Source organism: Manis pentadactyla, chromosome 3 (genome assembly GCF_030020395.1).
Source record: "Manis pentadactyla isolate mManPen7 chromosome 3, mManPen7.hap1, whole genome shotgun sequence".
Classification (NCBI taxonomy): domain Eukaryota; kingdom Metazoa; phylum Chordata; class Mammalia; order Pholidota; family Manidae; genus Manis; species Manis pentadactyla.
This window is the reverse complement of record NC_080021.1, coordinates 39,381,226-39,453,314: the sequence shown is the minus strand read 5'-3', so window position 1 is coordinate 39,453,314 and position 72,089 is coordinate 39,381,226. Positions and strand designations below refer to the sequence as shown.

Below are 72,089 nucleotides of genomic sequence, written 5' to 3'. Positions count from 1 at the left end.
TGGTACTTACTGGGCGTTTCCCGCGTTCCAGATGCTGTGCTAGCTGCCTTGTATAACCATCTTACTTAATCATCCCAAACACCTCGTGAGGATTCAGTCCTGACACTCTGGATTCACCGCCCATATTAAGATTCACTGCATGAACTCTTCAATTCCTAACATCCCCAGAGGCCACCTATTTCATATGAAGCTCTGGGTACTGTCAGAAAAAAACATCCAACACTGGGAAATAAGGCAGATAAAGTGGATGGCACATCCTCCTTTCTAGACCATAGCAAGTAAAATGGCACCCAAGGACTGGCAGAATTGCTCTGTCCACTACCTACATGTGCCTGAAATGTGGCCAGTGTGGGCTGTCATGTGCTATAAGTGGAAGATTTACACCAGATTCCAAAGACTTAGCATGGGAAAAAAAATTGTAACATTATTAATTTTTTATGTTGATTACATGTTGAAGTAATAATATTTTGGATATATTGGGTTAAACAAGAGATTATTAAAATTAATTTCACCTGTTTCCTTTTTTTTTTCTTTTTTAAGTGTGGCTTCTAGAAATTTAAATTTACATATGTGGTTTGCATTGTATTCCAGTTGGAAATACTGGTCCATCTTATTGTTTCCTATTGAATAAAAACCTCAGACTTGGTGAAGTTACTTGTTAATTTGTATACTTTTGTCCAGTAGAGATGCAGATGATCTCCATGAACTGGAACAGATAACCCCTAAGATTTGATGGCATGTTGGACATTAACTGGTTTTATATCTAATCTACCCAAACATTTCATTGTTAATTTGCCTATAAATATCTTATAAAAAAGTACCCAACATTTCATTGTTAATTTGCCTGTAAATATCTTAGCTTCTCACATGTTCTTTGTACTAGTTCTTACATCTTACTGATTTCCTCATTAATTAATAAATAAAAAGATGCTTGACACTCGTTCATTTTATATTTGTCGGGAGCCGTGATTTCTCTTTTAGGTTAGCATCATTGTCTAATAGAATGTAATCCATATGTGTAATTAAAATTTTTCAAGTAGTCATATTAAACAGTAAAATTAATTTTTAAAATTTGTCATTTAGCTCTATATGCTTCAAATATTATCATTTCTACATGTAATCAAGATTAAAACATTATTAATTAAATATTTTACCTTTTTTCATATAAAGCTTCAAACCCAGCACATCTCAGTTCAAACCTCAAGTTGTCAATAGTCATATGTAATGAGTAGCTACCATATTGGACAGTGGAGATTTTGACTCTATTCTTAGAAGTAAAGGAATATGAACAACAAACAAAGGCAGCTCAAGACCCCTAGGGCTCATGTATGAACTGGAAGGCAATTGCCTCTACGACAACCCCATAGGTCTGGGAGGAGCAGGGCTCTACCTGAACCTATGTTCTAGCGCTCAGGAAATCCTCATCTCATCTTCGGACCCTTTCTCCTCCTCCACCCACCAGCTGCATGACCTTGAACAAATCACCTCCCGTCTCAGATTCTCAGTTTCCTCATTTGTAAAATGAAGGGGTTGAACCTGAAGATCTGCGAAGTCCCTCTGTCATCGATGGACCATCATTTCTGAACTACTGCTTCAGTCGCAGACTCTGGGGAGGCAGCCACCCACTCTTGGAAGTTTTCCAGCACTTCTGAGGGTCTTTTTCTTGTTCTCGTCTCTACAATAGTGGTGTTGAGACGCTGGGGAATGGATACGGATCTGCCTACTCAACCTAGAAGTGGCTGCTCCCTTCGGGCACGTGGGGAAACAGGAGTTAGGACTTGTGGGACTCAAGCCCCGCCTAACCAGTTATCTTCCTCCCTGGCCTGCAGCGTGTTTGGGGGTGGGGTACTTGGGGGTGTTCTATAGCTATTCTTAAGCAATGGGAGATAAAGGAAGTTAATTCCCTTCTGAGTATCCCCACGAGATTGAGGAGGAAATTAGCAGCCAGAGTGTAACAAAAAGAAAAATTGCACACCGATTACTCCCTTAAGGAGCTGTAACTAAGTCTTGATTTCTGTAGGTAAAAGTCATTGGAGCCTTAGATTAAGGCAAGAGATTAGTCTGTGGATGTTCCTTTTAAATAAATCAGTGAAGGGAAACCAAACTGGATATGCCTCCCTCTTTCCCAACAGAATGTATGCCCTTTGGGGACCCAACAACAATGTAACAGAGCCCGCTGACCGGCTGGCGCCTCAGAGCCAGGATATATGAGACACGCTTCAGGGACGTTGGTTTCCACCTGTAAGGCAAGGGACCGTCTGAGGATAAGAGCCTCCTGCAAATCAGTGGACAGTTTCCGAAGGCAGGAAGAAGGTCTCTGAAGGTGGTGCCAGGGTTCTTGTTCGCTGTGTCGAAGAATGAATTTAGCAAACAGTCAAGGTAGGAGAGCCAGGGAGAGGCTTTTAGAGATACAGTGAGAGAATAGAGCTCCTGGCTCATGCCAGGAGGGGACAACAGAGTCCGTAGGGGTGCGTTGTCAGGGGATTTATAGGCAGTTGAGAGACAAAGGGCTAGGGATGTAGATCTACCAGATGGTCTCTAAATGTTTATCTTTAAAGAGGCACTAAGGTTTTTATCAGTTTTCTGGACTATTTTGTAGAGTTAACATAAGAAATTTACTGCTTTGTTTCTTCCTCAGAGTAACAGTTTTTTGGTTTGGGAGTATATCAGTCAAGGCTGCTTGTCTTGCTTTCAGGTGAGTTGAGTTATATATTGACTTGATTAGAGTTGGAGGAGGAAAAGCAGCATCTGGGTAAAGATAAACTGGGTTTTTTAGCAGGCTAAAGTAAATTTTACAATAGCTTTATTTAATTGATACAAACAAGACATGGACTATGCTGAGGTATTTTCTTACCTGGGAGATGTTCAAACATTCTAGGCTAAGTTATTCCTGGCTTTTTAGTTTTAACTAATCTTCATTGAAGAATGCTTGTATTCCCAGTTTGATATTTTACTTTAGAGAATTAACGTGACTCTGTTTAATTGTTTAATATGGAGTTTTGGTAGGGGTCTTTTTCTAGAGGCCCTCACCCTACTCTGACTACACCCATGGTCCCTGTCTCAAAGGTCCAAGCAAAGACCAAGTAATCACCTAGAAGAAATGTGACATGTGGAGGCTTAGAACCCCTCCTCTGTGCTCCCATTTAAATTACTTTACTGTACTGCTCAGTAATAGTTGTGCTTGATCCTAATCAGACTTTGAGGTTCCTGTGCTTTTTATTTCAGTTTCTCCAGTGATCAGCACATTATTTGACTCAGAGCAGCCTCTCATTAGATGTTGAATGAATGAATGAGAGTTAATGAATTAATATGTGCTGCTTCTACCAGATGGGTACTTGGACTAGGCTGTGTTCTCCGACCCTGAGGCTGGACAGGTCAATAAACTAGTAAGATAGGAGACACACTCACTTCCTTCTCAAGTGCTGAGTCCTGGCAAGTGACAGTCCTTTCTTCTGACATTTCCTCTGTGCACAACAGCCAGGAGTCCCTGAAGTGGGGCTCCCTCTCCTCCTGGGTGGTGACTTACTGGAGCCTTCTCCAGACAGAAAAGGAGTTGGGAGAGAAGCAGGGGCCGAGACCTTTGTCCTGTCAGACCTTTTCCATTCAGGCCAGTTCCATGGGTCACATCAAGCCACAATATGGTGTCTTATATAACGAGGATCATAGAGAACCACTCGACAGCATGACTGGTGAGGTGCTGGGGAGGGCACAAAATGTCTCTTCCCCCACAGCCTGAAATCCCACCTTTTGGGGTGCATTAACCATTCCTTTGCATCTCAGATGACTAATTTTAGGAGTTCTTTATTACAGTACACATAAATCTGGGGGAGCAGGCATCCTCAGCTGTCTCAGTGTGTGTGGAAGCAGCTCATGCCTAATGGCCCTGTAGGAAGGAACCACAGCAAGAGGTGCTTGAAATAAACTTGTCTTTCTCTGCTAATGCTTTGGGCTCTTCCCTCCATGGAGCTTGAAGATATTTGTCACTCCTCTCTTGGAACATCTGGTGCCCTACACATCTCCAGGGGTCTTTTCCCAGCCTGCCTCTCCATGCCCATTACCCCCTGCTTGCATGCACAAACCTTGGATTTCTCCAGACACGCTTCCACATTGCACTGCCCAACTGTCTGCTCACGCTCTTCCCTCCCTCTCCCTACAAATCCAGGGCCCAGCTCTGCTTGGCCAGACTGGATGCGTGATTCGGGGTAAGCTAGTTAACTTGTCCAAACAGGTTCTTCAATGGAGACTAATTTCAGCTTCATTAAATCATGTGGTAGTTGTGAGAAGTTTCTGATTATGAAAATGGTTTAAGCTTTCAAAGTGCTACACAAATTACCATAAAAGTGATCCTAAAGGACCAGCAAACAGACTCATAAGGGGAACTTGGATTTTTAGTCTGTCTTCATGATGCTTTAGAAGGAAATTTGATTCATGGGATTGCTAATTCTGTGGAAAAGTGTGGTCTGCAAGTGTCACACGCTTTCTCCTGAGGTAGGTGTGTTAAATGTGAGAAGGGAAGGAATAGTCTTTGGTACTTCCCTGTTCCATTTTTATCATGAAAATCTGGTAATAGTCCCTCTGAACTTTATAAATTCGCAGTGAATTTTTTTTCTTTCTTCCAGGCTAAGAGACTTTGATGTGGAAGACATTGGATTCTGAAGTCCTAGAGAGTTTGCCACGAGTAAGTAATGACTTTTTTTTCTCTTTTTATTCACAACTTCTACACCCAAAGAACAACAGCAAAAAGCAATAGCAAGTCATTACTTGCCTGAGCCCTCCAGCTCTCTTTGGAATTTCAGTTCCTTACAAATCTCCTTTCCTAGGAAGTCTAATTCCAATTAGTAGAATCCTTTCAACAGATGCAGAAAGTGAGCTCAGGAGCTAGGAAGTTACCACTTGTGCAAACTTGCAAGAAATCAGTAGAAGATGAGACTGAGGCCTGACCTTTCGAGCGGCCCACGGTGACTGCTGAACACCAGGTAACAGATTCTTCTCCAAGACTGATCACCCAGTTGTATTCATAAATTATAAACATGGAATCTTAAAGATGGTGCCTGGGTCCCTAGATACTAATACATAGTAGGTCTGGGTGCTGCTGTGGTGTCAGGAGTCCGACACTCTCCCTGGTGATTCTAACGGGCAGCTGAGTTTCAGAGCCACTGCTCTAGAGTTTTTATTTTTTGATCTCATGATCAGTGTGGGAACAATTGTATGCTTTTTTTTTTTTCAGGAGCTGCTCTTTCCAAATTGGAACTGGCCAACTTGCCCTGGATCTAATTCCTCCCCTTCCCTCCCACCCACTGACCTACAACTTGGACCCTAGAAGTTTTATTGTATTGCTTCATGTTACCAGGCCAATGTGGCTCTAGTCCCAGCCTGATAGATCATACCTAAACATCAAAAAGATGAGCTTTACATTCTCAAAAAAGGTAAATGACAACAGAATCCTGGGACCACAAACATGATTTCTAGTAAGTGAATGCAGAACACTTTGGTTGCTGGCTGAAAAACAGATCGTCATGGAGGTCAGGGAATAGAAAAGGCCATGACCAGTGCTGAAGTGCATGAACAAGGGCAGGCTTCACAATCCTCAGGACGGACATCTAACATTAAAGCCAGCCTTGATATAGGAGCCAGTATATTTATCTTTAAAGTCTCTTTCAAATTAACCAGTAACTCAAAGTGATACTGCCATTATCAATATCCCCTGAGACATTATTTTTTTATTAAAAAACAAGCAGCTGTTATATACAAACCAACTTTATTCTGGAAATAAGGTCTCAGAGCAAATGAGATTTATTCTCTCCAACTCAACATTTTTTGAACACCTAAGTAAGTCACTATGTTAAGTGTTTGCAAAGTGGAAAAAGGGAAATCTTTTTGTTAATTAACACAGATGCCAAGGGGGTTTAAAGTTTATTCACAAATGTTTGCAAAGTATTCTGTGTCAGGTTCTATGCTGAGTGCTGATGAAAGAATGATCAACAGGACATAGTTGCTGTTCTCTAGAAGCTTAAATTGCATTCTCTGCTGGGTACAGCACTTGGCTGGACCATCTCCAGAATGCTTGCTCTGAGTAGGCAGGGCAGACTTTGCCCTAGTATCCTCTTGCACATGCAAGTTCTAGCTCAAGATAGTTCCTGCTCATGGTCAAGGTAATTGCTGCTGGTAAAGTAACGCTCTCCTGTTAGCAAGAAGAGTATGGTGGCTTAGCACTGTTTTATTTATATAATTGTAAACCAATGAAAATGTTGAATGATTAATATGTCCTCCCCTTTCTTAACTTGAGAAGTTATTTTTCTTTCACAGCATCAGTAATGGGACAAGAGATACAATGTGCTTCTCGTCACAAAGCCCTAAGGACCCAACATCACTTCAGTGGGATTCCTGAAAAAAAAAAAAAGTCTAACCTGTAACTAATAAGAAAATACCAAAAACAAAACAAAAGACATTCCACAGATTAACTGGCCTATACTCTTCAAAAATGTCATGAAAGACAAAACCAAGAAATTGTTCCAGATTAAAGGAGACTAAAGAAAAATAAAAACTGCATGCAACAAAAAATCCTGGATTGGACCTTAGACCCAGAAAAATTTTCTTTCTTCTGCCACAAAGGACATTAGTAGGACAACTTGCAGATCTGAATAAATCTGTAGATTAGATACTAATATTGCATCAGTGAAATTTTTCTGGTTTTGATAATTAGTTTCATGATACTATGTTTGTTTTTAAGAAATAGACACTGAAATACACAGGTAAAGAGGCATCATATCTGCCCTTTACTCTCAAATGATTCAGATAAAAATATATACATAGGAAAAAAATGGTAATATGCTGACATTTGGAAAATCTGGGTGAAAGGGTATATATAAGTGCTTTGTATTATTTTTGCCACTCTCAAATATTTGATAAATGATACAAATAGGGTATTTAAAATAAGATACACAGGGTATGTTAATATCTTAATTTATGAATAAATTTTTTCTTAATACAGGAGTAATTAGAAGACTTCTCAGGAAAAAATAAATTGCTGTTTATGTCATTAGGCAGGTAAGATTTTATTTCCTGGGAAAAGTACCATTCCTCATGGTTAGTGTTTTGTTTTAAAGTCCCTTGAAAGAAAAAAAGTTTAAAAAAATCAAGTAGGGAGTAGGAATATGTTTTCTTAGTTTATTGAGCTGAGTTTTAGTTATAAATAAATAAACGGCCAGATTACTCAGTGACCTAGCATCACTTACTTTTTTCAGTGTCTAGTTTTTTCATTTTTGCTTCTATTCTTTCATCTTCATCTTCATCTTCAACCCATTTGTTCTGCAGTTTCTTTTGGATGGCTCTTCTGCACAAGTTTTTCCTGTTCAGCTCACCCTTGTCATTTTTCACTGCAAACTGATACTGTTTCACAAGTGGTGATGAAAATCTCACTGCACTTCCTATTAAATCTTCTCTCTTTCCCTTTGTGGTCCAATGGCTAGAGCGCCTGTGGTCAGCTTCATTCTCCATGGTCTCACCTAGCCCACTCTCTCAGCTGCTGGCTGCGCTGTTTCTACCAGGGTAGCGTTGGGTGGGGGCAAGAAAGGTCTTACTTGACTGGAACTGAAGAAAACTGGGCACAAGGGAAACTGCTGATTATGACAGATGATAAAGGCAACTTTCTTCATCACTCACTAATCCTTCAGAGACCAGTTATTGGCATTCCTTGAGTGTTTTCTCTGCCAGTTGTTGCTTGACTGCCCCTTGGACTTCGCTGTGGCGACACCATCCAGGCAGCTCTTTGAAGCCAAGTTCCTAGTCTTGATCCTGGCCTACTGGAAACATGCCCTCATGCTTTGCCTCCACAAACTCTCAAAGAGCAGGCTATTTCTAATGATGTTGTTTCTCACTCTGCCATCAACATAGCCAGTTAGGCATCATCTCTGAGAATTTCCAATGAGCCTGGCGTCACTCTGCCACACAGATTAGATTCCAGAACAGTTTGTAAAGCATGCCTTTGGGGCACCCCTCTCCTCCACTGAGCAGGCAGGCAGTAGTAGGGAGAAATGTCCAGCACTCTAAAGCTTTCTCCAAAAAAATCCATTTCTAGTATTTCTGGCTCTTCAACTGTGACCCTTTATAAAGCCCTTCAGGAATGGACTATGGTCTCCAAAAATTACTTTCTGGGCACGTCTTGCAAATCCTGAGAAAGGAAAAAAAATATAGAGGACCAACAACCATATTTCTATTTGATCTACTACTGTTGAAGGATCATAAATAGATTCTGCACTTTCAACTCCTGTTGTATTTTCCTACAGAAACCAATTAAATCAAACTCCTGAAAAATACCACAGGAATATGAGAAAAGAATACGGGAAATGTAAGACTTGGCTGCTCATGGGGTGTGCTACATACTTCAGTGATTTAGGACTGAATGCAGTGCATTTCCTCTGAAGGTTAAGAAGTGAGGAGGAGCCTCAGAACAGGCTGAATTCAATTAAGTGGTTTGGCTGATTTGACAAAATTGTTCAGGCCCTAAAAGGATAGACTATGTTCTACCAAAAGTTCAAGACTTTCCTCTTCCTTCATCTTAGAGACCCATACTTTTTACGTTTTCAGTGTTTCACAATATAGCCTCCCCAGCTCAGTTATTTGACTGAATCATGTTCTTGCTCCCTGCTCCACCAGACTTAAAAGGAAGGATGGTAGGACAATTGTAGGGTGTAATAATTAGATTAGCAATTTTTAAGTCTCTATTGAGAGCTGTGTGCTGTTATTAAACAAATGTGGTACCTGTTTTTCATGTTCTCTGCCAATCTTATTTTTCCCATCAAGCAATGCTTTGGCTACTGTCTTTGTTCCCATTTACTTCTTTTCCTTTCTGTGACCTCTAATCCCACACTGGATTAACCACAATCCTTGTGTCAACCCTGTTCTCAAATGGAAATCTAATAATTAAAGTGTGAACCCAGTAATAACATTACTAATATTCCCTCTGCTTCTTCTCCATAGGTAACCTCTATTCTAAATGTTATTACTTGCTATCCATAATCTCTGGTAGAGAGGTTTTACCACATATATGCACACCTAAGCAAAAGTTGTGTTCATTTTCGAATCTTAGGTATATCATACTGTGCCATGTAATCTACTGGGGTGTTTTTCACTATTACTAAAAACCATGTTACCAACTGGGCTTAGTTGACTCATTTTCATTTAGATTGTATCAACTGGGTAAACAACTCTATGCATTCCCTTTTCAATGGACATTTGGGTTCTCTCTGGCTTTTTGCTAATTCAAACAATGCAGCTGTGATTACTCTTATCACTTCTTGATGCGCACACACACGTTATAGGAGATACACCCAGGACAGAATTGCTCAATTCTAGACATATGGTCAGCTTTACAAGATGTCACATCATTTTTCTAAAGAGATGTACTAAACTCCCATTAGCAATATGTTGAGATCTCAATTCTCATCTCCCAACATTTAGTTTTGGCCAGACTTTCAGGTTACACTCACCAAGTGGGGGAAAAATGGTGATACCTAATTATGGTCTTGCTTTTGTATTTCCTTGGTTAAGCCTCTCTCCACATACTTACTGGTCATGCATTTTCTTCTCAGACCATGTATTGGTCATGTACTTTCTTCTCAGCAGACCATCCTTCTCTTAGTGATAGTCTTTAAATGTAGTTTTACATACCCTTTTCCCCCCAAATATTTATTATGTGTGACCCCCTTAAAACTTCAGCAGCAAACAATGAATTATTTCAGCCCATGGCAGTCTTGCTGATAATACATAATCTGAGGCTCCAACCTAAATTCATGAGACTGGTACTGAAGAAAGTTCCCCTCAGGTGATCAAAACTATTTAAAAGTAAAAATAACAGACCTACATGACTTAAAAAGCATAATAATCTGTTTCTTCTACAATCACAGGACCCTTTACAGTTGCAAATGCATGAAAGCTGTCAAAATCTTGCCACCTTTGTACATGCTATAACGTCTACCTGGATCCCATTCAGTTTTGACTGGTCTCTGAGCTTTCCTAAACACTCTCCAGCTGTAGCTGCCAAACCACATCCAATAGCATTAAAAAATGCCCTACTAAACACACGGGTTTCTAATGTCTGAAACTGCAAATTAATACCAACAAATCTGATTAACATCAGCTTAAGTTTGGTCTTTCAAAAATTACATAGAATGCAGTCAACTGTGAAAAATACTAATTACCTAGGGTTGACTATAGCTACCTTAACATATGCATTCTCATTTCTGCATCCAAGACAGTTGCTTGTACAGCCCAGCATGTTCATACTTCAAAATTATGGCAAGTTAATACATGATAGGTACATCTTCCAAACAGTTGGCCTACCATTAATAGTTCTGCTATTCCAGGAACTTTGAAGGTCTGTAGTAGTTGGGGATTGACAGTCATAGACAAAATAGCATGATCAGATTTGGATGTACACAAGCAACATTTTTAAGGTTAGTTTTTGGTTTTTAAACCAGAGCTACTACTGTGGCTTCTTGAACACAATTTTGTCATTCAAGCATACTACTTCTTTAGAGGTCTACTATGAAGTTCCTTGCAAAATGCCTACACAGGCTCAGCACCACCTTGTTTTTAGGTCTCTAGTCTTTTAAATGGAGTGCTAGATAGAATTAACCAATGTGACTGTTGACAGCTGTCCACTAATAAGTATTTTACTGATAAATAAGAAAGCATCCAAGTCTAGCCACTTTCCAAGTTGCCCAGTTTCAGCCACCACCTTAAGACTAGAGATAATAAAATTCACTAATTTCCTATATGGTGACAAAATACAAAGCAATCTAAGATTTCTTGACCCTTCCCTACAGGCATACTTAAAGACTATGAGCACATTGCACAACTTAGAAAGTTCCTAACACATTGTAGGCTCTCACAAAATGTACTTGCATGTAAACCAAATGCTATTTTCCCTCTAGTATAGAGGATATAAAACCATTTAGATGCTGCCACTGCTGGAATCTCCAGAATTCCTGGATCTGTATCCAGAGTCTATGCAAGATTGTTTTAAACATCTATTGAGTTCACAAATTATTTTATCAAGGTTGCATTCTCAAACTGAGGTCTAACCACAAATAATCAACCGTCAATTCCAAACTGGCCTTACCTAGTTTTAAAATACATCCTTTGGGCCATGGAAGGACTGATGACTATCTTGTGGGGAAGACAGAAAAAAGAAAACTGAGCTCCTAGAATTAAACCACTTTACAGTCTTTTAGCCCTTTTATTCTCTCCCCCATTTCCAAGACCTTTACATCAATGTAAAGGACCACAGGCAAAAGTTACAGCAAAGTCCATCCTTTTTACTGGTCACACTGATGCTTCACTCTCAAAGGTCAACATTAAAGGAGACATTTATCTCTGTATGTCCACGTGTGTATATACATATATTAACTTCCAATACGACATACAAAATACGTTAGATTCTCAAAAAAAAAATTTTTCCCCTGGAACTATCACATTATATTGACAAAAACAGACATGAAGCCTGAATTTGGGACAATTAAATTAATTAAATGACTTTAAAGACTTATAAAAAACTTATTATTCAAAGCCCAAGGCAAAGTATCTTGTTGGAATCTTCCTTTATCTATTGGGCACAGTGTAGAAACAAATTAACAGCTAATGTTAATGAAATTATCACAATTTATCTCAGAATTTAGCTAGTATAAGCAATGACTGATGCACATTAATAGGCAAATATAAGCTTTATAGTTTTAAATGACTTTTTAAAATGAGACCCATCACTTCAGTGTAGCTTAGTTTTCCTTAGCTGATTTCATGTCCTCGGCCTTGGGGTCAAGAGAAATCAATAGAAAAAGCAAGCTGTGAGTGAAGATGCATTATTATGTTGTCCCAATTACACAAGATATCTTTTCTCTTTTGAAAGAATGACCCCAAAGCCTCCATTGCACTTTTATTTGAACGTAGTATTTGGGACAGTTGTCCCAAAGGGCTGATATTTCCCAATTAAATCTGAGGTCATAATAAAACAAGCAACAAAACAGTATTTGGGGTTTCAGTTTTTCACCTTTACCATTAAGACTCACTGCCTCCCATCATCAATATTTATTGAGCATTTACAGTGTACTAGGCACAATAGAACATACAGAAAACATTGTCCCTGCTCTTGAGGAGCTTACATTCTAAAAGAAAAAAAAAATACACCTCTTTTAAAATGGTATTTGTTTGGTGTTTTCTGCAAGATACAGAGGAAATAGTCTGTAGGACGAGCTTTGGGTGTAACTTAGCCCCATCATTATTTAAAGAGAGGAAGAGGAAGGCAGACAATGACAGACCATTCAAGATAGGTAAGGTTTAGAGGGAGATAAACACAATCTCATCAACTAAGGAGAGATTTGCTGCAGTAAATAGGATGAGGGGAATAGTTTGTGGGATGCAAGCAAAGGAAGCAGGGTATCCTTAGACAGTGAGTGGAGCCAGAATGATCATGCGGTCTTTTTTTCCAAGTACATGGCCACCAAGTAGGAATGGTTGGTGACAAGACACAAGGATAAAAAAGATAATCCTGTACATGTGACAACAGGAAGAACAAACATCAAAACTGAAGGCAGAGTATAAGAGTATCAAGAAATTCTTAAAAACAAAAGTGATTTGGAAGCACAAAACTTACAGTTAATGCTACCCAATGTTATGATAGGCCAAGAACATTGTGGCTTCCTAAGTTAGAAAATGCCATATAATAAAATTTTAAATGGAACACATTACTTTTTTTCCAATCAATCCCCCCACCTCTAAAAAAAAAAAGGTGCATTTTTTTTTTCCAGGGGTAGGGGGAGTATGGGACATGGTTGGGAACAGTAGTAGTTATATTAGTAGTATTTTGTTATGATAAACTTTGTATTTAAACTTGGTAAAAGCCCATTAGCTGCCAAGAGGGAATAAGGAATAAATTTCCAAAAATGTACAATTTCCTTTAGAGAACTTTCAGAACCAAAGGACTAATTTACATGAAAAGCTGTAGATAAAGTAGTTGAAAAGCCCATTCATAAAACTTTTATTCCACTTACATGAACTTAATACATGTTCTTAACAATTATACTTGGATTGTTCATGAAAATTTCATAAGACATTAAACAAAGCTAGCCATCATCAAGTTATTTCCCTGTTAACTATTTTTATACAGCACATGCATGTTAGGCAAGTATCAAAAAAAGTCACAAAAGCCAAAAAAAAAACCTAAAAAAAAGTTTAAATACATGGGTTTTTTGTTTTGCTGCTGCGCCTGATATACATGAAGTTAAATTAACTGATATCAAGCAATTCATTTTTACTGCATCTTTACTTGTACATTTGTTCTTAGGTTGCCTAAAACATTTAAATACAAATAAACTGAGTGTAGCAAAAAAAAAAGTAATGAAAGCAAACAGCAGGTAACTTTACAAATAATGGAATGTGAACCATTTCTGCCCTTATCCAGAGTAAACTGGGTCACAACTAAAGGAACCCTTCTGCAGCTGCAGTCAAAGGTGTGCACACTGTGACTGAGTATTCCACAGATATATATGGTTCAACATGTAATATCCATGGGATAACCCATTTCTACTACAGCCTTCTAAGTGCTCCAAACCTTAAGTACCCACAATAACTACCACCTGTGACTGGAACCAAGTATCCCTTTTATTCCCCACTGGGACAAACCAATATGTGTAGGCAGTTTTCTTTGCTTAGACATGGAAGCAGTTTTAACACTGGCCCTTGTGAAGCCACAATGTACCAAAAGTACTATGCCAAACATTTATAACTTGTATAAAAAATTCCACATCCCCATATTGGCCACCTCAAGATGAAAACAGATAACTCCCTAAATGTTAACTGGCTCTACTCCCCTAATATTAAACATAAAAACCACATGGGAAATATAGAAATTCAAATAGAAGTAACATAAACCTGTCATAAATCGTAAACAAAAAACTATTTGTGGGACAGCATGGATGACAAATGGTCTACTGTGTAAATTTTAGAATGAGGCAGACAAAAGTTGGAAGGCTGGTTAATTTTCCCCTCCTTCTCCTGCTTCAGCTTCGTCTCCTTGGGTATCCGATGTCCACAACTGGTAAAAGAAGGAAAAAACTTTCAGCATTTTTCAATTCGAAAAAAGTGTTAATATGTATGTCAAAGTAGAAAAACGTAAGCATGGTTTTTGTTGAAATGCTTTCCTTAAACAACAGCAGCAATGAAGATAGCTTTAAGATTTAAAATACCTCAATATAATTTATTTTCTCTCTAGTCATTTTTTTAAGCAAAGTACAGTCTTCTTCAAATAAAAATATCAGATACAAGAAACTCTTGGTTATTCACAGAAGGTAAGGAGAAAGAACAATCATAGAGGAGCCTGAATAACCCTGAGAAGAGATGTCTATTAGTGTAGCTAGACCAGAATCATCTAATTCAGCCCATGTTCAAAGAGCTCATGCTACTCCCACTCCAAAGAGAATCCCACATTCCACGAAATTCAAGGGCCAGGATCAAATCTTAACTAAAATACAAATTTAGCATTTCTAATGTTTTTAACTTAGAAAAACATACCTCTGTGAATCTTTAATAATTCAAAATAAATAGCTGAACATAAAACAGTGTGGTCAGAACCAAATCTTGAGAGAAACAATTGTACCATAGTGGTAGGACTATGGATTCTATTAATTTTTTCACTAATGTTACAGTTTCTCAGCAGGTCAAAAAATTTTTTAAAATATCAGCTGCTTCAAATATTTAACATTTTTTTTACAAGTCTTACAACTCCATGGTGATTTTTTTTTCCCACAATGATTTTTAGATGTATTATAAAGGACTGATTCAAGATGATGTTAAATTTTATATTGCTTATACACCGAAAAATGAAAGGAAAAAATCTCAATAATACTTTTCCATCTCCTAAATAACCCATTAATTTATTAACCAAATATATCTCTGGCCTGGAAGGATTTGTCACACACTTAGCTAAATGATCTCTGGAAGCCTGTGTGCTCCTAACCAGGAGTTTTTTTTTAAGACAAGATGAAATTGTCTTCTAACATCTTTCCAGTTCTAACCTTCAAGGATCCTTGAATTTTCCATATAAAAATGATAAAATGTGATAGAATATATTTTTCTTCCTAGAAATGGTCAACCAGATCCAGATTCAAGTACTAGTTTTGGTAAAATTTCTACTTGACAAGATAAATGCTCAATTCAACCTGTAATAACAGGTGACACTACTGAGGCTCAGAGAAGACACATAGTATGGTCACAGAATTGGAATTTCAAACTTTGGTTTTCTTACTCAGTTGTTGCAGTGCACTCTTCATGCTATGCTGGTACCAAAATTCAACTGAAGTATGTATTTCACATCATGCCCTCTTAGAAAAGTGTTGCCAATACAACACAGTAACTAGGTTTCAGGTTCCACCTTTTAGGAATGACAACTACCTTACCACTTCAAACCAGAAAAATAAAAATTTCTTAATACTAAGTAACAAACCAAAGTGCTTCTTTCATTTGATATAAAAAATTCACTCTATAAGAAATTATAGCTTACTCTAGTGACTAAAATAAAAATCTCACAATTTTGTAGGCAGCCCCCAATTATACTTTCTAAAATAATTTTAAGATTTAATAATAATAAAGTTAAGTACACAAAATACTAGTCAAAAACTCTTTGCTGAGACTGTTTAACACGAGAATACAAAACTGGTTTGGAAAACCGGCAGTAGTCTACAACAGCTAGAAGTGAAATGTATAAAATGACAGAGTCCACAAAGAGAAATGGCCCTAAAGCTAAAAAAACAAAAAACAAATGAACAAAAAACCCATTAGCACTAAGATTATAATCTTTATTCCTAGCTCTTTACCTGGCACACAGCAGATACTTGGTAATTTTTTCACCTAAGCCTCAAAATTTCAAATTTACTATTTATCTGAAGGAGAGAACAATGGGGAAACCTATGAGGCCAAACAGACATATCAACCAACTACAATGTGTAGACTTCATTTGGATGCCAATTAAAATAAAATGTTTTAAAATATATGTAACACAAAAAGACAACTAGAATTTGAACACTATTTAGATATTCAACATTTTAAAGGCATTACAGTCAATTTTTTCAGTGTGATAATGGCACTGTGGTTCTTTTAGTCTGGAGTATACCAAGAATGACAATTCTGACCTTCCATACTAAAGTTATTTGCATTCTGAAGATTATCTGAAAACTTTGTTAACTCAAGTTATTAACACCTTACCATAGCTATATAAACATGGAGGCAACTTTATGATCATCAAAACAATTTTAATGGAATTTAAAAACAAAGAGAATTTGTGTGTAACTTTTGATATTTTTAAAAACTAAACTTCTCTGTGACTAACATGGGGGGTGGGGGAAGGTATCACAGATTATAATGAATAATAAAATGCCCTATGTGATTACAAGTCCAAAATCTTGGATGACAAATTTTAAAAACTAAAATTTTAATAGTACATATGAATGAAAGTACATTTTTAGTTCTTGGATTAATATTTCAGTCTCTGTAAGGTGGTTTTCTTCATGGTTCAACAGCAGATAGTACCTTATATTTAACTTAATAAAAGACCATTAAGAATTCTTTGTGGTACTCTGTAAAACAACGTAATTTCTTCAACCACATTAACTATTAATGATGTTATGTACTTACTGTCAAGTTGTCTCTCAGTAATTGCATTATTAGCGTGCTGTCTTTGTATGACTCTTCACTTAATGTATCAAGTTCAGCAATGGCTTCATCAAAAGCCTTTTGATTAAAAAAAAAAAGGACATTTCAGTGCTTAAATAATAAGGATTACTAAATTTCCACAGAACAGATAAAAATACTTACTGTCTTTGCAAGAGAGCAGGCTTTCTCCGGGGAGTTCAGAATCTCATAATAGAACACAGAGAAGTTAAGGGCCAGACCCAATCTGATAGGATGTGTTGGCTGCATTTCCTTTTTGCTGATTTCAAAAGCTTCTTGGTATGCTTGTTGTGACTGATCCACAATCCCTGGATAATAAAACATACTAAAATGTATTGATAAAGTTTGTATGTATTTTCTCTTTATGTCTCAAACCAAACCTTTTACTTTAAGTCTCAAACCAAACTTTTAACTTCAAATGATACCCTCTGAAATAGTAAGCTATAGCAACCTTACTTGAATGAGGATCTTAAAAAAAAAAAGCTTCTCCTGGCACACCAGTAGCCACTGGTTAATGTCAAGAACAAAAAAACAACTTTGTAATCACCTCAATATTGTATTTTTTAATAAATAGTTTGGACCACTATTTCTTAAAATTGTGAGAAAACATCCCTGCAAATCAGTTTTTTTGCAAGCCATATTTCAGGACACCAGTAGTAGGCAGGAAATACATGTTCTCAGGACTAAAAAGAAGGAGAAGGAAGTGTATACCACTTCTCTTCATTTAGAGCTCTAAGCAATTAAAAACAAAAAAACCCTACAATTCAGAAAGAGATGACTTCCATACTGTTATTTTATAGAGAGACCTCCACAGTTATTTTAAGTAACTTCAACAAACAAATTGAAAAACACAGCATACCTTTCTTGTCATCACCAGCAGCAACCTCAGCCAAGTAACGATAGTAGTCTCCTTTCATTTTCAAATAGAAGACTTTGCTTTCTGCTTGTGAAGCATTGGGGATCAAGAACTTTTCCAAGAGAGACTTGGGAAGAAAATTAAGTGTTATAATAATAATAAAATATTTACAAAACTGAAAGAACCGGTGTTTCTTAAGACCATATTATAGCCTAAATTATATAATTTTAATACTCAGTCACTGCCAATAATACAACTGATGAATGCAATAGGCTCATGAATTTGTGGTTTAAAAGCAAATGCTTTGGACAGCAATACTTAAAATCTGAAGTTAGTGTAAAAAGAGAATGATACACTTAAATTTTGCCTCCCTCCACCCACCATAGTCTTACTTGCATTCTAATAAAGACTACATTTTAATGAAAGTAAAAGCATGAAGTGTGTAACATTTTCCATTTTCAAGATAGCCATGACATTTTAATGGAAATAATGTAAGAGAAGAAAGAACCTTTTGGGTTTCTGGAGAAAAATGACTTAAGCAGAAACTCAAAAATGTAACTGACACTAGAGTTCATGACAGAGGAAACAGAACAACACTACTTCATTTATAAAAATACAATTCAAGTAGAACCTCACAATAGGTAACAAGCTGTTCAAAGTAGACTCTATTTTTCCTAACTAAATTAAGACAGTGGTAGGATTATGAGAACTACAGATCTGAAGAGCAAACCCTAACCCCATTAAAGTGATTTTTAGCTAACAAAATACATGTTCACACATCAACCCAACAGATAAAACTTCATCCTTTATAATTTTGTTTAAAACTGTAATATCTAAACTACTTTAAATCCTGTTAATAGTTTTAGTCTAGTACTGATTTAAAGCAAAAAAAAAGATTATTTTATCAGGTGGAGAAGGCACAATAAACTAATCTTTTTGTTAAGAGAGGGTAATTCCAGTAGTATCATTAGGCAAATAAAAAAAAACAAAACCACTCTCACCTCCACCCCCATTTCCTACTAAATACACCCTAGGAATTCAAGGTGAAAGTCAATTTTCAACCAGGCTTAGTCCCAAATCAATTTTACAAGGCAAAAGGTACCTAAATGACTGGTTCCCATTCTCCAGGCAGTCACCCAGCAGTCACCTCAGTTTATACAGCACCTTCTTATATGCAAAATAGTTTGAAAAATGCATTTAAATAATAACTGTATGTTTACCCCATTATTATGTTCCAATGGTGGGTGGGTGAAAACTTTAACCCAGCCTCTCCCCCTTCTTCTACAACTGAAGCTACAGATATCCAGATGAAGTGGGTAGCCACCAAGTTGGCAGGAGGGCCAAGCTGCACTGCATTAGAGAAGGGAGTTAAAAGTGAGTTGATGTTTCCTTTGATTATGAAATGTTATTTTAAATTACTCCCCTGAAATCAGAGAAGAGCAGTTTGGTTAGGGTAACAAGATCTTTATTACACCATACGTGTACCTTCATATTCAAAGATCTCTAAGCTACAAAACTACTTTGTCCTTTGAACACCAGGCTCTTTGGGGGCATGGACAATCTTTGAACACTACAGCTGCTCTTTAGGGATTTGCCTCAAACAGAAGATAGGTCCACTTAATAATAGTAAGTGAATTTTTTTTTTCACTTAAATGACCAGGCCTTTTCAAGTTTTATATCTTAATACAAAATTCATTGGGAAATGGTAATGACTAGCGACTCTGGAGTCAGTCTAGGTTTAAACTGTGGCACTCCACAATTTTAAGGTAAGTTTTATTTTTGACTGGCTAAAGGTTAGACTATGAAGTCTAAAGAAAAAGTATAATGTGATGAAACACAATACACAAATAACTTCAAATTAGAATAGTGGGAGAAAATATATAAAGAAGGTTCCAAATGCAGTTAAAACTGTGAGCTGCTCTCTGGCTCATTTACATATATTTAAGATTATACTAAGAATGTTTTCAATTAAAATAAGTGACAACAGCTAAACCCAGCCACAAGGTCAATTTTCTACCAAGGTAATCCTATTTCACATTTCAGTGTTACAGCATACTCTTTGACATTCACTAATTCTCCAAATAAATGCCACTGTGGCTAAGCACCAAGACTATAATGGTGAGCAAGACAATCTCTGAATTTGTGGATAAGTGGTCTAGCAAGGAAGACAATGAAATTAAGAATAACATTGCCTAGTCATACCCTTCACTTCTCAGTGACTGTCTAACCTACTCTCTATACATATGTAAAGATGGAAGACCACAAACATGTAGTAAAGGGGGAATCGTTTAAGATATAAAACTTTAAAAGTGTACATCAGAAAACCTGTAGAAATTACTTAGTCAAGATGTCAATAAATGTTATGAGGATTCATATCTTTTATGAGTAGTAACTTCTGTATCCTTAAAACACATTTTACACTGGTTTAACTCATACTGAGAATTTTCAAAATAGCAGTTAAGTACCTCTTCCTCCAAGATGAACACTGCATTAGTTGTAACATCTGATTAAAACAACATAAGCAAAAACAACTTTAAAGCTATTGACCAAAGCCTGTAAGTAAAACAGGAAGGGGAAATTAACAGTACTCAGGCTGCTTATTGGCCTAATGATAAACCAAAAGGTCCAAGTATCAACAGTGGCAAGATGCTTTTGATGAAATGTTCACTCTAAGTTGAGCAAATCAACTCACCAAATTGTGTACATTAAATATGTGCATTTTTTGTGTGTCCAATCACATTTCAATAAAACTGTTAAACGTAGCCAAGAATAGGATAAATGGCATTCATTTGTCTACCCAATTTTTCAATGACATAAAGCTAAGAATCACTAAGATTTAAAAAACAAAAAGCAAGAAAGACTGGATTAAACAGTAAACTTAAAGGAGCTAACACTGGTTCAAAAAGTTAACTATGACTGTCTCCAAAGATGACCTCTACCTATTCCCCTGCTATCCCTCCTCCTGTCAAGAGGGGGAGTCCTAGTTAACTTTGTTGACTTGCTTTGACTAATAGAATGCAGTGCAACTAACTGCTGTTCGACTAACCCTTAAGAGAAATGGCAGCTTCCCCTTTTGCTCCCTTGGAGCCCCTGAGTCAGAACGTGAAAGGCCAAACTACCCTGCTGGAGAGAAAAGCCAGCCAGACCCAGTAATAAGACATGTTCAATTTGGGTATTTCAGCCCTGCCAGAACACAATGAGTGACCCCAGCCAATACCATGTGGAGTAATGCCCAGGAGAGTCCAGACAAGCTATTTAATAAAGAATGGAATAAATTAAATAGAATAGAAAAATGGAAAAAATCATTGTTTTGAGTCACTTGAGTTTTGACTGGTTTGTTATACAGCAACAGACAACTGGGAAAAATTATTTCAAAAATAAACATGCCATTTTTGACATTTAAGTTAAGCACTTTATATGGATTATCTGAACCTTCCACACCCTATCCATGAGATACAAACTACAGCTATCCCCATCATATAGAAGACAATGGGACCAAGTGATGTAATATGCTCAAAACTATAGCTAACTTGTGAAGTTACAACTCCAGGTAATATAACCTGCATTACTAATGTTATGCTACATATCCTCTGCCTCAAGAGGGTGATATGTCCACTAAATAAAAAAGATAATGTGATTCCAAGATATTAACATAATTAGGAATCAAAGTCAAGGAACATGGTTCAGAGGTTTACACTACACTAAGAAGACCAAAAATCAAGAATATACTGTTTCTTTAAAAGCATACCAAGACAGACATTGACAAACGGAGTACACAGGAAAACAAGCAAGAACAGGGTGAGGAAACTAGATGAAACTGTCATGATGATTCAAAGAGCATGACACTGAATGGCTCCAGAAGACAAGACTAGTTAAATTTAACAAGAGGCAGATTTCTGCTCAATATGAGAAAACTTTCATGAGTAGTCCAAATTTGGGCTAGGCCACCTACTCAGAGTTCCACTCTTCTTACAAAGATTTTAAGGAGAAATGAAAGGAAAACTTAGATATTTTGCAGAGGAGATTCATAGATCACATGTAGTCTCATTCAACTCCAAAAGGTGGAAGATACAGAGCTCATTTAAATTAACTGTAACACTAAAAATGTGATTAATTATGTTAATTTGTCAAACCTACCAGAGAAATAAAAGCTCAATTTTCCAGATCTGGAAGCCAGACATCTGGAAGGTGATACAGAGAGAAGACAATATCAGAAAGAATGAGAACAAAGAGAGAAAAAAAGCAGCAGCAATAACAAAGAAAAAACTGGAGGCAAGCAAATTAGAAAACAGAAAGGGAGAAAGGACTAACAGCTATTTTCATAACATACAAAACCTTTAGAGAACATCCTGCTAAATATACAGTGCAACCTCCTGTACTTCACTCATCTACAGCAGTACAATCAAAGTGACTGATGACTCTGGGACATTGTTAAGAATCTGAATTTAAAAGGGAAGACATCATTACGTAAGGGAAATAGGCATCACAACAAAAATAGAGAGTGGGCTTACTACTGAGGTACCTTCCACCTATAAAATTCTTCATGACATAGGACATTAACTTTCTAATCCAAATGTAATTTACAAGTGAAAAGGATTTTCAGTCAAACACAAAATTTAAGCACAGCTTACACTCAAGCACTGAGGCTACAGTATTAATACATATGGATCTTGCTAAAATAGAATTTGACTTAGAAATTCAGTTATTTCCTCAAGCATTTAAAAAATCTCTTTTTGATGACAGCCACTACCTTTTGAAGATATCATGGCCAATATTCTCAAAAATACCTAAGATTTGCTGAATTAGAGATGTATATTCCAACTTTCTACAGGGATACTGAAATCATGATGCCACTAGAAGCACATGTCCAGTATCTCTGTAAATGGCTCATAATCCAGAACTAAGTACATGATGTGGTTCCGAAGAAAGGGCACTGAACTTTTATCAGTGGGTAAATTACGCAGAGCTTAAGGTCTTAGAAATCAAAGACTTTTAATCTCTCTACAGCATCATGGTACAACAACTAATGTCTCAAGTTACGAAAACGATATATAGGGTCAAATAATGATTCCCCCCCTCAAACAGTCAATTTATTCAGGGCAGAATATATTAACAATAATTTCTAACACATGCCTGATCCAAGTATGGTCTATTCAACATCAATGCTTTGGCTTTGGAGTGTATTAAAATTATGGAACCACAAAACGGACAGGTCATCTGGTCCTGGACTGCCCTTCCTAGGGTAGGCTCAACCTGCCCCCAACTAAAAGGAATTTAAATAGATACTCAATCCTGACTGATAAAATATTTCTAATGAAAGGATTATAAGCTGAAAAATCCATGTCTATATATTCTAGTTATAGACTTCTCATTGGTTCTTTAGTAGGATTTTAGCCTGAAATTGAGTACATATCAAACCTTTAGGCTACAATTAGATTAGAAATGACCTAAAACATCAAAACTGCTGCATGAACTGGCAGCAAGACCCTATCTTTGGGCATCCAAGCACTTCTTGGAGCAACAGTTTGGTGTTAATTGAAATAGTATAAACTCTAAAACCAGGATGACTTTGAATCGTACTTGCATCATTAATTTCAAAATCCCAGGCAAGTTTAATCTCTCAAAGCCTTAATTTTTCTCATCTATGAAATGATTAAAATGAAAATCTACTCCAAAAGGCTGCTATGAGATGTTCAGAGTATAAACAAAGAAAGCACAAATCACAGCCTCTGACAGAGTAGGCACCCCACTCAGTTAGATGTAAACATAAGATATGGCATCTAAAAATCTGCTTTGGCACTCTTGTACTCCGATTTTAGCACTTTACTTTGGTTTCACTAATCTAAGATTTGTGTAACTCGAAAGGATGGTAAAATAAATGTGCAAAAAGTTTTCATTTAAAAATACAGGATTAAGTCTATCAAAGGACCAAAGATAAAGAAGTACTTTCCTTTAGTACTTACTCTTTAAACAGCAGACTTGTAAAGGGTACAAACTAAGGAGACAGACTGCCTACTACTTAAATTCAAATCCCAGTTCACTGCTTACTCGTTGCCATCATCCTGAAAAAGTTCTGAAATCTCCCTGGACCTCAGGTTTGTCATTTGTAAAGGGGGAATATTAGTAGGAGATAAAAGACACAAAGTTGTTGTGAGGAATAAATGAGTTATTGTATAGAATGCATTTAGAGCAGAACAAGTATTATCCTTGGGAGGGTCAAATAGTCTAATCTGAACCATATTCTCATGCCAACTATTTTCTCCTTCAAGGACTGTCTAAACTAATCAAGGAAATTAACATAGAAGGTATTTGCACTGTAGATAGTAACGTTAAAAGGACACCTTAACCAACCAACTCACCATCCCCCTTCCAGAAACCCACCTTATTTCTGGACTCCCCTCTTACGTGAACTGACTTCTTTATGTTTAAAAAATGCTAACTAACTCCTCCCAACCATGGTACTTATTATTTCTCTCTAAACAGGGACACTTTCCAGAAAAAAAAAAACCTAAGTAGTAACAATGAATGCTCCACATTTATGGCTTAGAATTTTTTGGTCTTAAGACTGTTTTATATGCATAAAAAAACTTACGGAAAGCTGTCAAGATCACAGAGGCTGACCTAAGCTTTCCAAAATTCTCACTTTTGCTTCAAAGCTTCTACCTTAGCAATCACCACAAATACTTTTTTCCCTAAAGTAACCATAACCATAACAATAACCATTGTCTGTCATTCTTTGAAGAGTGTTCCACTGGGGGAGGGGTGTGTAAAAAGAAAAAAAAACCCAAAAAACTAGTTGGGCTCAAAACTCAAATAATCACAGAAGCTTTTCCTAGAAATAACTCCTATACTTACCATTCTGCTTCACAAAATATTAAAAAGATGTCTACATAAGGGCTATTAAATTTTATAGCTTCAAGAACATTAAGTAAAGTCAGTCTTTTTTTTTTTTAACTGAGTGTATAATGAGAATTTATCAACTATTAGTACTGTATGGTGTTAACTGCCTTTGTTAATGTTAAGGAACCAGCAGTTTTAGCCCCCACTGCTTTCATATCAATGCTGATGTCCACAGAGTAAAAATAGCTAACTAATCATGACAGTATTGTCATGAAAATAGTTATGACCTCATGAACCTAAAAGGACTGACAGCTAGGGGTCCATAGATCACTTTAAAGAACTTTGATTTAAAGTTGACTTAAATCTGTGCTAACTACCACCCACTAGCTCTAATCCTATATTGTTTTTAAAATCTAATTCTCCAAACTATTCAGTTTAGCCTACCTTTCCTGTACCTTTAATGTCTGGTTAAGAGCTTTTATTTGAAGGAAAAACAAAAGGAAATAAACTGATCTTTGTCAAGAATGGACTAGCGAAATAAATTGTTATACTCACGCAGCATGATACAGACATTTAAAAGAGTGCGGTATATGCCAGTATGTCATCAAGTGTAAGATACACATCCAAGTATGCAGGTACAACTTACAGAATAGTTTGTATATGATCCTACTTGTGTGTCTTCTTCAAAGATAAAACTGTTTGCTTCAAAGATATGATTGTTTGCATAGTCATGACAAATTCCCAGAAGGATACAAAAAGAACTAATAGAGATTACCTCTGAGGAGGTGGGATGATGTCAGAATTTTTTTTTTACTTAATATCCTATGCTCTATAACATCTAAATTATCCAGAGGAAGTATAATTTAAAATAAAATTTAACTATGATTTTGCTCCTTTTCACAAGCATATGCATTCTTAACCTACTTATTGGCTCCTCTAACACATTTTGTATATATTAAGCCCTTTTTAAAATATTAAATCCCCAGGCTGAATTATAATATACAAATAATTTGAACAGCTTCATTTAAAATAAAAGAGGCAACTTAGAATAATCTTGAGGCACGAGGAAATTTTAGCTCAGCATCCTGAAGACTATCAAGAGTTCACTGTCTTACCAAACTTCTGATTTAGTTTTGACAAAACATGATAGAAATTACTGAGGTCGATACTGTAATGATGATGAATATTTTGCTCAAAGAGAAGAAAACAAAACCAAACCAACCAACGCCAGATCTGCTTCTCTGAAGACCTAAGAAACTGTTTAAAACCAGCAAGTATTTGGAGTATGGCTAAGCATATCCTCATATGCTTCTAGGACCCTTAGATAGTTCATCGAGGTTTCAATTTAATGACCCTGAATGAGGCTAAGAAAGACAGTTAAAAAAAAAAATCACCAGATAGGGTGGGACGATGTTTGATACAAGGAAAAGTATACATGTTTGGAAGCCAGGAGGATTTTGGTACTAACTCTGCCACCAAGAGAAGTGATGAAGTTTCAAATACAAACTCATGAACCACTCCCTCAATAGTCCTCTTGTGCTTCATTATAGCATTAAGTTCAAAACACCCCTTCCAATTTTATCCCAGGAAAGCTTCGCTACTACACTGAACACTTCACACCCCACCACTACTGCCTTAGATTTTAAGTTCAAAGTCACTTTTTTTCCCTTTCTCAAATAGGAATTAGAATTTTTAGACTAAGGATCCTTAGACTCATCTTTAAAAAATTAGCAAGTACTCATTATATATTTATTTCAGCCTAAATAATGGCTATGCGCCTCTATGCACTCAAATCATTGGGCTATGTGCTGTAATTTGGCCTTGCCAATTAGAGTAAGTGAAGCTAACTAAGGAAAAATATACTTCAAAGGAAAATTACAAGTTACAGAGCTGGACTATCTCCCTTTTCAAAGAGTAATCCATTCACTACGAAGTAACATAACCCATTTAGAAAGCACTTTGTAAGTAGGTTCTATAAAGTCATATAACAGCTTATAATTTTTTAATATTGTGTGGATTTTGATAATTATATTGTATTTATGTAACATTTTCATCATCTGAGGAATCAGGTAAGGATATATGAAAAATTCTTCATACTATTTTCCCAAATATTTTTTCCTAAATTCAAAATGACAACTTAAAAAATAAATATATAACTGACTAGGACTACCATTTACCACGTAGAAAAGGCTGTCTTCCCTTTTGGTTATTTAATATTACAATTATTTTATAAAAGTAGTTTTAAAGAAAAATCTCTTTTAATATCACTTCTGGAAGATGGTATTAACCAGTTAAGTTTGCTCTCCAACCTCATACCCTTTTGTGCTCACTTATTTTCAGATTTCCTTACTGGGCTGGTAAAACTTGCATTTTGGACAAAAATTACACAAAAGGAAGTGATGCATTTGTTAAGAAAAATATGAAGGATAAAGAGGAAGTTCCTACTTTGTCTTAATAAGTATTTCACCAAGTGGTCACAGTGTTAAATTTAATTTCCACAAAGATAAATGTACACAAAATAGCATTAGTACATAGCCCCTGAAAATATAGCTGAGGTTAACAGTCTTCTTTGACTTGATCCCCCAAATATTTGAGTGGGAAGGACCAAGCCTACACACCCACTCTATTTTACACTGTACTATCATGGCCCTTTTCCATGAACACAACAAATGGAGAGAAAATACTCTGCTTTCATACATATCATACATGAAAAATGCCAGTGGTTAAAAGGGGAAGAGTGGCAAGAAATTTGAGGCACAAGGACCCTCAAGTGTGATTCTCATTATTCTTCACTTAAATATAGAACCCTAAAACAGTTTAAAACCAAAACCATCATTTTAAATTGTATTAAACAAAGTGGTAATTCTTCTTGGTGTTCTGTCATTTCTCCATTCCTCCTAAAATCCATACATCTTGGAGCAAACATCAAGTTTCAGTCTACAACCAAGGTGATACTACCATAAAAAAGTATTAATGTTAAGTCAGTGTATCTGAAATGAAAGACAGTGTATTTGAAAATGAAAGACAGGCTAGATGGTCCTTCAAGCCGAAAATTCAATTGTTCTATAAAGTTAAACATTCATTCAATTTATTTACTTCCAATTTATTCAATTAAAAAAGTCAAAATACCCCAATGTCATTTTTAATAATATCCTCAGTAAGAAACTTAATTCCAATTCTGTAGACAATGTAGAACTTCAAATTTCTAGTCTTGCACAATTCCTTTATGCACAGAGAGAATTTTCCCTTTATTCTATATAGCCACTAGTCTTTTATCATTCCTAGATCTTTAAAATTAAAAAAAAAAAACCAACAAGCTATTTCTCTTGCAAAAAAGGCCCATCAGTTTGGAAATTATAGTCTCTTACTCCCCCTTGTGGCTGGAATGGCTTCCTTTCTTTCAATTGCAACCTCATCAGTTGTCTCCAAACTACAATCAGAAGTGTTCCACTAAAAATGCTAATGATCAAGTATAAAAATGCTAATGATCAAGTAGTTGTCAAGAACTAATAATTTAGTAGGTATTTGCAGACATTCCAACTTTAAACTCACCTTTCTGTGCAAAGCTGGCCTAAGAGAGAATTTTAAGTGTTCTATGAATATGAGAGACAGAGCTGCTTAACTTTAAGGATGGAAACAGAAATCTGACCAACCATTGAAGAAATGCCACTTCCCAAGTATAGGTGGCAAATCTATGCTATTTCACTTTTTAAAAATCAGCAAGGAGTGGGGTTTCTGGCAGGAACAAGGGAAAAAAAGAGAAGTCAGCAAGGAATTTGAGAAAGCCAAGATATTGTTGTCCTCCATACTTAAGAAATGTTAAAGCTAGCCTAAAATGTCATTTATAATTCCTGTTTTCCTGTTTAAAGCTAGAACAGTTCCTCTGATTTTTGCCCAAAATGAAACAAAAATATTTGCACAAAACCATGCTGATAGCCTGGAAAGTTCTAAAAATGAGTGGGACTGGAAACTGAATTAAATCAGATTCAAAATAATCGTGAGCCTCTGGATCCTTACACTAGCAAAATAATCCCAGGAGATTTGATGCTTTTGCCTCACTTTCAAAATGTAGCTCCTGAAGATAACAAAGAGCATGATCACTTTGGGTTGTCATGTTTCAGAGCATAATAGTAAAATACTCATCAAATTACTGAATTAAGAACTTGCTTGTTCTAAGTACTACAGTCTGGCTATTATGTAACACTGTCCTCAACTGTTGATTCCACAAAATCGGCAAGTAATTGTTTTGGGCACAGTTTTTATTACATGTCCCTGGGTCCTGGTTGAATGTGGTCCAAGTTTATGTCCTTCTAAACTCTGGGCAATGGTGCTTATATTACATGTTTTAAGAGGAAAAAGAGCTGACAGTTTATTAGTCTTGGATCAACAAGAGGTCTTTCTCAGAAAAGCATTTTGTAACCAATCACTTAGAAGCATTCAACTCACCACTGGGTTGGGTTCCTTAGTAATATTGCTAATTAAAAAAAACTAGGTCAGAAAATTTGTTTTCAAGATGCAAATTAACCTCCACCGGGAAATGTTTCTAACTCCTTAATGCTGTACAACTTGTTAAATAATTAAATGAAATTCAAATACAACAAAAATTGGGCACTCCTTGCAATAAATACTACAGGATCCTCCCTAGATTTTAAAATAATGAATATGCATGCATACAGGTCAATGAACTGGACATCTTATTCTGGTCTCCTTAACTCTATAGACTAACATCTAGCTGCCTGACCTTGCATTTTCACCCTGCCAACCTACAAGTGGCTAATATTTACCACTGTAAACATATTATTTGGGGAGAAGGAAGAAAGCTCACAACAAATTCTGTCAAAAGAAACTCACAAAAGACTATATGCTGAAATCTTTTTGAAAGCTATTCCAATGTAAACAAATGTGCACATGCCATACAACAGGATCAGACTGGTAACAACTCAGCTACATTATCCATGTTTTGTCTCCCAAGACCCACACTGTGGGTCCAAAAAGGTCAACAGAAAAAAATTAGTGAAATCTGCCAAGATATGACTATTCTATACCACATAACAATACATTGTCACATTGTATCTGGACAGAAAATGCTAAGTTAAACCAATGACAAGTGACAACTGCTACTGCATAGGAACTTTCACAAAAAATTTTTTATAATTGCATTGAATTACTCATGAGAGAACAAAGAATGATCTGCTGCTCAGCAAAGTGCCTAATACAGTGGGAACTTCTGAGATATGATGGGTAAGCACACCACTCTTCCCAAGCCAAGTTCAAATTTGTGCCACCTAAAAAATACTAATCATTATCATATTCCTTCAATGCACTTTACAGGTTAAATAACAATTTCAACAGTCTGTTTTCAAGGAGAATAAAGCCAATACTCTCAAGTTGTTGAAAACTTAAGCAGAAACCCTCAGGCCATAAAGACAGGAATTAGCAATGGTTTTCATCAGGGACAGTGAGAAAACCAAACTAGAACCAAAGGCTTTGTGTAGAGATTTTGGGCAAATTGAGCAGAGGGACAGAAAGAAAAGCAGCAGTTTACCAAAATTTAAGAGTTAGAGCTACATGCAGCACAGAACTGAGAAAAAAACAACAAAGGTAGTAAGTTCAAGTGAGTGTCCACCAGCTGCAGTGAAATGTTTGTAATTTAGCTTACATCCATTAAAATTAGATCACGTTTATCCTTACAATATCACTTTCACGTCAATGGTTCAGTGGGAGAATTAGGGGTAGAACTACAATGTACAAGAGAAATGGCAAATAATCCTGGGTCCTACCCATGAGTGTATCACACAGAGTATCAACACGAATGTATAAGCTTAAGAGCCAATGATCTAGACAACATGACAATGACAACTTGCAATCAGAAAATGGAAGTTGAAGTCCAAGATGTCATTTTGATTAAGTCTAGAAAACGTGCTAAAATTAGGTAGTCAGAAAGGACAGGTAGTTTCAAAAGCAAGAGGAACTCTGGGCTTTTGCCATGTTGAAACTGACTGCAGTCCTAAATCCCGTGAAGAGCAGTTATTTATTCTTAATGCAAAAGCATCGTAATGCAAAAGCTATGGTAACCAGGATGAAATCACAGTAGGAATCACAGGAATTCTAGAAAAAAAAATTCTAATGCATACTAGAATTTCAATGGACCTCAAAGTAAGTTTTAACTTGGCCAACATCAAAACCCAGTATTTTAAAGTTAGAAGTTTTTTCATTACACTTTATTCAATATAAATGTGCCAAAAAGCACATATTTTTGGAATAAAAAATGTGTGGCCCAATGAACCTAAATAATCCAGTAACATTTAATTCCGCATTATAAAGACAAACCAATTTCCTACACTAGCCTCCCCCTTATGTGCTAGAACCACTATTAGATGCAGAAATCGGTATTATATATTCAAAGGGGAAAAAAACCCATGTCTTTCACAGGTTAAAGCCCTCACTACAGAAACAATGATTAATGTATTAAATGATAAACTACGATGGAGGGCACTGAAAATCTAATCTGATATTAGTAAAAGGAAGAAATTAGTCCAAAGAACAGAGCCAGATCATCAAATCTTCAAAGTTTGTCAAATTGTAACATTTTATTTTCTTCCTAAGAACAGATAGTTTTGTATGTTTACCAATCTACCTTCAAAGAGGCAAAATTTGGTGTCATTTCCTTTGCTTAAGTTTCTCCATGGCCTTTAAAATTCCCCATTCCTTAGGTATGTAACATTATAGTAGGATCTTTGTGATCTAACTAGCACCCTTATTTCCTGTTTCATCTCTTGCAAAATTATTGAAAAAGGCTTTTTTCAAAATGAACAATGCCCCACCCCAACCTAATGTCCTGATAGAATGATCTAGAATGCAACAACGCTTTTAAGGAACTTTCATTTGCTGATTAACCGAATTCCACTTAGTTGATGGCCTGCCTTATACTAGGTTCTTCATTCCTAGGTAAATGATCATGATGCCCATGACCTGGGCTAAATGCTTAAAGAAAGTTGGTTGTTTGGCTACTCTCTGGAATACCCTTCATCTTCTATCTGCAGTTACATCCTTAAATAAATGAGCCTGACATTTGTTTCCAACACTATGCCATTAAAGTGGCTATAATTACTTAAATTATGTTACTTAAATGTTATAAAATGCAACTATGAAAATATGTGTTACTATGAAAAGTTAAGTTGAATGCTTTTGGAACTAGTTTTTAAAGGAGTGGCATACACATACAAAAAATTCACTTGGGTTGGACAAACCACTAAATTTTTTTTTAAAAACCTGTACATTTCTGTAAGAATTCTGAACTGATTACCAAGCACCTACGTCCTCACTCTGCAATGCATTTCTCATGTGAAGAAGAATGTATTTATAGGAGTGGTTAGCAATTTCCAAATTGTGAGTCTATAAATATTTAGAGATAAAGTCTAAGTCTTACATTAAATACAGGCAAACATACATACACATTTACTTTAAAATAAAATGGTTAAAACAATATGAACATACTTGAACTACTTTTCAATTAACCAACTTAACTAGAATACTTCTATTACACCACTATTACCAGTAGGATCTCTTCACTGATAAAGTTGGGTACTCTTAAAAGAAAAAATAAGCAGCAAAATTAATCTTGGCAAACTATTAACTACTCTAAGGTAGTTTATCTTCCCCCTTTCTAATTCAGATGCCTCTACTAGGGCTAAATATAATTTCCTCTTTCTTGGATACGTTAAGAGTTGGATCATTACTTCATAAATGTGCATGTTCTTCCTATACAGTTGGCCCTTGAACACCACCGGTCTGAACTGTGCAGGTCCACTTAAATGTGGATTTTTATTTTTAACAAATGTACTGGAAAAATTTTTGGATATGCAACACTTAGAAAAACATTTTTTCTCTATCTTACTTCACTGTAAGAATACAGTATATAATAGATGGAACATATGAAATGTGTTAGTATATTTGACTGCCCAGCGGTTTGGCACCCCTAATTAACTCACTGTTGAAGGGTTAACTATACTTTCAGATTTCAGGTTTTTCAGATTCTAATTTCAAATCTTTTCACCATATCCTCTTAGCTCACTTTAAGTATCTTCACAGCTCATTTAATCACAGAACACCTCCAAGTCATCTGCACCTCTCACTAGAACAAGTAGGAGAGACTTTTTATTTATATTATTATTATTAACTATTGCTATACTGAACGAGGGACAGGTAACCAGTGACTCTTGGATAAAAGTGTTGATTATTCTTCCCCTTTCTGCCAAATAGGGAACACCAGCCTTTCCATTCTCACTCCTTCATTTTCTTTCATTTCTACTTCATACACCTCAGATTTCCCAACTGCACAAAATACCTCATCGGGGCAAAACTTATGTGAACACTCTTCAAAAAATACTGAATTTTATTACCAAAAAGACTCCAATCAATGTATTCCTTTCTGGGACTGTAGGTATCTACTGTCATATACTTTGAAACACACCAAAAGCCCTATTTGACAAAAACATGTAAACATCGCAAGTAGTGACGATGGGTATAACACTGCAGAATTCTTTTCAGAAGCCCTATTCCAATGAAGAGCTGTGATTGCCAGCTTCCAATTCTCTTTAGCAGGTTTTAAAGCCCAAGGCACATTAATACATTTAGAGTAAGAAGGACCCAAAAGCTGCCTAATTTCCTAGCTTGCTCCTGTTTAATGGCAGTTTTGTAAGCTAGAAATATAAAGCACTGCCCAGCAACCACACCTTAAAACTGCCTTGGTCAATGCAGAAAAGTATAATAAAGTGGATCACTATTTGAATCACTATTACTATTACTCAAGTTAATTGAATCATTATCACTATTTACTCAATTACTATCGCCAACTGTTAGATCATGGTTTTCAATGGCTCACCTCCAAAAAGTAAAGGAAGCCATTCTTTGCCTTATACCAGCCACTCAGAAATGTTAATGAAACTTAAAAAAATTTGCTGGTTAATATGGACCCTCTGCCCCAGAAAAAGTTTTTAAAGCATCTTGGATTTTAAAAATCTCATTCCTAGACTTTTAATATACCCCTGTACTTTAAATGTCACTGCTTTTAAAACAGAACCCAAAAGCTAAGATAAACAGGGTACAGGAGGTAGTCAGGGGCTTTATCTGACTTGCATTTTCCTCAACATCCTATGGGGTGGGATTATTATTCCCATTTACTTGAGCTCAGTTTTCTCAGAGGTAAGGATCTTTCCTTTGACTGTGAAGCTATTAAACAGTAAAAAGTTGGTTTGACTCAAAACCTAGAGTTCCTTGAATATTACATTCTCCTTTAAGCTTGACTTAGGTCTTCTAGCATGTATTTATTTCCTCCCTCATTTTGTTTTTCATTTCATCATGTTCAAGACAGAGCTACCCAATTTTTGGTTTCTTCTCGTGGGTTTATATGGAAGAGATGTTAGGAATCACTAGTGTCGAGCCCCTGCCCAATTACCAAGAGAGCTTTTGGTCTAAAATCTGGCAGGAAAGCCAGATGACATCAGTTCACATACTACAATTTCAAATTAACAATGCAAGGAAGAGAAGAACCCCAATTTCTTTTGCATAAAGAGAAGTCCATACTGTGAAGAATATGACCAAGACCACTTTCCACAGTAATGCTGTCTACAACTCTTATACAAGGTAACATGGTTCCTCTTTTTTCCTTCTTAGTAAATGGTATATAAACACTTGATAAATGCATAAAAACAGAATGGTAGTAACTATTTAACAAAAGACTAAAGAACTCTTAAAAAAACAAAAAAGCTTTGAGCTCTGGAGAATGATACAGGTGCTCAGTGTAATGGTGAAGTCTGATTCACCACTGATGCCACCAGCCATTAACATTAATTCTGAAAGGGAATTGCCTGCTTATTTTTCTGAAATAAAAAAAAAAAAGTTCAGAAAAAACTGAAAATTTTAATTGATTATATTTTTATCATGTAAATAAGAACTTAAAATATAATTAAAGCATACTTTCACTAATCAAGTACACATCAGTTCAAAGAATTTTTTCTTCTGGAGAAATAGCAGTTCTACTCTGAGAAAAAGGAAAGGGAATCTTATGCAAGATGTTTCCAGAGCCAACATGACCTGTTTGAAAAAAAGATGATAGGGAAAAGAAGCCCGCTTGAAAAGACCACAGATCTGTAAATATCAAATTTTCCCAAGTTGTAACAGAAAAGGCCTTGGAAATTAGCAGTACTGCTGACCTAGTTCTTTTATCATCTTTTCTAAAAGATGCCCTTTTGCTCATTTACTTAACAAATACCTAAGTATCCACCATATGTTAGGAGGCATGAGCCATGCAAAGATCACTAATAGGGCAGAGCTTTCTCTTAAAAAGACTTAAGGCTGGAAGCAAGACTAGAATTCTGAGTTTTTTATATGGCAAAGGAATTAAATTTTCACTTATCTATACCTTCAAAGTGGCCATTTCATTAAGACTTGGTGAGAAGCCAGTGTTTTTCTGAAGGAGAACATGGGTACTAACTAGTATCAACTCCTCCCCCCAATATTATCAACAAAGAGAAGCTATTTAGAGATTAATCTACTTATTCTCATCCACACTGATCCTATATGCACTAAGTTCTTTTTCTTGATAAGGAAACAAAAGGGAAGCAGAGTTAAAACTGCTAGTCTTTTCCTGGGAAAATCCTCACAGTGACACGGATTTTTCTACTTCGTGTGTGGAAAACATCTAAATACCTACCTGGAGTCATAAATAAAGCTTGTTAGTAGAGGGTAAATGTTACCACATAAATTGACTTCCATCTTAAGGGACACTACAAGTTGTAGCAAACCCTTTGGAACCAAAATAAAAACTATGAGGATTAACTGGGGGTAAAACACCAGAGTGAACAAATTGAGCAACACATACACAGGTACTAACCAGTTAGTAAAGAGAGCAGTGAGGAAAAAAACTAACATTTTTTATTATATATAGAAAAATGTATTTTCAAATTTAAATATTCTCACTACATTAGCAAACCGCAAGAATGTCACTGAACCTCAATGAAAATATGTAATTCCTTTCTCATCTGAGAATAGCAGCTATGTGTAGATTTCAAAAGGAGAAAAATAAATAAAAAGCACCCAAGACAGATAACCACACAAGACTTTGTGAGCCCACATTAAGATAAAAAATATTATTCTTTAAAAAGGCAGCCTAAAGGAAATATCATTTGAGAAAAATACTCATAATTTAGGAACTGAAGCTATCCCATTAATTGACGACTAGTGTAAAAGAACTGTAATACCATCACAACTTCAACAAAAACCCCAAACTCACAACCACATTAGAAATCCTATATTGCTCATTATAGTTCTTCCATAACAGGTTCAAATATTGAGTAGTGCACCTGGATTTCCATACTAATTCTCATAATACATAGATATGCACCTAACTATATTATATACCAGCGCCCTACCATACTGAGATCCACTGTGTAACCTCAAGTCCTGCAATGTCAGTGACATTTAGTAAAACTCCTTTAAATATTATTCCAAAACCTGATTCATTAAAAAGGGAAAGTATTAATATAACCTATGCTATATGCTAAGTGGTTGGATCTTCTAATAATTTATCCTTAAACTTTTCTAAATCAGAAAGCCATCACTTAATAAAATTAACCAAAATGTAACGTTCACTTCCTTTAAGCTTTTCAGGTAAGTAGTGCTTCAATACAGTATGTACTGAACACTTAAACACTTCTTGTTTAAACCAGGAAAAAAAATCAAGCTTGAGTTATTCATAACCTTTTACTACCGTTATCAAGGGTTCAAAGGTGACTTCCAACACTTTAAATGCAGGAAGAGGCAAAAGCAATTGCGGAGCCAGAATTTTCTGCATGGCTGACTCATTACATCAACATCATAGGGGCTAATCCAGGCAAGGGTACTATGTCTAGACTGACTCTCCTGTTACATCTCTTACAGTAAAACAAGGTATGTAAAATTCCTGTACTCGTATTATGCATTTAACAAAATAGCTTGGAACTACTACAAATATCCTAACCACAACTGAGACTGCAATACTGTTTATCTTTTCAACTAGTACAAAATACTCTACACCATAGACTATTTTTTAGTCTATTTGTACTGATTGATAAGTTTGTATAAAATAAATGCAATGTTTTAACTACAGCTGTTTTAACATGCTAGTAATGACACCCTGAAGACTTCCAATTTTAGAACACCAAATTTTTAAAAGGAAAAGGAAAACCAAAAAAGAAAGTTGAAAACAACTGATATTCATTATAGGAATCCTGTATTACAGGGAAGCTAGACTGAATGTTTGAGTCTCACCAGTACATCATTGCAGATATCTCTTAGCTCAGTCTCAATTTTCTCTCTGTATTCTCGAGCCATCTGCTGTTTTTTCTCAGCACCTTCTGTCTTTTGCTCAATACTTGAGACGACCCTCCAAGATGACCTGCGGGCTCCTACAACATTTTTATAAGCAACTGAGAGAAGATTCCTCTCCTCATTGGATAATTCAGCTCCTTGCTCAGTTACAGACTTCATGCAGGCTGCCATGTCATCATACCGCTCAGCCTGCTCTGCCAGTTTGGCCTTCTGCACCAGCTCATTTTTATCCATGACTGGATGTTCTGCAGGGGAAAAAAGGTAGCATTTAGATTCTTTTTTTCACTGAAACAGACTTAAAAGTGTACCTTTTGTAAATGAGCTATATTAACACCTCAAACCTAAGTGTCCATGGAAGATTCTTCACATGAGGAATATAATGCAGCCTCACAAAAGGATGATCAGAATAGGGGTGGTGAGTGAATGGGCATACTAAGCATGCAGAGGGTAAATTTAAAGCCATTAAGATCAGTTCATCAAAACTAAGGTTGCATTATCTTGTCTTTGTTCAGAGGATCCTATTTTCACCAGGTCAAAGCACTTTTGGTCAAGAGGCTCCTTAAAAACTAACCCTTCTCTTAGCCAAAATCAATTGCAGTTTCTAATTATCACTAAGTAATCTAAAATTAAGCAGCTTTTCTTTAGTGAAAACACTGCCTATGAAGAACATTAGAATTTCTATTTACTTCCAGAATCATAATTCATGCCAATTTAATGTCATTCATGTGTTCTTACTTTCATAATACCTATTCTCATCAGAAGTGGTTAAGTTTAAATTGTTGGTGCTATCATTACCCCAAATCCACTTATCTTTCCAACACTTCCCAGCTGATCATAGCACCATTTTCTGGGAGAAATGACCAAATTGCTTGTTTTAAGATATTCTGAGTATAAAACCACCACCAAGAATCTACATTTAACTGACCCTAAGGCCTCATTTATCCATACCTTGTTATATGGGCACACACTTAAAAAACGCATCCACGGGTCCTGGAATTTCAATCCTCACTTATGAAATGTATACAGTAAGTGCTCCAGTGTTACTGAGATCCTTGTTCCAGTTATATGTAGAATCACTGCATTGTTCTAGTAGTCAAAATTTAATTGTATGTTCCTAGTCAAGCTGCCCTTAACTATGACTTCCCACCTAATTCTTTGTCAAATTTTAAGTCCCTAGACTTTTCATTTACCATTACACTTTGCCTTAAAGATATCTTTGAGAGGTGCTAAAAAAACAGATGCTAAACATTAGTGAATAAACGATTTGAGAGAGAAATGCAGAGCCTCAAGGGCACTATTAAAAAGTGAACAGAAGACACTGTCAATATGGGAACTCCCTACCCCCCAATATCATATCCTTTACATTCCCACAATACTTAAAATAAAATAAAAAATTTTGGAACAAGTCCCTAGTATTTAAACAAGTAATTGGCTTGGTTGGATGAGAGGTATACTGTTTCAGTCAGAAAACTATTTAAAATTGATCACATATTCCCACCCCATTCTTGAAATTACTAATTTCTCCCCTAACAACTCAAAAACGCTCTCCGGTTAATGCTAAAGAAAAACTATTTGAAATCAGCACAAAGGTTTTCTCCCCACCCCTTGGGTACAGGGGAAGTGGATTAGATTTCTCACAAAATAACTGGTGCTTCGAGGCCTCGCCGCACCCATTTAACCCTTAACCGACGTTAAGACGTCGAGGTGGGTGAAACGAAAACTGGCAAGCCGTGACTTTAAAGTGCAAATCCTTCCGTGCACGCTATCCGCTACCACCCCTCCTTGACTCCGCCCAAGCTTGTGCCTCCGCACGAGTCGTCGACTCTCCCTCTTTGTCATGGCGGATCTGTGTCAAGGAGCCCAACCTACTGCCGAGTGTTAATTCCCCCCGCTAGAACAGAAGGGAGGAGTGGCGCGCCCCCGCCCGAGCCACGGGGAGGGAGCCGCCCGCCCCGAGAGCAGAGACGCCAGCGCCGCCCGCAGAAGCGGAACCACCACCGGGCCCGCCGCGGACACACCCCACTCTCCCACCCGCGTCTCCTCCGCCACCGGACACCGCTGGTGCTCATTTAGTCTCTAAGGGTCCGACAGCTGCAGCAGGTGGGGGAGGGGCAAGAGCCACACCCAGGCGAGGGGGGCCGCCGCCTGCTGTTAGCTCCTACTTACCCACCCCGCATAGCGGGGTACGCGGCTGAAAACCAGGCGCAGGACCCTGTAGTTCTAGCCCACCCACGCGGGAGACGAGAGGGACACGCCAGCCCACCGTTGTCCCCATTCTTTTTCGCTCTCCCTACCTGCGCTCGGGGCCCTCATTCACCAGGAGGGTAAACCCCTGGCCCATCCCCCACCCGAGAAAACTCAAGTCGTCCCCCACACCATGAAAACCAGGAAATTCGCTCTCGGTACGGCCTCGCCCCACCCTGGAGTCGGCTCCCCGTTGCACCAGAAGCGCGGCCTCGCCCTAGTCTACCTGGCGAGCGCCTCCGGGCCGGCCTCGGATCGGGCCCGCTCCCCAGGCCCGGCCCTCCCGCCGCCGCGCCGCCGCCCGGATGGTGGAGGGGTGGGGGTGGGGGTGGCTGGGCGCCGCCGCCGCAGCGCCGGGCGCGGTGGCTGCGCGGCGGGGCGGGCGGCAGTTAGGGGGAGGGGAGAACAGGGCAGCGGGGAGGGGGCGGCCTCACCTGCGCCACTGCAATGCCCGCAGCCACCGAGTCATTCTCCCGGGGAGGATGTGGCTTTGGGGGTAAGGGGACGGGGTGGGAATGGATTGCGGCCAGCGGTGCCTCGGCCACCCCCGGGAGCCGGCGACCGGGCGTGTCCCCGGGGATCTCGCGTGTGGGCGCCCCTTCCACCCCAGGGGACGGGAACCGGGAACGGGCGCTTATCCGGGTCAAGGCGTCGATCCGGAAGCAAGTAGCCCGAGGCAGCCGCGAACCGCCCGCCCGAATCCAGCGGAAGAGAAGCCGCCACCCGTCTCCGCCTGAGAAGACTCCGCCTCAGCCCAGCGCCGCTACCGCGGAGCGAGCAGGGCCGAGGGGATGGGGAGCGGGGAGGCCCCCGCGCTTTTGGAAGGCTGGTCTGGGAAAGGAAGAGAGGCGAGGAGGCGGCGGCCGCGGCCGGGTCCTTTACCTGTGTCCGGAATGGGTGGTGGCGGACGGACGGGGGCTCAGTAGTCTCTGGGCGGCAGCGGCGAGGTTGAGACTATCCCTCGATCTCGCTGCTCACAGGCTACAGCGGCTCCGCAGACACGGGGTTTCCTCCAATCACCAGCCCCGGCAGCAGGGGCACCACACGCACGGTGACGTCAAACGCTGCTATGGCAACCGTTGATTGGTGCCCACAGCTCTGGGGGCCCAGTGCAATTGCCGCTCCCTTGCGCGCGCGTCTTGCCCGCCCGCGCTAGAGGGCGAGCGGAGGGGTGCGTGTCTTCTCCCGCTACCTACACTCCTCCTCACCGCTCACCTAACAACTTCTCTAGTTTTGTAGAGTGCACCTGGGCAGGAAGCTTTTTTTCTCCTTCCCACCACTACCTCGCCTTCCCCTCGGATCTCCTGCAGCTCCGCCAGCTCACTCGTAGAAAACGAGAAGGAACTATCCCCACCCCCACCTTAGCTTTTCGTGTTGTCCTTCTGCGCTTGCGCCAGTCACTCCCTCTCCTGTTCAGCAACATCCGGGACCTTTCACATTCCTCCCCCGCCCTCTGTGCTTCGCTGTGGTAACTGCCCCCAGGACCATCCGGGGGCTGGCTTATGAGAGCGGCTCGGCCGCTCGGGCATTGTGAACAGGGCGTGGGGGTAGCGGGGAAGGGCGTGACCAGGCAGTGAGGGAGGGGCGGTGCGGCGCGCTCTCCTTCGCACTGCGGGGCAGACCTGGGCTCGCAGCTCCTCCCTTACGCCGCTGCCGCCGCGGCTTTACCTGCAGACTCAGAAGCGTCCTTAGACCTTTTAAGGCTAGGACTAGTGAGGCGGTCGGCCCCATTGTGGACTGAGCGACAGGAAGGTTTTCCAATCGGAAGCTCGGGATCTGCGCGCAATGACAGCTGACAGGAGACAAAGGGTGGGCGCGAAGTCGGGGTGAGGTGGGTCAGGAGAGGCGGAGCTGGTGGGAATGAGGCCTGGAAGCAGACGTCGCCGCTTTCTGAAAGCTTGCAACTCCCAAGGGAAAAGATTACTTTCTTAAATGGACGGTTTGAGGTGATCGTGGGGCCTTAACATAAAGCGAGGCAAAGAAGAGAGATCTGACGCTGACTGGCTTCTCGTAGGTTACATTTTTCTATCCAAATAAAGCTTTCACTTGAAGACCTCACGTTGCAGTGTTTGTTTTAAAACATAAAGATTACCTGTTTTTTCTGGAAGCAAGGTTTCAGGAACCCGGTAGTTCCCAGGGCGCCGGCTGACCCAGCTGGCTGTGAGAGTGGGCCGCAAGCAGGGCGAGGAGCAGGGACCAGGCGCCGGGAAGAGGGTGAAGGAGAAGGGCGGAAGTTGCAGGTGCCGCACAGACGTGCCAACCTACGCCCATTCAACGTAAGGAAGTTCAAAGAGATACATTCACAGTGTAAAATGCTCACCCCCACTGCCTTTGAATGTGTTAGAGCTAAGGAAAAGATGAGTGCTTGGATGGCCTGTAAAACCAGTTGCAAAGTCATCTAGAGTTAGTCAGTGGGAGAACTCAGAACTCTTCCCACTGCCCCTGTGTAAACGTCTTGACCTCACCGATTTTTTTGCCAACATATCTTTATTGAGCACCTAATAGGAGCCTGCTTTAGGCACAGCTGACAAAGGAGCCTCACAGAAGAGGTCAGCCTCAAGTTCTGCTGAGAATTGGATTTATCAGTAACGGACACACAGAATGTTTCCTCACTCTTGGAGTTTGTCTTGTATGATGTCTGTCCCTGAAGTTCCAGCTAGTGTTTAGGTAGTACAGTATAAACCAGGTACAGTTTTCCTCTGACCGGTTCAATTTCAGTGTTTATTTTCCCCAAAGTTTCTGGATCAGAACAGATTCGTAGTAGGCTGAATGGATGAACAAATTGATCAGGGTTTTATTTCTGAGATACTAAAGCCACCTTTCTTTGACTCCCAAGTGAATTATTTTAGGGAGTGACTCACTTGAAATGACTAATATTTCAAGTATTTTTTTTTTAAGTTGTCTCCAGCTTTGTGCGAGGCACCAGAATTTGACAGATATGAAGTTAAGTCTTACTTAAAATGGAAATTGATGTTTCTTTATATCTCAAATATATGACTATGTAGAATATATGCCTTTTGTTTTAAAGGAAGTTTAGGGATTTCTCTGCATAAGTAAATACTGGATTTAGTTTAGGAAACCACTAAATTCATTTTTTGCCTTACACTTTAAATAGCAAGGCATTCTTTATATGTGAAACAATAAGAGCTATTAGGTTTTACATATTCAAATCAACATGTTCATGGAATAAAGTTGTAATGAGTAGCAGGGGAGCAAGAATATAGAATGTCATGAAAGCCCCAAATGATAAGTATGTTGAGGAATAGGAATAATATATAGCAAGGATAATAGCAAAACAAAGAATAAATAGGACATATGAACTTGAACTCTGGGAAAATTACTGGTAGACTTTCACTCATAGCCTGAACTGTTTTATTTTCTTTATTGCTTGATTTTGTTGCCTCAGTTGAGTTGCCTAATCTGTGCCTTGATTTCCACATCAGTAAAATACTGGTAATAAAAACAGCTCAAGTGGTGTTGAGGATTAAATGAAGTTAAGTTATATAAGATAGAAATAATTATAAGATACATAGATATTAAAAGATATAATTTTAAGATACAAATATAATTATATATAAAATGCTTAGCACCATCCTTTGTGCAAAAGTAATATTAGCTATTATTATTCATTTGTAAGTTTATATATCTAACGTATCTACTGTTCAAAGGGTTGTGAAGATAAAATGGAGCTACACATAATGCTTTAGATCATGCTTATCCATTGTTGGAATAACCTGATGGAGGTTATTCCATTTTTATACCAGACCCATTTTTATCTTTCAGAGCCACAGCTGGATAGATGGCCATAGTGGCCCTTGTAATTAGGTGCAGCCATGTGACTGAGTACTAACTAGCTCAAAGTAATGTGCTGGACTTGTGGCCCTAGTTCATAAACACCTCCTTGTTTGAACCTCTGTTTGGTTGCTGAATGGACCTCTCTCTTACAGCTGAATGAAGAGGATTCCAAGGCTTTCTAGGAGAGTGGGACCATGAAATGAAAGGAGTCAGCCCTGAGGCCTATAAACACTGTCCCCGATCATTTTGGACTTTATTGAAGGATAACTTCAATTTTTTAAGCCACTGACATTTAGGGGTTATCTCTTATGATAGCATTGTAATGTATATAGATGTAACTGGCAAGTCCAAAGTGGTAAGCATTTTTTTTTCCAAGAAGAAAATGGGAAAGAAAATAAGGGAAGGAAAAAGAAGTGAGAGAAAAAGAAAAGGGAACCTGATCTTGTGATAAAAGCAGCTTTAGTATTCTCAACTACTCTGTTGACTTCTAGAATGACCTTGAAAAGTTACATTTCTTCACTTAATTCTAAATCAATATGACAGTCTCACTACTTACCTTTTTAAATTTACTCTTTACTTATTGCCATTCTCATTCCTTTACTACTTTAGTCTTGCTTTCCTAAAAAAAAAAAAAAAAAAGATCAACCCATATATCTATCCCTACCTTCCAGATTCTAACCCTATGTTCTATGATACTTGGTCACAGACTGGGTTTTTTGCATGCTAGTTTAAAAAATAAAAATAAACCAACAAGAAAGCCAAGCTAACTGTGAGCTCTCATTTCATACATTCATCCAGTAATGAGGGCCCACTGGTCAGAGACTATGCTGCTGGGAATAAACATGAGTATAGATCATGGTCCCTCCCCAAAGGAGCTCACAGTCTAGGGATAGAGACAGACACCAAATGTAATTACAGTGAAGCACTGTGAGATGAGTGCTAATAAAGGTGAGCAAGTTGTATTTTGGAAAACCTGAGCTGTGAGCACCATCCATGGAGAGATGAAGAGATTTGCCTAAAAAAATTTGTGTTCATCCTATAAATTACTGATGATAAGTAGAGTCAATATTGCTTTTTTTTGCCTCCAATGGCATTTTTAATTCCACAGTGAAAGTTTTAGTTTCCCTGCATTCTTAACTTACAGGTCACTGTTGAATAGACATGGTATCTCCTCACATCCAATTAAGGACAAAACTGGCCATCTTCTAAAGTTTTCTTTTCCAATAGTAAATCATCTTTTGGTATATGCTCTTCCTTGGAGTCTTCAGATAGGGCTCTATTTCTTGTACTATAGAATTTTCGATAGATCTTATGTTGTGGTGGTGATTGTTTTCCTATTACACGTCGATGAGTGACGTTCCTTCCAGTCCCAGACTTGGGCAGCCAACAGATGTATTTCCTCTGCTTCTCTACCATCGTGTCAAAAACTGGTTAAGTCTAAAGTCATATGCAAAACTGGGCTAAATGCCTCCTTTGGCTAAATTCTGGAATCCAGCCGACATTTACATTTATCACCTGTTGAGCATTTGCCATGACAAGATCTTCCCCTGACCTATTGTCCATTGTCAGCCATTAAAGAGAATTTATGTTGTCAAGAAACAGAGGCTACCTGTGGTCTTCTTTAATCAGCTGTGATAAATGGGAAAACTACGAACTTGAATACCGAGAATTGTCAGTGCGCTTCCACATGTTGCTTAATCTGCAGCTGCTTATTCCAGGGGTCTGTCACATTTTGTTACCAGCCACCCCAACTGCCCTGGCTCTGTATTCTGATGTGCCTTCTCCTGGGATTTGCAGATTCGGATTGAATAACAATTTGAAGGCTTAACTTCTTCCTACCAACTTTGCTCTTCTTTTACAGAGGAAAAACTACATATGATAAAGTTTCTTGGTTTAGCCTCTTCTGCACTGTAGCCAGTGGAAATTCCTCCTGCAAATGGTTAACTCTTATTTTTCAAAAACTCTTTCATGATATTTTAATGGGAAGATGGGAAAGGTTGTAGCAAGAATTTTAGCTTGGCACCATTTTAACATCTTAACCCTTAAATCTCCAGACAATTTGATTTTATATACTATATATGTGTATATATATATATATATATATATACACACACACACACACACACACATATTTAACTATATATATATATATATGTAGTGTTATATTTTATACATATTGTGTTTGTCTCCAGTCATGATGTATATAAACATATATAATTAACATAGATATATTTAAAAAAGAGACAACAGGCTTAAAATGGAATCACTTGTGCTAAGCTCACATCATCAAATTAAGACTTAATGTTTAACCTAATCTCAGATTCTATAGGAATAGAATCTTAACCAGTTAGTCTGGAATCTGGAATTTCCTTGTCAGCACTAGTGAGGTAGCTGCCTGATAGACCCCTGCCATCCCCCAGAAGAGGGGACCTTGCCTGAAACAATCTACCCTTTGCTAGTAACTTCCTTGTCCCACCCTCTTCTGCCTATAAAAAAGTCTTTCACTTTGCACAGCTCTTTGGAGCTTCTTTCCATCTGCTAGGTGGGATGCTGCCTGATTCATGAATTGTTGAATAAAGCCAATAAAATCTTTAAAATAACTCAGTTGAATTTTGTTTTTTAATGTGTATAAATATAATGTGTATATAATATATAAATATATACATATTAGGAATTGTTTTTACAGCAGTTTTAGGTTCACAGAAAAATTGAGAGGTACAGAGATTTCCATATAATCCCTGCCTCTCTACTCATGTATAACCTTCCCTATTTGTAACATCTCCCACCATAGTGGTATACTTGTTAAAATTGATTTGTTAAAATTGAATGATATATTTTGTTAAAATACATTCACAAATCATTATTACCCAAAGCTCAAAGTTTACATTAGGGCTCACTCTTGGAGTTGTACATTCTATGGTTTGGACAAATATATAGTGACACATATCCACTATTACAGTATCATACTGAGTAGTTTTATTGCCCTAAAAACCTCTGCTCTACTTACTCATTGGTGCTCTTTAACCTGTGGTGACCACTGATCTGTTTACTGTCTCCATAGTTTTTGCCTTTTCCAGAATGACATATAGTTGGAATCATACAGTATGCAGCCTTTCACATTTCACATTGGCTTCTTTCACTTACTAATATGCATTTAAGTTTCCTCCATAGGAGGTTCCTCAAAAAACTAAAAATAGAAATACCATTTGACCCTGGAATCCCACTCCTTGGAATATACCCAAAGAATACAACTTCTCAGATTCAAAAAGACATATGCACCCCTATGTTTATCGCAGCACTTTTTATAATAGCCAAGATATGGAAGCAACCTAAGTGTCCATCTGTAGCTGAATGGATAAAGAAGATGTGGTACATATATACAATGGAATACTATTCAGCCATAAGAAAGAAACAAATCCTACTATTTGCAACAACATGGATGGAGCTGGAGGACATTATGTTCAGTGCAATAAGCCAGGTGGAGAAAGACAAATGCCAAATGATCTCCCTCATTTGTAGATCATGAAGCAAAACTGAAGGAACAAAATGGCAGCAGACTCAGAGACTCCAAGAAGGAACCAGTGGTTACCAAAGGGGAGGGGTGTGGGAGGGTGGGTGTGGAGGGAGGGAGAAGGGGACTGAGGGGTATTATGTTTAGTACACATGGTGTGGGGTATCACGGGGAGAACAGTGTATCACAGAGAAGGGACATAATGGATCTCTGGCAACTTGCTGCACTGATGGACAGTGACTGCATTGGGGTATGGATGGGGACTTGATAATATGGGTAAATGTAGTAACCACATTGTTTTTTCATGTGAAACCTTCATAAGAGTGTATATCAATCATACCTTAATAAAAAATTTTTTTAAAAAGTTTCCTCCATAGTTTTTCATGGCTTTTCTCCATGGCTTTCATTTCTTTTTAGTGTTGAATACCTCAGTTTATTTATCTATTTACCTACAGAAGAACATCTGGGTTGCTTCCAGGCTTTGTCAGTTATGAATAATGCTGCTATACACATCCATGTTTAGGTTTTTGTGTGGACATAAATTTTCATCTCCTTGGGGAAAATAGTAGGGAATGCCATTGTTGTGTGGTAAAACTATGTTTGTTTTGTAAGAAATTGCCAAACTGTCTTCCACAGTGTCTGTACCATTTTGCATTCCCACCAACAATAAAAGAGAGTTCCTGTTTCTCTACATCCTCACCAGCATTTGGTATTGTCAGCGCTCTGGATTTTGGTCATTGTAATAGGTGTATAGTGGTATCTCTTTGTTTGATTTTTGCATCTCCCTGATGACATATGATGTGGAGCATCTTTTTATATGCTTAGTTGCCATCTGCATAACTTTCTTGGTAAGGTATCTGTTAAAATCTTTGGTCTACTTTTTAATTCAGTTATTTGTTTCTCATTTTTGAGTTTTAAGAGTTGTTTGTATAGTTTTGCATAACAGTCCTTTATCAGATGTATCTTTTGCAAATATTTTCTCTGAGTCTGCCTTGTCTTCTCATTCTCTTGGTATTTTTAAATGTGCTATATTTTTATATTTAGTAAGCAAAGGTAAAGACTTTATTTTGGTGGTAAGCATTAGAAGAACTTTTGGAAGTTATTGAGATTAGTGGTGCAGAATTGAAGGCACAGTTTTACAACACCAGAATCAGGCAATCATTTCATATGACAGGTACTCATGTGTACAAAGAAAAATGAGAAAAGTGCAGGTAATAACTTGTCCTATCATCCAGTGTAGCGAGCCACCACATGACAATGGCTTGAGGAAGGTAAAGGCAGCCTGGAGCTCACAGTTTCAAAAGTGTCTAATTACAATTTGAAAGTGATCAGCAGCAATCAGGGAGTGGAAAGGTCAGAAGAAGAATTTGTTCCTTTCTGGCTTGTTTTTCAGTTCTGAATACCCAAGAATAAGCAAAAGGGAACATTTGGAATTCATTAAAGGTTTAAAATACAGTAAGAATGTATATATATAAGAAGACATTAAAAGAAAAATGTCCCCCCTCTAGCAAAATAGGCATCTGGAAAAGGAATCAAGGGCAATGTGGATTTCTGGCAGTTTTCCTGGGACTTGATATAAAATTTTTCCTGGACCTACAAGCAGAATTTCTGTATTCTAGTTTCCCTGGTCCTTCCTCTGGGGCAATTGCTCTCAACCTTAAGTTATTTTTAGGAGGCATTCACACACTTTCTTAGCCATGAAATCCTCAGGAATCCCTGAAATATTTCAATATTTCAGCAACTTCATAGGATATTCAAACCAAACCCACACAATAGGATATGACGTGGTTATTCTGGCTAAGTCAGATGTGTGTTTTTGACATGAATAGCTTTCATAGTTAATGCCTCACTTATTTGTTAAACATTGATTTTTCAGTGGGGCTAATAATAGCAGGCTTCAGGCTTGAACAACTAAAAAATGAATAAGTAACACTGTAGAAACCATTTAATCAGTAAGTGACCAGTAGAAAGAAAGGATACATGTGTCGAATTGTTTCTCTAACCCACCATTTGTAAAAAGATGTATTTAAGCAGTTTATAAGATGAGGTCACCTTCCTTTTGTGACTTTCCTAGAACAGCAGTGAAAGCTAGCAATAGTTTATGCATGCAAAAAGCATAAATAAGTTAAAATGTATCAGCTAGGCAGCATCTGTAGATATGAGAGGGAAGGGATTAGAAAGAGTACAGAGGTCAAGCTTTAGAAAGAACAATTAACCTTGAGCTGCTGACAAAGAAAGGCTTGATTGTTTTATCAGAGTAAGTTGAGAGAGGTCAGGGAGAAATGGGTTTTGGACTTGACTGAGAATAAAGGGAACACTAAATGCAGAGAAAACACCATAATGTCTTCTGCATGAAATCACAGAATGGAGAGCACATTCTATGATGAGGCTTTGAATATCATATCCCACTATTCTCCTTTGCTGAGACATCTCGGCCTTTCTAGAAAGGCAAATAAATATTATCAGGACCAGGGAATTATGGAATGTCAGTGAAACATTCAACATCACTATGGATGGTTTTCATTATCTTTAGGAAAACAGAACAATACCAGTGGATCTGAGTTCTGGAAAGACCACATTTATTCTTTATTTATTCTTGAACAGATGTTTTTTGAATAGCTATTTAAATACCAGATGTAACAGGTGCCGAGAGGAAAAATGGAAACAAACACTCCTGGACCACAGTAGAATCACATTTAGTGGGAAATAAATATGTTATCCACTTCTTTGTAGGTAATTGGTAAAGTTTGATTGAATGGAAAAATAACAAATAAATTGATTTTTTAAAAGAAGAGAACTATTGGAGATAACTAATGATGCCGGAGTTCTTGTTTACAGAGTCAAAGAATGAACTTAGCAAATACCCAAGGTAGGAGAGCGAGGGAGAGGCTTTTATTGAGAAATACAGTGAGAGGACGGAGCTCCTGGTTCATGCCAGGAGGGGACAAGAGAGCCCATGATGGTGTGTTGTCTAGGGGATTTATAGTCCGTTGAGGATTTTCAGGAATGTGGCTAAGGGCTAGGGGTGCAAACTTGTACCACCTGCCCTGCCCCCAAGGTGGGCTGAGTTGTTGTCTGTTTGCTAGGGCTGTTTACAGTGAAGTCCCGGGTTATGCCAGATACCCTCCTTTATTTGCAGAAGACTCAAACATTCCAGGCCAAGTTGCTCCTGGCCTTTTGAGCTTTAACGGATCTCAATGAAGATATCTGTATTCCTAGTCTGGTATCTTTACCCTAGAGAATTAGTGTGACCTTGACTTTGCATAATGCTAACACAGAATTTTGATAGAGACTTCTTTGCACATTGTTACATTGCTCTGACTGTAAATATCCTGCCTAGTTTTTCCCGGAGGCCCTCACCCTACGTTGACTACTGCTAAATATGAATAATAAATAACATGAATAAATGAAATTCACTGATAAACACATCCTCAGTATTTATTTATTTAGAAAAACTGAGTAAATTTTCTTTATGTTCATTTCTCTGCAAAGGACCCTTGCTCAGACTTTTCAGAAAGACAGAGGCTTGAGAATCTCTGAAGAAGAAAACATACATGTGGCCTGTGGAAGAGTCTGCAGTCTTCTCCAATATACCTTCTCCATTCTTCTTAGTAATATTAATAGAATTTTCGATATTCAATTAAACATAATGCTACCTGGAATGAAGACACATTTCTCATTGCCCACCCAGCTGGGTGGAACTTATAAATAAGTAATGGCCAAGGATATGAGGTGTTCATGTAAGACTTCTGAGAAGTGTCCACAAAGGGAAAGAAAGAATGTCCACTGCTTTTTTTCCCCTTCCCCTTCCTACTGGCCAAAATATAGGCATAGTGAGAATGTGGACAGCCAATGTGGACCAAGTTAGAACACCAAAGAAAGTGGAGCAGCAATGCAGAAGGAGCTTGGGGCTCTTGTAACTTCTGAGAACTGCTGCGCTTAACCCTAACTTGCATGGTGGTTGTTGTTGGTAAGGAGAAATGTATATAATGAAGCCCCTGCTAATTTGGGGTTTTGTCATTTAGTTCTTTTTGGTATAAATAGCCCTAAAATTGTTACATATTCTGTATACCTGTCATGGATCCTATGACTCTAGGTTGAGGTTCATTTTTTTTTTTTTGCCTATAGATGTCCAATTGCTCTAGCACCATTTTTTGGAAAGGCCGTCATTTCTCCATTGAACTGCTTTTGCACCTTTACCAAAAATCAGTTGGGTGTATTTGTGTGGGTCTATTTATTTCATTCCTTTCTATTACTGAATAATATTCCATTGTATGGATATACCACTGTATCTTTATCCATTCACCTGTCTTCAGATATTTGGTGGGATTTTTTTGCTTGTGGCTATAATGAAGAAAGCTGTTGTGAACACTTAAATACCAGCTTTTGTGTGGACATACACTTGTGTTTCTCTTGGGTAAGTATCTAAGAGTGAGACTGAGATTTTGCATGGTAAGTGTATGTTTAAACTAAGAAACTGCCAAACCTTTCTCTCCCAGTTGTTCTACATCCTTTGCAACACTTAGTATTGTTAGTATCTTTGATTATAGCAACACTAGTGGGTATGTGGTGCTATCTCATTGTGGTTTTAAAATGCATTTCCCTAATGACTAATGATGTTGAGCATTTTTTCATGTGATTATTTGCCATTTGTATATTTTTGTATCTCTTCCTCATTTTTTTTTTTTGTTAGGTTAAATCAATGTTTACTTCATTCAGAACCATTTCATTTACTTCTCATTTGGGCAAGAGCCAATCACAGTTCAAACCAGCTCAGCTCAAGGCCATGTAAAGCCAGGGTAAATATCTTAATCTGCTTAGAGTGAGGAATTTTTTTTTTTTTTTGAAGGGTTCCTCTGGTTCTTTTTTTCAGATAATTATTTTTTATTGAAGGGTAGTTGACACACAGTATTACATTACATTAGTTTCAGGTGTACAACATAGTGATTCAACATTTATATACATGATAATTCTAGGTACCAGCTATCACCATACCAAGTTGTTACAATATTTTGACTATATTCCTTATGCTATACATTACATCCCGGTTACTTATTTATTTTACAATTGGAAGTGTATATATATGTATATTTTTTCTTCCTCATTTTTAATTGTTGGAGTTTTTTTGTTTTTGTTTTCTTGGTTGTGAGTTTCAGGAACACCAAATAAGTATTTTGGGGGAGCTTCCCCCCCTGGGATCCTGAAGTGGTTCTTCCCAGCTTCAAAGGATCTTAGGTCTTTAAGAAACAAAAGTAGTTTAAACAAACAAAAAAATGAGAACTTTTCTAATGTATCTGGTGTATATATTTGGATTTCCATGTGTAGCACTACATTGTTTAAAAGAAGGTATACAAAGGAATAACTAAGAAGCATAGTGCTTACTGCTCATACTTCAGTGAATTAAAGCGAACATGATATTTTGGTAGTCATACTTGACTGCTATGTTTGTGGTAGTAAGTGCCACAAATCCAGGAGGGTAGCAGTTCTAGAGAGGGATGGAGGGCAGTGGACTCTTCTACCTCACTTTTCCTTTTAATCATGCAGATTGAAGATGAGTAGCAGATTTGCGACCAGGGTCCAGGGAAGACTCTAATACATACTGAAATAGAGGGCAATTCCTCTACTTTCACTGCTGTAAATCAACCATTAAAGCACATTTTACTAAAATAAAGGAGAATTCTGTAGCCATCAAGCTATTTGGCAGTGAAATGTGTTGCTTCAAAGAGAATACACTTCCCATCACTGGAAATATTCCAACAAAAGTTGCATGACATCTGACAGGAATGTTATGGAAATCAGCAACTGACTACATTGTTTAAAATATATTTAATTTACAGATTAATTTGATTGCATCACAACTCTTAGCGGCAGTATGGTATAGTGAAGAGACTGAGTTATAGAGTAACTTGCAACCTCTCTGACCCTCTGATCTTTAGTTTCTTCATCTGTAAAATAGAGATAAAAATACCAGATATAATGTGAAAATTAGTGATATGTAAATGAAGTATCTGCCACTATGTTTGTCTCATAGAAGAGTTCAATAAATAATATTTATATTAATATAATCCATTCATTACAATTTAAAAATTCAATAAATAATATATATTAATATATAATTTATAATTTATATAATTCATATGACTATTTTATAATAGTTATCAAAATAACTATTATTCTCATATTTCAGCCTGTTCTAGTCTACAACTTAAGCCAATTACTTAAAAATTAGAAGTGATATATTTACAATAGCCAAGAAATGGAAGCAACCTAAGTGTCCATCAGTAGATGAATGGATAAAGAAGATGTGGTACATATACACAATGGAATATTAGTCAGCCATAAGAAGAAAACAAATCCTACCATTTGCAACAACATGGATGGAGCTACAGGGTATTATGCTCAGTGAAATAAGCAAGGCGGAGAAAGACAAGTACCAAATGATTTCACTCATCTGTGGAGTATAACAACAAAGAAAAAACTGAAGAAACAAAACAGCAGCAGAATCACAGAACCCAAGAATGGACTAACAGTTACTAAAGGGAAAAGGACTGGGGAGGATGGGTGGGAAGGGAGGGAGAAGGGGGAAAAAGGGGCATTACGATTAGCACACATAATGTGGGGGGGGTGGCACGGGGAAGGCTGTACAACACAGAGAAGACAAGTAGTGATTTTATAGCATCTTACTATGCTGATGGACAGTGACTCTAATGGGGTATGTGGTGGGGACTTGGTGATAGGGGGAATCTAGTAACCACAATGTTGCTCATGTAATTGTACATTAATGATACCAAAAAAAAATTAGAAGTGATAATTGTGATCAGGTTTTTATTTTAAGGACTTTGTTATAGATTGTTTTCATTAATTAGATACTTACTGTATGCCAAGCTGTGTGCTAAGTGCTTTACATATGAATTCTCACAAAATTAATATGCAGTAGATTTCCTTATTCTTATTTTACAGAAAACAGACATACAAGGGTGAAGTAACTTGCTGAAGATTCTTCAGTTAGGAAGAGGCAGAGATTGAATTCAAACCAAAGTCAGAGTCTGATACTGGTGTCTGACTGCTATTGTCTCCTGCCTCCCAGCTATATATTTTTTGTGTTCTGAGATTTACCTTATCTAAAACTCACCTTGCCTTAAACCTACCTTCAGTTTTGTTTGCAGATATCATTGCAGATATTATTCATTTAAATTATTGGAATGTCACACTTGAGCACAATGTGACCTGTTGAGCATATTGGGGTTTTCTCCCTTACAGGATCTAAGATCTAGAAGCTGACTTACTCCAACTAGTTATTCCATTGTATTAAAAAATAGCAAAAGGTTCCCAAGGATTAGTATAGAAAACTAATATTGGTTTATTTGTCAATGTAACTCTGATTTTTATTATCATACTGAGAAGTAATGAACAAATTTGAGTATTATCCTTATAACTTTTTCTCACTTTCGAGCTATTTAAAATTTTAATTTTCAAACTATAATTTTGATTACTGTTTCCAAAATTAAAATTCCTTGCAACACAACCTCTTAATGGTTCCCTTTTTCCATTTTAGTCTGGCTTCTACCTGAGCAAAAGCTCAAGGAAATAGATAATTCATTTTCCATGACCTGAAGGTCAAAGAATTCCAAACCTGTGATAGGGAGAGGAAATTACAGGAACAAGAGCTCCCTGCTTCTAAGTTGTGTGTGTGTGTGTGTGTGTGTGTGCTTGTAGGTCAATCCTAGTTTTTATGTATGCTTTTAAGACTTCACCTATTGGAAGAGTACACAGATTTGGTATAGAATGGATAGTATTGTAAACAGATATATTGGAATAACTTTAAGTAACATCTGCGTAAGACAGTGTCCTGCTAAGTAGAGTCAATATTACAGTCAAAGACAGTTCTTCATGCTACTGCTGCAAAGAATGTTGAATTTGTGTTAGAATCATAGAACCTGGACTTTAGAACTCATTTGGCCCAATCGCTCATTCAGTGAATCTAGCATTTTGAATAGCTCCATGACAGGAGTTTCCTAACTTAGGCAGCAACTAATTCTATTGTTCAATGATACTAATTGTTTTAAAAAAAAAAAGGGAAAAGAAAAAAAATTCCAACACTGAAGCAAACCTGTTGATTTGTACTCATTTTTTTCATTTTTTCCACATGGTAGTTGTTCATGTTTTGAGCACACCACTGGTGTTTCCTTCACGCCTCTCCTATTTAGGAAAAAGCTGTGGTACTTTACACTAATCCCCACGGGAAATGTCAGGATCACTGAGATGGGAACAGGATCTTGGGAGACGTTTTCAAACTACACAAACATCTTGCAGTGGAGTCCGATGTTCCCTCAGGATCAGGAGGATGGAGCAATGTTTGCAGTTAGGTTCTCCAGGAAGTAGATGCCGAGAAGGAGCTGGGAGCACAAAACGTTTATTGGGTGGTTAAGATCTATAAAAGAAAAGGGGAAGAAGCAGAACTGGGCAGGCAGAGCAGTCAGAAGGTGATCTGACCTGCCAGGCTGCTAGGCCCATGAGGAGCTCTGCCGGACTGCCAGCAGAGGAGCCTTGGGTAGGTGGCAAGTGGCTAAGCCTTTCCACCACCATTCGCTCAGTCATTGGCTAGGGATCCACCTTAGCCTGTGACCTTGACTTGGAAAGCTGACTCTGAAGGAGCAGACAGCTGGAGGCAGGACAATCACACTCTGCAGCGGGGCAGCAAGTCGTACCTTGAAGAGGGCTCTGAGCAACACAGGCCTATCTGGGTAAGAAGAGGGGAATGGAAGAATCTGACAGACATTTTAGAGAAGTCTGGACAAGTGTTGGTGATTAGTCAGATACACAGAAGAGAGGTTAAAGATACTGTGATAACCAGCATAGCACTGCCATCAATAGACACAGTTTGGTTGGAATATAACCTTACCCACAGCTGCCTTTTGCTGAAAGTAGCCTCATTATTTTCTGTATAAGTTGCCATGGCTTGTGCCGTCTATGTTGAGTGACCAACCATGCTCCTTAGTTGCAACTGATAAGACTGGCCAGGGGATTGACCCACGACACAAGGCAGCCCTACACAGGCTGGAGGTGGCTTAATGTGAAACTGTCCCATTTTGAATGGGGACAAACCAACTCAGTACTTTTGTCTTGGAAGACTCAAACATTAAGTGCACAAGGAGAGGTTGAAGCAGGTGCTCAGGCTGCCTGCTAAAGGACCCAGCTGTTACTCTCCCCTGCTGTACTGGACTGTCCAGGGAGCAATGGGACCTAGACGCCCCTTTGTCCCCTGATGTGTGATGTCCTTTGCTACTAAATCACCACAGGTGGTCCAAGCATATGGCTTCCTTTAGAGTCTGTCCTTTGAATTTCAAGATGACAGTTCTGTTGGTTATTTCTTCTTTGTAGAAGTAGATGAAAAGATGAGGATTGTCCTTGAACTCTCCCTTACTTCTTGGTTTGGGCAACCTTTGTAAACCTCGAACATACCCAGTTTGCCTCCTCTTATAACCATAGTTATTTTTCCCACAAGAGGAGCTGTCACATCTTTAAATTTTGAATGTCAGGCTGATTTGTTTTGCTGCATGTTTATGGCATCCCAAAAAATTATCAAGCTACCCCAAAGTCACCTAAAGTGATTATTTTCTGCATAATATTTTTCTGTACCATTTTGCTCCTTTGCACTAAGGTCCAAAAAGATGTGATGTTGTACAGTCAACTTCTACATTTGCTTTGCCAGAAGGCAGTCCTACTCTCTGTTCTTTCACTCATTCACTTATGTGTTTACCCATTTTTACTCCCCATTGCATGTATTGTGCCCACCAGAGTTCAAATGCAGTGAGTGGACAGATGTATTTGAGGACCTTTTTGATTCCACCCTTCCCTTTGGTTTTAATCATGTCATTCAAGAAACCAGATTTGTGATGCTTGTGTGTAGCTTGGATAGGATAAGGATAGGCCAAGACAGAATAAGAATTATAATTGTGCACCCAGTTCCAATGTGTGTTTGGGTTTTTCTGCTACACCAAGCAATTCTTGGGTACCAGCTGGATATTCTACAATTCAACTCAATTCTGACGCTGTCTACCTGAGATAGCATCACCTTTCATAGATTAAGGGCTCAGTCCCACAAAGCTGCCCCCCTTCTCCCATTTCAGACTCTATATACTCTCAAGCCCAGGTTGTCATCTGTGCTTCTGAATGATACGCTACAGATCAGAGACCCACTCTTTGGGTTGAATTAATTTGCTAGAGTGGCTCACAGAACTCAGAGAAACATTTTATTTACTAGATCACCAGTTTATTATAAAAGAATTCAAGTCAAGAACTGCCAGATGGAAGAGACATATAGGTCAAGGTATGGGCAAAGGTGCAAAAACCATCCTTTAGGTTTTTATGGAGGCTTTACTGCATGACTGATTAAACCATTGGCCACTGGCAACATATTCAACCTCCAGCCGCTCTTCTTTCTTGAGCGGAGTGGGACCTAAAGTCCGAAGCCTGTAATCACAGGGCTGGTTCTCCTGACAACCAGCCTCCTTCCTTAAGTGAGGGCCAAAATTCACTCGTTAGTGACAAAGGTGTCAGCTAACACAACAAAAGACACCTTTGTCACTCTCACCACTTAGGCAATTCCAACGATTTTAGGACCAGGGTGCTAGGAAGAAGACCAAATTCATGTTTCTTATTATAAATAATAATACCATAAGGATACTACTTGCTTTGTAGAAGGATCCTTTTTCATTTTTTTCAAATAAAAACATTCTCCACAGAATCATCTTAGAATGTCTCCATGATACCTTTAAACTCTTTGATTTACAAAATTTGAATTTACACTTCACTTTTCTCAGAAAGTAGCTATCAAGTTAATAGATATAAAATGCTTGAAATAAATATTTTTCATAACTGCAGATAATACGCAGTGATAGTTTTGCTAGTCTTTTTTCTTATATATGATATAAAATACTTGAAAAAACACTGACACATGATTCAAAGAGAGACCCAGAGGCTCTCAAAATGAGGAATGAGGATCCCAAACAACCTGTTATTTTATGTTGTGCAAACAATAACAACACAAGCCAGTTTTACACGAAGGGTAAATGAGACATGGTGAAAAAACCTGAGTGTGGCACTCATGTGAAATAATGCTGAGATAGTAGGGCAGGCATTATTTGCCCCATTTGGTCAACAAGGGGAACTGACTACGTTTTTCTTTTGAATTTTAATTGTTTTAAGTAACTATTACTTTCACAGGATTCAAAATGCAAAAGGTACAATATAATATGCAGTGAAAGGTCTCCCCCACCTGTCCCCGTGGAACATGCTGAGCCCTCCTTGGCATTTGACACCTTCCTGTCCATCACCCACCACTTCCATTTATTTGCTAATTCAACACATACTATTGAGTACCTATCTAGTGGTAGGCAGTAGGCACAGGGGCAAGGATGCAGCAATGAATAAACCCAAATCCCTGCCCTTTTGGAACTGACATTTGAGTTGTGCAGATGCAGACAAGAAGGAAAAATGAAATACACAGTGCATGTGACCATGATAAATGCTATCCAGGATAAGGAATGCCAGATTGGGGAAGGTGCTATTTTTAAAGGTTGGTCTTACAAGGCCTTTCTGAAGAGGAGATATTTAAGCAGATACCTGAATGACTAGGTAAGCAAGCAAGCTGAATGGCTCTCTTGAGAAAGCTTACTGGGTAGAGGGAACAGGAAATGCAAAGGTGTATTTTAGGAAGACTTTTTCTTGGACTGCCCTACTGTTAAGAGTAATTTCTGTTCCTCTTCCAAAGGGAGGCTCATGGGAGTAATCACCTCAATATTTTATTTAAATTCAGAGGTTGAATTTTAATTGGTCATAGTGTTATCTTTTTTTTCACATCTAACAACAATATGTATTACTTGGGCTGTTTACTTAAAAGAGAGGATTGTTTTATGTATAGGTGTACTTCGCTTAAGTATTTTTTATTTGTTTATATTTTTTGGGGGGGGAAAGCAGGTTACATGTTGATTGGATTTTATAAATCAAGTATTTAAAACACATTATAAAATTTTGTACCAGCTCTGACCCCAACCAGTATGATGAGTACTTCTGCTCTCTCTTCGATGATAACTTTAAAGCAGCGGTTCTTAAATGGGGGCAATTTTGCATCCCAGGGCACACTTGGCAATGTCTGGAGGCATTTTTAGTTGTAACAATTGCTTGGAAGGAGGAGTTGCTGCTGGCATTGAGTGGGTGGAAGCTCGGGCTTCTACTGACCATCCGACAGCAAAGAACAGGACTGTCCCCAACAAAAAATTACCTGGCCCCACATGATAATAGTGCTGAGGTGGAGAAACCCTGCTCTAGGATCATAAGCTTAAACTAAAATTTACAGAACTGAGGAGGGGTCCATGGCCCAGGCATACCGATCAGGTTAGAGCAGACAGTGTGAAGCCATGTCTTAAGCTGCTCTTAATCAAATTCACTCATTCATTTATTCATTCATTTGTTCAACAAATATTTACTAAGAGCTAGTACTGGTTAAATATTCCTGCGTACAAATTATTCCGAGACTTAGCAGTGTAAAATGACAATAAACATGAATGTTTTCACAGTTTCTGTGAGTCAGGAATGTGGAAGTGGTTTAATTCTGCTGTTTTCAAAGTTTTTGTCCCATTTTGTGTGTGGCTCTGGCTCAAGGTCTCTCATGAGGTTGAGGTCCAGACGTCAGCTATGATGATGTCATCTGAAGACTGGATCAGAAAGGAAATAAAGCAGCGTGATGCAGCAGTGAGTGACTAGGTAGAGGGCAGAAGCACTCATTTAGGTGGGGTGGTAAGGGAAAAGCCCGCCAGGGAGGTGTCCTTTGTGCTGGGACCTGAATGACAAGAAAAAACTGGCCAGAGGAATTCACGATGGCAGAGTGTTCCAGGCACAGGGAACAACAGGTACAAGCCAAGATGAATAGCAACTGATAGAACCTTGATTTGAACATGAGGGCTGGGAATGTAGAGTAATTAGAGTAATTGAAAGAAAGATTTTTTTTTTTTCATAACTAAAAGTTATCTCTATCCACTTAAGGCAAGAAGTAGGATAGAGTGGTGATGTGGGTATAAGGTGAGACAAAAACTTGGAAAACTTGTTTAGGAGTGTTTACTAAAAGCTTGTGTGTCTCCTTTATCACCCAGGAATTCCACTCCTAACACCCAAGAGAAATGAGTGCCTAAGTCCATCCAAAGATATGTAGACGAATGTTCAAAGCAGCTTTATTCATAATACCCCCAAACTGGAAACAAGACTAATGCCGACGACTGAGTATAGATAAGTTGTGACGTATTCACACAATGGAATTCACACACACCAATCAAAAAGAACAAACTACTGCTATATGCACCAGCTTACAGGAATCTCACATAATTAATGTTGAGTGAAAAAAGACAGACAAAAGGAGTCCCTACTGTGAGATTCTATTTGCATGAAGTTAAAGGATAGGCAGAACGAACTGATGGTGAACTCAGAACCATGCTTTCCTGGGGTAGGGTGGGGTGTTTTGACTTGCGAAGGACAAGGGGACACTTTGTGGAGAACTGGCAATGTTTTTTACCTTGATCTTGGTTGCTTACAGCTGTGCCCATGCATAAACGTTCTCAAACCCAAAGCACATACCTAATTCTTACTGAACGCAGCAACAACTGGGTTCAGGTGTCAAATGAAACAAGAACCTAGTTAGAGTACTCAGGTTTATCTTAGGGTCCAAAATTTCATCTAGGGACCAAGTTGGCCAAGCAGGTAAACTAAGGACCCGGAGGCCAAGACTGGCTTTGGGACCCCATTTCTTCCAGGGATTGATCCACACACAAAGCTGCTCAACCCCCAGCAACTCAAGCCCCAGGAAGTCCAGCTGGCCAAGTACCTCCTGCTGGCTTTCCAGCTTCCTGGTGCCCTCCTTTCTCTTTCACTGTGTGCCTTTTCATTCCCTTCCTCTGCCCTACAGAAGAGAGTTTCTTCAATTTATTAAAAATATATATTTGATGTATTCAGGAAAGAGAAATAATGTTTTAAATAAATAGCAATAGCAGCTTATAAAATTGAAGGTTAAGTTTTTCTGCTGAAAACTTTTTCAGCAGAAGTAATGGGGGGTGGGCAATGTGTAAGCATGGCACGGAGAAACAGGATAATGGCTTCATCACCCAGGGACCATATCCAGAGTGGAAGAAAATCATCTAGGCTCTTCAGCAGCAGCAGAAAAAGGAGAGGAGTGTGATTTCCCTCTCTTCTCAGTTTCCTACTGGGGAAGGTTGGGAATGGAAGGGGATATTAATATTTATTGGCACCTGATTTATGATGTATTCAGTGCCACTTTGTATAGGAACAAAGAGCTGGAGGAAAATTGTTTTTGACTTTTCCTGAAACTACATATATAACCGTAGCAATGTGGATGTACCAAGCTATGAGCTGTTTTTTGCTGTTGGGATCTTATTAGAATAGCCAGTTTTATTATTCTGGGCTTAAAGGTAGGTTAAACACTCTACATTCATTTTCTCATTTAGGAAGTCTCTTCCAGGTCTTGTATTATTATATTCTGAGGAAGTATAGCTCAAAGAGGTAAGGTAATGTGCTCAAGGACACACAACAGAGACAAGAAAGAAACCCACAGTCCACACACCTGAGTTCTTATGCCCCTCTGACCACTCTGACCTGGATAGGAGCGTGGAAGACAAGGCGAAGATTGCCTCTTGTGTTCTGAGGAAGCACTGGGAATACTCCCCATTTCCTCTCCTTGCAAATGAAATATAAGCATTTCTAATACATCTCAATGAAGGAACAAGACCTTTAGTAAGCTTTAAAGGTGGAAAATATCACATTTCCCCCTCGAAGATCTCTACCTCAGCACCAGATTACCAAAGCCTCCTCTGAACAACTTGATATTTCACCTACATCACTGCAAAAGCATCAAATTTCTCTATGAATCTTTTACACACACACAATGACCCTTAGTTTCATGTGGATTCTTGTAATTCCATAGCCCTTCATCCACATTTCTGCATTTCATTCATTCAGCACATATGTTTGAGCCTTTATATGCCAGGCAATGTTCAGGTACTAGGGATTCAGCCATGAATTATCACTCAAAACTCCCTCCTTTATGGAGCCTCCATTCTCATTCTAATTGGGGGAAAACTGATGATTTAAAATGGAAAAAATATAGGGCATTTTAGTTGGCGCTGAAGGGATATAGAGACAATAATGCAAGGAGGAGGAAGGGAGAGGTGGGAGAAGGGGTGTCATTGATGGGCCTCTTTATGACTTGTTTACTCATGTGCCTTTTCAAGAACAGATACCAAGCCAGTCGTGATGTCTTGAACTCATTACCTTTCAACCTGCTGGGCTCTGTGAAGCTCAAAAAATATTTGTTGATTGAATTACAAGAGGCCAGTTTCATGGTGCTCATTTGGTACAGAAGCAGTGTACCTTTCACAGCTTTTGATGAAAGGATTGGTTGCACTACTAATGGCCCTTCCAAGAAGGAAGTGACTGTTTATTTTTGGGGTGGGTTCTCTGCTTTCTATGGTTTTATCAGGGCCAACTGTACACTGGCAGTTTTGAACAGAGCTTCAGCATAAGCCCTCAGAGAACAAAAAATAGACAGGCTTGGTCAGCAACAATGAAACTTATTCCTTTTATGGAAAAGATGAGAAATTTGAAGGCAAGAAATAATGCCAGTGTCAGAAAAGGAGGCAAGAAAAAGCAATGAGATGGAACAAGGAAGAAACAATGAGAGAAAAATGTAAAAGAGAATGAATTGGTAGAAAAAGCCAAAACCATGATAGGAGAAACCACAACCCCTAACTCTCCTGTGGCTCAGAGAACCGGAAGGACTGTGGAGCAGGCAGGCGGGAAGCATCCAGTAGCCAAGCCAAGGCAGAGAAGCCCAATTATTTTTGTTTTTGACTGACTGTAACTATCCTTGAAAGTCTAGAAGAGCTTAATATCTCTTTTCCTAGTACAACTATCCCAATTAATCTTCACTACCCTCAATATCAGCAGGATGGACTTGAGAAAGGAACACCACACAGGCAAACCTTTCATGTGACAGAAGGAGCAGGAAGCACAGTGAACATGGGCTTGGTACAGTGGGTTTTGAAGAGGGTCAAAATAAATCTTCTCTGGTGAACGTTAGCAGTGGAAAACATAAGTAGGCAAATGTAAAATCTTACTAGGTCTACAGGGAAAGCTTTGCTTCTTCCACATAAAAATACTTCTCAAAAACAGCCAAAAGTGGGGGTGAGAGGTCTCTGTAAACACTACTTCATGATAATTTGAATGCCTTTAATGTCTGTCTTTCAGGTTGAGGGTTCTTGTCTATTTCTACACGGTGGCACCATGCACACCGGCTTTCTGACCTCTCATTGTCCTGCAGAGAGGGAGAGGCAAGCAGATGTCTAGCGACTATAACTCAGGTGGCTGCAGGTAAGTGACAGCTGGCAGCCATGTGGCGGAATCCGCAGGGGAGTACAGCTGAGCACTAGGAAGTGCTCCATGTTGCCCACTGCAAAATCCACATGGTCCTCCACAGGATGGTGCTTACATCCTCTCCTTCAAACAGCACATCAACCTGGGGCTCTTAAAGAAGCTCCTCACATTCTCTAGAAGCTTCACCATTGCAGAGGGACAGGAATTAGCACTGTCTACTATAAATTTATTTCAGAAAAAACACATGTTTTCTTTCTTTTCATTCTCACAGTAGTTCTAGGAGTAAATGGAGGCACAAAGTGATCACATAACGTACTCTGGTCTCACTGCTAACAATTGCTTGGGTCGAAATTTGAACCTAGCTCTGACTTTTTGTTGTGTGCTTTCTCACTACACCTGGCTGCTGGGTGTGTGCGCAGGATGGCAGAGTACTGAGAGGATGAAGACCTGAGGATATAATGGGAGGCATTTAGGATTATTTGCTCCATTGTTTTTCTTAAGATCTCCTCTCAAATAAAAAAGGGGAAATGTTTTGTGTTGGCATATTTAAAAAATAATAAATACAATTTAAGATGAGCTATTCATAGAATTTTCAGATATATCTTCAAAACAAACAAAATTTTAAATTTGATTACAAGGTCCTTATAGTGAATAATATCTTATATCCATCTGTTTATTCCTTTCCACATGTACTTGATCTAGAACTCCCATGGCTGCCCCCTTTTTTTTGTTCTTAAAGCATCATTGCGAGGAGCATCTAACCTTTAGTCTCAAGAAATCAAATATTTGAAGCTATTGAAGAGACATCCCTGGCTTATTGCTGATCCAGGCGATGGGGGAGGGGTAATGACTACACCAATCTATACGTTCTAGGTCACTTACAGTGTACTACAGAAAACGCATCCTGGCAGGAAGTGCTTTAATTATTAAGATTAGCATAGTGTTTACTCTGCACATAGGCTCTGAGAAGAGTCTCTTACAGAGTCAGAGTGCGATTGGGAAGAGAATCTGCTTAATAGCAATCAGTGGAGCATTAGCTTTAAAAATATTTACACATTAATGGATAGAGGAGTCACAGTTTATATGATACCAATACCACAATGTGTTTTTGGTTAGCTTGTTTCACAGAGCGTGGAAGACAAGGCAAAGATTGCAGATATCAGTTACCAACGTGGAGGCCCCACAGAAGACAGGGAGAGGACTCTGGCTTGCTGACTCGGCAGGAAACAGGGACACAGCAGGGGAGAGCAGAGAGGAGAAGGCGGTGCAGATCACCACAATAGGGTGCTCTTTTCATGGCCTCAACTTGCCTCCTCATGACATCATCAGGCTGGGTGCTCTCCAGAGTTACAGGAGATCCAAGAAAGGGATAAGGAATATAAAAAGCTATTCAGAGGGAAGCTGCTGTCTTCAAAAGAAAAGAATGCAGAGACTAAAACTAGGCCATTTAAAACCCTAGAAAACTGATGGAAAATGTATAGCCCTAACCTTAGGGTTTTCTAAAAAATCAGAGGCTATTTGAGAAAATACAAATGAGTGACTACTTTTTAGCTCCTCAGGATCTAAGGGATCACTGTGCTTGAAGAGGACGTTGTCTGCAGGTGGCCCATAACATAGCCACAACCCAAGAATTCATGCCACACCCAGTGGCTGGGAGGCGGAAGCACTGGGCCAGGGCCTCAAGTTATGTTTAAGAGCTTCATCTTTATTTTCAGATGAAGTTAAACACAGGGTTACAGAAAAGCCTGATAGGATTAAAATAAAAATGATTTTTTGACTTGAGTCCCACAGCAAGCCACGCCAATAGTTGTATATTATGAATTAATATTTTAACAAATTCTGCAATTATATAGTCTCATTTTATTGCATTTTTTATTGTTATTACATCTTATATTATCATTACTTATTGCATTGTATTTGTGTACATGCACATTAAGAGTTTCAGCTTGTTAAAAATAAGCATCCAAATTGTCTCCATTAAAATAAAGATTTTTTTTTCTTTTTTTCTGGAGCTTCAAAGAATGGAAGTGGTTCTGCCTTTTTAAATCTCGTGGAGGCCTTGTCTTGAGCCAAGTGCCCCTTTGCCAGCTATCTTTCAGGCAATGACCTTGGTAAACATAATTTTTTTAAAAAGACTTCAAGATCATTTCCACTTGGAAGGATGGAAGGAAGCAAATGGAAATGCTTGTTAGGGAGCAGGAATAGAGTGCTGCAAAGCTCTTGATTAGAAAGCATGACCATAAATTAAGATGCTCCTGTATTTGTTGGAATTACAAAGCACACTTGGCCGTGGCTGTTAGGGGTATAGTTTTACATTTTACAGGACAAGAAAAGACTTTCAGGTATTTTGTCCAGATGGTGTGGGATTCTGGGATTTGGTCTGAGATTCTGTGAACCACATCCCTCCCTCCTAAGGATGGCAGGTCGTTGGCCCAGCTCTGCCTCTGATGCCTCAGACATCTACCCCCTGAAAACAGGAGAAAGAATCTGCCTCTGTCTATTGATTTACCTGTGAGGAAGGACACAACAATTTGGCCTTTATTAAGGTAAAGACATGCATCTCAAGAGACATCTTCACTGTTTTGAATCCTCTGAGATGATCAAAAATAATAGGTCTAAGGCCTCTTCCTGGAATAGTTTAAAAAGATGAGACATAGGAAAAAGTTTCTTGTATGTAGCAAAATTTGTATTTGATGAGGCTTTCTCCCTTTTCTTTCTTTCTCAGCCTCCTTCTGAAAATAGGTCACTACTTCCTGTAATTACGGGACATTTAATGGACACACCAGCCTTTTTGTACTGTTGATGTTTTATTCTCAACTTGACTCCATTCCTCATAGACCAGCAAACCCTAAAAGATGCTATCAGCTTAGAACTCAGTGTTAAAAGGTGCAGGCAATTTAGAACAAAAATCAACCAGCACATTTATGATGAACAAGGATTAATTTTAAAGGGAAAATATACCAAGCCTGATAATTTTGTGGCAAAACTAAATTACACATAATATCTTTCATATTCTTGTATAGGTTACTTTTGACTTACAGAGTTATTAAAATTAAACAATGACCTTCTTTAAGTTTAAAAAAACTTCTCTATCCCCCTTCATTCTAAAGGACTACATAATTTTATTTCTCTAAAAGTAGATGAATTCCCTTTCCCATGAATGCCACTTTTCCCACTGTGTCCTTGGTTCTTTATGTTGGCAAGGAATCTCAGCTTTTAGTGATCTTGTAAAAAACTTGGAACCCTCAGGCAGTAGCGACAAACAAATGTCTTAAGTCTAGCGTTTAGGCCTGGGCCTCCGCAGGATGCACAGGGGACCAGTGGGGACAAACAAGTCTCTAAGTCTAGTGTTTAGGCCTGGGCCTCCACAGGATGCGCAGGGGACCATCTGTGATTTGTCGCTCAGCTCATCACAGACACATTTCCTCCCGGTGAATGCCAAGTTAATATTTGTTGACCAACGCGTCCAAACGCAAGTCAACCTTGAGGTTCTCTGGAAGTGTGTTTGTTATTTACTAAGTGCCCACAATGGTCAGAAAGTCAATGAATTTCAGAGCTGGAAGGGATTTTAAAGATGACCAGATTCAACACCTTCATTTTAGCCACAAGGAAACTGAGCTCCAGAAAGAAGGGCTCTGCCCCAGGTCAAGTATCTTGTACATGGTGGAGCTGGAAACGAAACCCCCAGGTGGGGTTCTTTTTGCCTTCTGCAGGTGTATCTGCCTTAGCAGACTTGGTCCTTGCTCACTAAATATTTATAATTTAATTATACCAACTTTTGTAGTTTAAGGGTTTTTGCATAGTCATAATGATGGAATTGGAATCCACTTTTGGATTTAGGGGGGAAACTGTGATAAAAAGACAGAAATAAGCAGAAAAATGAGCACCCCTAACGTATATTTTAAAAATTGATTTGACTTTACTTATATTCTACTTACTCCAAAAAGGTGCCAAGAATGTTTAAAAGGGACATTCAACATAACAAGATAAAACAAGTAAGAACGATGTTGTAAAAACAAGTAAGAAACATGACAAAAAGGAAAATAGAGTCAGTAAAGTAAGTTGGGAACTTGAGTGAGATGAGAGTACAAAATATATGCCATAAAGCCCTTGTAGGTATTTGCTACAAGGAGGCTACAAATGTGCTGCTAAGCCTCCTAGCAAGAGGTGGGAACTGTTACAAGATTCAGAATTCCCAGATAAAAAGCAAACCAGCCTGCAAAAGCACAAGTGTTCTTACAAATGAGACCCCGATGTATATTAGGATAAAATAGAATTGCAATCACAGTCTTCTTGAGGCATTGGGTTCATCCAGTTCAGCTTTTTTCCCAAGAACAGGAACAGAGGCTACTCAGGATCATATCATAGCCCTGGGTCTCCTGGATTTGGAGGAGAACAAGAAAGGAATCCAGGGAACCACTTTTCTTCCACAGAACCTCGGGAGAAGGTCAGGATGTGTCCTGATGCAAACACTGATGCCCTTCTACTGGCATCCTTCTCCCGAGGCATCCTTTGCCTCCTCTTCCAGTGTCTGCACACAGCAAGGCTGGCTGGAGCTGCAGCTCTTCCAAGTTGCCCCAACCCTCTGCAGTCTAGAAGACTCCCAGAGGGAGGGCCAAAGAGACAGAGGGAAGACCTCTAACAAGACTGTTTATCCTGACTAGATGGCAGAACTGGTTAGAAAAATGCAGCTATTTCCCCAGATAGAAGACAGGGGACACAATTTAGAGTTCCAAATACCCAGTATATGATAGAAGGAAGCCAAACTTCTTGGGGGAAGACGGGCAGGGAGAGGGGAGCTTACTGAAGGGACAATGGGGCCACACAACATTTTCCCTAAGGGAAAACACTAAATAGGACCCTTGGGGTCTTTGCCCTTAGGAAGGTTGAGCATAAAGATATATTTAGATTGTTTGGCAGTAGAGGCAGAGGGAAGTCTATATTATAAAAAGGTGGTTTCTATGTTAGTTTTTATTTCGCATTTTGGTTCCTAGTCTACCTAGGAAATTGTTATTGAGAACAATAGAGTGGACCTTGGACAAGCCCAAAATGTTTAGGATGACATCCTGTCACACAGGGGAAGAGGAATACATATGAAGAGAGAGAAAAATTTCTTTTTCAGTTTTAAACTTTTGTCTTTGATCTTGATTACCAAAGCATACATAATCATTATGAAAAATGCAGGAAATATACTTCAAAGGAATAGAGGATAAAATCCCCTATAATCTGATCCATTTTAAGGTTCTGATATGTTTCTTCCATTTTTGTCCTTATGCATTATTTGTATACATAATTTTGACTTGATTAGAAAATTAACTAATTTGAAAATCAATTTCAAGTTACAAGATAGTTCCTGGACTTGCTTCTTGTCTTTCTCTAAGCCTGGAAGATAGGATTTCCTCTGAAAAAAGCCTGTAAGGTTTGACTGTGAGGCAGTGATGCCTATTTACAGCCTATCTCTCAGAAACTAACCACCTAATAAGCAAGTCCTCTTCAAGCTATCTTGGGAGACAGTGATATAATGCTGGCACACATCATTTTCATGCTGCTGACAACGTTTCTGGAATCCCTCCTGTGGAATTGGTTTCTGAGTCTGTGGCACTTTCTTTTGAACATTACCACATCGACAACTTCTCCCATTTTGAGGGTGGGTTTGATACTTGGAAACGGCCACAGTTATCAGGGGTCAGGCCCAATAAGTAAGGTGTGTGATCCCTCAAGATGGGGAATATTGTTTTCAGTTGAGAACATAGAGTCCAAAATGTAATGAAATTTACTTTCTCATGAGGTAAAAAGGTTTTGAAGAGGAAATGTTATAGTGGAAGGGAGATTTACCTTTTCTCTATGAATTTCAACGAATTCTACAGCGTGGAGGGGAAAATTGTCCCTGGGTTTTCTGATACGCAATTACACTTTTGGAGGCCAAAAGCTATTTGTTTGACAAGCTTCATGATAATTCCATTCTCCATTTCTAGCAAACAAAAAGTATTACATATTCACATGTAAGATAGTCACTGAGGCAAATTGTTCTTAACCAATTCCTTAGCTAAAACTGCACTTACCATTACTATTATCTTGAGATGCAGAAAGTTTCATGTTTTAATTCTCCTGTTACTCACTTATAATGTCCTTTCTCTTCATTTCAGCCTGAATATTCTTTCCCTTGTTTCCACATCAATCTGGTAGCACAAAAGAGGAAATTAGATGGTGGTTTGTCTGTACAGATTGTTAATATTTCTGAAGGTTGCATACAGAGTCATGTATAACTTTCTGAATTCTTAAGCTTGTATAACATCTTAAGCACTAATCATAACTCAGTGTTCTTTTATCTTGTTTCTTTTATGTATCTTGTTTCTTTTATTTGACAGCAAAAGATTGCAAGCTTTTTTTTATAATTCAAGGATTTTAGTAAACATCATGAAGGAGAGCCAACAATATTTCTCTTTGTACTTTTTTCCCTACAAATTACTTTTCTTCCTAAGAGGTTGAGAGAGATAAATGGGTGAAAGTGGGGGAAAAAATAGACACATTGTATATTTTTTAATTCATTTGTTTTCTTGATACTCATTAGTTTTCTTATTCCTTGAGGACGAATTTCTCTTCCACTTAAAAATGTTTTCCCCTTTTGATCTGGTCAATCCTGTAAAAGGAAAATCAAAATACTATCTTTTTTCTGTGTGTACATTATGTTGCCATTTGATTAGAAAAAAGTGTGGGTATATCTATGTATACATATTGCTTGTATGTATAAACACTCTTTCTGGAAATATAAAAAAGACCTGGTAACACTGGTTGTCTCTGGGAGAAGAAATTGAGTGGCAGGGAATCCTTAGGAGGGAAGGAGACTTGACTACCCACCTTTTTTTGAACCTTTTGAGTTTTTGGACCATGAAGAATGCAATGAACTAATTTAAAACAACAAAAAACAAACCTGCCAGTTTAAAAAAAGAAAAGAAGAGATAAATCAAGGAAAAAGGGGAAAAATATACTCTGTTGGTTTGAGACTGGCATTTGGAGTGAAGATGGAAAGGACATCATTCCTCTTGTTAACTCCATCTCTCTTCCTCCATTCCTTTTTCCACTCGGGCCAACAGCTTTCAGCTTCTATTCATCTGATAAGAGCTTAAAACCCACAAGTAGAAAATGCATTAAATATCCTCAAGCTGCTCCTAAACTACGCAGGATTCCCAGTAAACAGATGGGTGTCCTTTGCAGAACACAGATGGAGGCCACTTCCTCTGGATTCCTTATTATAACCTTAGCCTGGACATGTGGCAAGTAAATATATTTTAATCAGTGTGCTCAAAACCATACCTGCTTGAATTACTCTGCAACTGTTCTTGTCTTTTACTATTCTTTAATAGTTTTTCTCCCCTCTGAGCCTTCCAGCCTGTGGCTCTCCCTTTCTCTAGCTAACTCTTACCAACAGCACTGAAGGCCTTATTTCTTGAGCTCAATGGGACTTAGTGGCCACCTCTCTAAGGAGTGGTCTTTGACCCACCTGCTTTGCATTTCTTCTACCCTGCAAACCCCCACAGTCTAATTTAGGATTCCCTGTTTTAGCTCCACAGTCTAGTACAACAAATATCTGTAGAATGAATATAGGTGAATAAATAAATGAATGAAAATCTCGTATACTTGCCTTACTTTATCTCCTAGCCAAGAGATGGTACTCCATCAGAGGATCTCTGTCTCTCTGGGTTTCTGGGGGAGCTTCCCAAGGCCTTGGTAGAATAGTCCATATATATTTGATCTTCATGAACTGAATGCCCATGAAGTTGAAGGATACTGGCATTTTCTTTTTCCACTATGGGCAAACGTTATCTAAATTGACTTTAAATAGAAAGCCCATATGAAAAATAATAATCTCAAATTCAGTCTAGCAGAACTTTTATTTTCTTATCCAGTACAATAGGTCTTTCTCTTTGTGCTTCTTTTTCAACTGCTTATGAATAACTGTAACAGAGGCAGAGATTTTAGGTAAACAGTCATCTTTCGAGAGCTAAACCATAAAACCTTATTATTCTATGGAAAGTGCACTTACTAAAAATGCATATGTTGGAAAGACTGATGACAAAATCATACCCAAATTTTTTGAAACATTGAAAAAAGGTGAAACTAAAAAAAATGGAAGTATAACAGGATTAACTGCATTTAGGTTAAAAAGAATCAGTTGCACAAGCAGCGGGTTGGGGGAAAGCAGGCTTGGATGCTGCTCATATGGAGAAAGTCAGTTATAACTGATTCAAACTTTCAGCCAATGGCACGATGGCGTTACTTTAAAATTCAGTGTGTTTATATTACCTTAAAACAAAGACTTCAAGTTCTGGACTCAGGAAGTAGTGATTTTCAAACTATGGTTGCCAACCATGAGTATGAAACCCATTTAATGGAGAGTAACCAGCCTTTAAAAAATAGAATAGAACACAGCTGAATCAAGTAGAATAGTGGGATTGGAAAATGTATGAGATGGTGGCAGCTAATTAGGGTATGCATTGTTTTGTGAAACCTCCATTTCAGCTACATGCATGCATATGCGTATTGATGACACGTAAAGTAGATCTTTTTCTGTGGGTCATGCTCAAAAATTCAAAGAACCCCAATTTAGAAAAAGATACCCAGATGGTGAGAAAGATGGGCATGGTGAGAAACAGTTGCAACAATTGGGAATGTTTAGCTTGAAGGCGAGAAGACTAAGGGATGACAGAGCTGTCTTCCAATAGTTGAAGGATGGTCATGAAAAGGAGAGAATGGCTTTGTTCTCTGTGTTTCAGGAGACTGGGGTTCATGGGGAGAGCTTTTAGATCACTATCCAGATAAACTATTTGACAACGAGGGCTGTCCATCAATGGAACTTCAAAATAACACACTCTAGGAATGCTTAAGTGTAAGATGGGACCATCTGTCAGGGTTACTGTGGCAGAGATTCCTATATTGGGAGAGAAGTCAAATTAGATACCCTTGAATGTCCTTGTCCACTCAAAGACTTGATCATACTATTTTCTCCCATGGATTTAAATTTCACTAGTTATATGCTTCAGATCAGGTAATTAATTCAGCAGATGCTTTAAACACTGGTTATCTTATATGTTTATAATACCATGTGTCACATTTAATTTTTAGCCATGACATACCTGTTTTACAGATGAGATTATCAAGGTCACTGTGATACTTGGCTAGAAGTGAGAACAGGATCCAGGCCTCCTGAACTCCAGCCTTTCCACTAAGCTAGGGCAGCCGCTCAACCCTGAATATCCACACCGACATTGCTCGGGTGGCGGCAGGCTCTGCTGGGGTCCTGCCTCCGTACCTGTATTC

General features: G+C 38.3%; 1 protein-coding gene and 1 long non-coding RNA gene across 2 annotated transcripts; both read right to left on the bottom strand.

The window, feature by feature from the left end:
* Nucleotides 1-11,919: 11,919 nt before the first annotated feature.
* YWHAZ (tyrosine 3-monooxygenase/tryptophan 5-monooxygenase activation protein zeta) lies at nucleotides 11,920-40,267 on the bottom strand. Its single transcript, XM_036876471.2, has 6 exons — nucleotides 39,911-40,267; nucleotides 36,725-37,029; nucleotides 17,579-17,702; nucleotides 16,864-17,027; nucleotides 16,684-16,779; nucleotides 11,920-14,089 (listed from the first exon to the last, which is right to left on the bottom strand). Exons 2-6 carry the CDS (start codon nucleotides 37,016-37,018, stop codon nucleotides 14,030-14,032), a joined length of 738 nt encoding a protein of 245 aa, XP_036732366.1. The 5' UTR covers nucleotides 37,019-37,029; nucleotides 39,911-40,267; the 3' UTR covers nucleotides 11,920-14,029.
* Nucleotides 40,268-51,458: 11,191 nt separating this feature from the next.
* Nucleotides 51,459-69,692, bottom strand: LOC118907635 (uncharacterized). The gene is made up of 3 exons (XR_008996229.1): nucleotides 68,834-69,692; nucleotides 54,445-54,730; nucleotides 51,459-52,279 (listed from the first exon to the last, which is right to left on the bottom strand). It is a non-coding gene; the product is annotated as an uncharacterized LOC118907635 (long non-coding RNA).
* Between the last annotated feature and the right edge of the window lie 2,397 nt (nucleotides 69,693-72,089).

Bases quoted from the DNA above. Each gene is read 5' to 3' on its own strand.
- YWHAZ (XM_036876471.2), bottom strand. From the start codon at position 37,018: ATGGATAAAAATGAGCTGGTGCAGAAGGCCAAACTGGCAGAGCAGGCT. The intron at 17,028-17,578 runs GTATGCTGTGTT...TTTATTATCCAG, and splicing joins TGCTGGTGATGACAAGAAAG to GGATTGTGGATCAGTCACAA. The intron at 16,780-16,863 runs GTAAGTATTTTT...TTTAATCAAAAG, and splicing joins CCTGCTCTCTTGCAAAGACA to GCTTTTGATGAAGCCATTGC.